The 51,012-nt window shown below is 33.8% G+C and overlaps 5 protein-coding genes and 2 long non-coding RNA genes across 10 annotated transcripts; 4 read left to right on the top strand and 3 right to left on the bottom strand.

Annotated features, from left to right (window-relative positions):
* Positions 1-436: 436 nt before the first annotated feature.
* LOC114387752 lies at positions 437-2,411 on the top strand. The gene is made up of 3 exons (XR_003661396.1): positions 437-723; positions 811-1,600; positions 2,167-2,411. It is a non-coding gene; the product is annotated as an uncharacterized LOC114387752 (long non-coding RNA).
* A 7,269-nt stretch (positions 2,412-9,680) lies between these two features.
* On the top strand, positions 9,681-12,152 carry LOC114388682 (IRK-interacting protein-like). Of its 2 annotated transcripts, none has more exons than XM_028349307.1 (2): positions 9,681-10,123; positions 10,404-12,152. In XM_028349307.1, exons 1-2 carry the CDS (start codon positions 9,911-9,913, stop codon positions 11,925-11,927), a joined length of 1,737 nt encoding a protein of 578 aa, XP_028205108.1. In that variant the 5' UTR covers positions 9,681-9,910; the 3' UTR covers positions 11,928-12,152. The 2 variants fall into 2 exon arrangements, with proteins under 2 accessions (XP_028205108.1, XP_028205109.1); XM_028349308.1 differs by having other exon boundaries at positions 9,681-10,133.
* A 3,665-nt stretch (positions 12,153-15,817) lies between these two features.
* On the top strand, positions 15,818-17,612 carry LOC114388252 (UDP-glycosyltransferase 92A1). Its single transcript, XM_028348656.1, has one exon. It carries the CDS (start codon positions 15,977-15,979, stop codon positions 17,429-17,431), a length of 1,455 nt encoding a protein of 484 aa, XP_028204457.1. The 5' UTR covers positions 15,818-15,976; the 3' UTR covers positions 17,432-17,612.
* A 1,278-nt stretch (positions 17,613-18,890) lies between these two features.
* LOC114386433 (pre-mRNA-splicing factor ATP-dependent RNA helicase DEAH7-like) lies at positions 18,891-29,005 on the top strand. Of its 3 annotated transcripts, none has more exons than XR_003661085.1 (18): positions 18,891-19,259; positions 19,356-19,500; positions 19,609-19,821; positions 20,183-20,253; positions 20,713-20,923; positions 21,168-21,338; positions 21,470-21,615; positions 21,838-21,935; positions 22,288-22,393; positions 24,275-24,452; positions 24,546-24,775; positions 24,868-25,044; positions 25,580-25,651; positions 25,763-25,939; positions 26,172-26,233; positions 26,333-26,485; positions 26,565-28,284; positions 28,625-29,005. XR_003661085.1 is itself a non-coding variant. In XM_028346437.1 (17 exons), exons 1-17 carry the CDS (start codon positions 19,254-19,256, stop codon positions 28,162-28,164), a joined length of 3,819 nt encoding a protein of 1,272 aa, XP_028202238.1. In that variant the 5' UTR covers positions 18,891-19,253; the 3' UTR covers positions 28,165-28,534. The 3 variants fall into 3 exon arrangements, 1 of the variants encoding a protein (XP_028202238.1); XR_003661084.1 differs by having other exon boundaries at positions 19,353-19,500; XM_028346437.1 differs by lacking the exon at positions 28,625-29,005 and having other exon boundaries at positions 19,353-19,500; positions 26,565-28,534.
* Positions 29,006-30,791: 1,786 nt separating this feature from the next.
* LOC114387889 (ETHYLENE INSENSITIVE 3-like 3 protein) lies at positions 30,792-33,916 on the bottom strand. The gene is made up of 2 exons (XM_028348120.1): positions 33,672-33,916; positions 30,792-32,976 (listed from the first exon to the last, which is right to left on the bottom strand). Exons 1-2 carry the CDS (start codon positions 33,704-33,706, stop codon positions 31,239-31,241), a joined length of 1,773 nt encoding a protein of 590 aa, XP_028203921.1. The 5' UTR covers positions 33,707-33,916; the 3' UTR covers positions 30,792-31,238.
* Positions 33,917-36,678: 2,762 nt separating this feature from the next.
* On the bottom strand, positions 36,679-44,553 carry LOC114387404. Its single transcript, XM_028347592.1, has 6 exons — positions 44,356-44,553; positions 43,803-44,247; positions 43,188-43,547; positions 42,934-43,112; positions 39,840-42,821; positions 36,679-39,592 (listed from the first exon to the last, which is right to left on the bottom strand). Exons 1-6 carry the CDS (start codon positions 44,461-44,463, stop codon positions 36,980-36,982), a joined length of 6,687 nt encoding a protein of 2,228 aa, XP_028203393.1. The 5' UTR covers positions 44,464-44,553; the 3' UTR covers positions 36,679-36,979.
* Positions 44,554-44,643: 90 nt separating this feature from the next.
* Positions 44,644-45,919, bottom strand: LOC114387776. The gene is made up of 3 exons (XR_003661408.1): positions 45,831-45,919; positions 45,517-45,611; positions 44,644-44,858 (listed from the first exon to the last, which is right to left on the bottom strand). It is a non-coding gene; the product is annotated as an uncharacterized LOC114387776 (long non-coding RNA).
* Positions 45,920-51,012: the final 5,093 nt, after the last annotated feature.

The following is a 51,012-nucleotide window of genomic DNA, read 5'->3' as shown; positions in this document are numbered from 1 at the left end:
TGCAAATTTAAATATTTTATTAATAAAAATATTATATTGTAATCTGTTAATATTTTTTTAAAAGTAAATCTGTTAATATTTTTATTTTTATCATATCCTATCTAATTAAATTCGATGACTATAATATTATTAAGTCTAGACTCTTGCAACAATCCTGGCCATCATCCAGGAATAGGTTCTTTATCTTCCACTAAGTTTAATGTGATGACTCTCTTTGATCTTGAAATAAAAGTTATCATGAGTGATTAGATTAAAGGGGTTAGTTTTCTCAGGGGTTGTTTGATTGTGTGGGAGAGAAAGATTAAAAAAAGAAATTGAGAAAAAATATTTAAATTAAAATAGAAAAAAAATATTAAACCCAACTATTTATTTTAAAATTTGTTCTTAAATAGTAATTTTTTCACTTCAAGCAAATAATCCCTTGTTTCCAAGCGGCAACACCCTCAAATTCAAATTCAGATTCAGGTTCAGGTTCAGGTTCTCTCTTCCTCTTCTCCACTGTTGAAACTTGGTCCCTAGCTGCCACAGCATGGGTCTTATCCCATCAAACCAAACCCATTACGACCTACTCTTCCTCCTCAAGCAATTTCGAGATTCAAGCGTTAGAACCACACACCACTGCCTTGGAGCTCTATCTCCGACCACAGTTGGCTTCCTTTTTCTGAAACCAACTCCAAGAATCTCATCCTCCACCAACAAAATCACACCAGAGCCACAACTTAGGTTTGGCCCCAACCTGCTACCGTCTATCTACATTTCCTTTCCTGTAATTGTTACCTTCTACTTCAATATTTTCACTTTTTTCATTAGGAAACATTATACCATAAACCCATTATTCTTATTCTTGCTGACTGAGAGACGGTAGAAGAAAAGGCCCTTCAAAATCCTTTCTGAATGCATTGATGCAACGTGGTAAATGCGGTGAGTATACCTAGTCTGTCATTTTGTAGCTGATAGATCTATGATTTATTCAATATATAGTTAGCTTTCTCTTGTCATGAATATTGACTTTAAGCTGCATATTTTAACAACTCTGATCTGTAGTTATTGACTGCCTAGAAATCTATGTTTCTACTGTCTGCACAATTGGTTTATATACTGTTATTGGAATTGATTGTTTACATGCTCACAATGTATATAATTTTCTTGCTTAAAATATGAAAATCGGATTATAATGTCTTGGTCAATTGAATTTAGTAAAAGCTAATTATCATGATTTTACATTTTTTTCTCTAACCAGAGAATCTACTTTCGTATTCTGAATCAATATAAGTGAGAGCTGATGCAACAGTGCTTCTTAAGCAGTTGAATTTTTCCTGGTTGTACTGTTTCTTAAATTAGCATAATGGCATTTTGCATACTTGTTAGTTGTATGCTTTCTAGAACACAACTTCAAAAGGAGATAATTTCATTTAAAGGGGACATTTTATGAAATGATTTAATTTTGATTCCTGAGAAATTAAATTAGCAAATCTATGGTGATTTTCATCAAGTACCCAAAGCAGTATGAAACGTGAAAGGAAAGAAAGACCTTGAGGCACAGCGAGAGAAACTAAAGTATGCGACTGTGGTTCGTGTCTTGGCTCACACCCAGGTACAGGTACGTTGTAAAGGTGAAGCATAAAGTATCTTATAGTCCATGTAACTTGCAAAATTGATATTGTGCTTTAACAAGTAATTGAAATGGTTTGTTGTAGCATTTGGTAAACCCCAAGAATTAATATCAAAAGAAGTCTTGGCTAAGAATAATGTTGACCAAAATCAGCACATCATTGAACTGTTGTCTAGATTCAAAGGCTTTTTTTTGGTGAATTACGTGTTTATTCATATGTTCTTTTTTTTTTGCACTTGTAAATTGTAGAAATTAATGTCTTAGTAAATAGGCAACAATGGTGCAAGTTATCTTAGTAGGAAGCAGTGGATGGTTCATCCCTTCGCACCTCTTTCTACCACACATTTGATGAAATAAGATATGCATGGAGATGCCACAGGTACATAGGGAATTAGACCCAGTCATCCTAGATGCATATAACATAGATATTGGCTTATGAAGATTGCCTTATCTATTTTAAGATTAAAGAAAAAAAGTCATTTGTATAGTTTTCCTCTTGATATATTTCCTATAGCTCCTATGTAATAGGTTCTAATCAAGCTTTCCGTTTGCAGGAAATGAAGATCCAAAGCAATTTTGAAATCAACTATTGAAGAATATTAATGGAGCTTTTAGACTAGGAATTTTTACACATCTAACGGGTGTAAATGAGGCTAATAAAATTGTTCATTGTAAAGATTTTTATAATAGCAAGATCTTTTTTTTTCTTAATCTTATTTAGGAGACAAAGATTCGTTTATAGTGAATGTTGGATTATTAATTTGGGTTGAATAAATTGTATTTGATTTTATTATTACAACACTTGATTACTTTTTTTAATAATAGTATTAGATTTTAGTATAGAGATTTTTTTATTTCATTCTAATTTATTTTTTAGATATTCAGAAATATGCACGAATAAAAAAACCTCAAACCACATTGATATCTACAAATCCTTCTAAATTTGTAAGGACAAGTTTTTTCATAAACATTAAGGAATCCAACAATTCCTATCTGTTTGTGATGGATTTTGTTTTTCACAAATTTGTAAAGGATGTATGATTTCTCACAGACATAGAAGAAAATATATATAAAATATTTCATTTATTATTGGAATATTTGTGATGAGTATATTTTTGTGATAGATTATAGATTTGTGTGATGCCAATTTTTGTGACGAAAATCATGTTAATTACAAATTCCTTTACATGTTTAGCGACGGAAATAATTCCTCATTAGTAATCATCTTTCTAGTAGTCTCCCATGCCGCTTTAATTGGGTGGATTTGCTAGTAGTTTGCTGTTGGTGTCATTATAGAGAACAAACAAGAGGGGGAAATGTAAACTTTTTGAGGATAATATAAATTTGAGCCATTGATTTTTAAGTAATAAATAGTACGATCTTGACCAATGTTTACGTGAACGAATCAATGAATTTAAAGACCAATGTTTACGTGAATGGATCAATGGATTTAAAGAGGCAACTTTAATTTTGTAGCGAGGGACTTTTCAGATGCACCTTAAGTTTGTTAGGCGGTTCTTTATTGAAATCTTGACTAAAATTATAATGGGTTGACCTTATAATAAATGGTCTCTTCAAACGTTATTTTTCTTTTTCTCATGAGTTCACAGGTCAAGTTGAAGGTACTCAATTTCAGTGAATTGTACAACAAATAAATATAAACAAATATCATATATACATTTTATAAAATTGAATTAAGCAACTTACATTAAATTTTGTATCATCTAAAATGATTTAATATACCATATCATTGAAATATTATATATACTTTTGAAAGGTATGAAGATAAAAACTCTTTGATTATCAAACTATTACTTCTCCCTCTATTCCATTATAATTATTATCTTAAATTGTTTTACAAAAAAATAATAAATAAATAAAAGAAAGTAATAATTTTATAAAATTAATCTTATATTATCATTAATTTATTTATAAATTTTGTTGTTTAACTTTAATATTATAAGATATATAAGTAAAAAGAAAAATAATGTTACATTCAAAAATAAAAATAATAATTATTTTTGAAATAATTTTTTTCTCTTATGACAATTATAATGAGATTGAGAGAGAATAATATTTTTCTTACATATATAAACAAGATAAAATATTACTATATAAAAAGTGATTGTGTTGAACAAAGGTTCTCCCTGTGAAACTCGTCAGTTTATAATATTTCTTATGTTAAAATAATATTTTTCACATTTTTCAAATAAAATAGTATAAACTTATTATTTAAATTAATTTAAATACACATGACAACTCCGTACAAAAAAAAAAAGATAAACTGTACCCAAAAAAATATGACAATTATATTCAACGATTAAAAATAAATAACATAAAAAATAATTATATCTAATACTTAATTAATTATAATTTAAAAATGACTTTAATTTGGATAACTCTTCTGAATTCAAAACCAGATTAATTAATTAAAATAAAACCACGATCGAAAATTCCCGACTTGTCCGGTCTTGTTCCTAGTTCCTAGATCTTACCTTCAACTAACCCATGTGAAGGTAAATTTGTTCCAAGAGTTTTATCGATTCAGCCACACGAATTTTGTTTTTCATGTTTGTTACATTCGATCAGACCATAGTACTCGATCATACGAGTAAAAGAAACAGTAGCAAAATGCATGGTGCATGTGTTTGAAGACATGCTGTACAACATGATCGAGTCATAACTAAGCAACACATATATGAGAAATTTAGAAGATAACAACTCAAGATGGGCGAAACAGTGATAATGAGGATTTGAATCTGGTTTTTCTGGAATAATGTAACCTTCCATAACAGGACAAAATCAAATCATTTAACGAGAAGGACAAGAGTACAAATATATATAACGTTAGTCTAGGTAGTAAACTAGTAACTACTACTCTAGTTTACATTACGTTTGCTACGGAATTTCGAAGATCGGATACATAAAAGGATAAATGTTTTAATGTTATCATTTTATACTAGACAAAAAGAACCATATGTGCTCGTACGGTTGGGTTGGCTTTTGTTTACTATTTCTTCAGTTTTTTTACTCAGAAAGAGACAGAAATTGGAATCATATGTTTCTTTCAAGCTAGGCTGTGACTGTGTGTGAAAACGAAAGAGAAGTATTGTTCACGCAGAGAGAGCTGGAATCAAGGTACATTTCCATGTTTAGTTTCCAAGGTAGGGCAATGGAACAAAGAATACTTTGCCTATGACTATTTTGTTGTAGTATGGTTCTAACTGCTACGTAGCCATTATTTACGAGCAGTGGCGGAGCTGGCAAAAAAAATTTGGAGGGGCCAAAATAACTAAAATATGATACATTTGTTTATATGTAATTATAATACATAAATTAAATGTAATGATTTTGAAAATATTGTCTCTTATAGGTAATTTTAAGTATTTAGGGATACTATTATTCAGATTTTAAGAAAATAACCATATTTTAATAAAATCAAACATATTTTGTAGATAAATTTGCAAGAAAATGAAAAAGAAAATCATAAAAGAATTTGCATGAAAAACACACAAGAAAAAATCGATATGCAAGAAAAAATTTCTGTCTTATTAAAAGCAAAAGCTTGAAATTGTAGTGTATTAACATAAAATTGTTATAACAAATAATAATAATAATAATAATAATAATAATAATAATAATAATAATAATAATAATAATGATAAATAAAATAACTAAAGACTACTTTCAATCAAAGTGTTGATATGTTTATTCAATGACTTGAATTATTAATAATTAAAAAATAAACAACTTTTAAGAAATTTAAGAATACTATAGAATTTTTTTTAGAATAACTTTTTTTTTAGGTTAGAACAACTTTGATATATAGATAATTTTTAATATACATAAACCTTAGCGTGACTTTAAGTATATTTTGGATTATTATGACATAGTATTTTTTTGTTGATAAACCTGTGTAGAATAGAAAATTTCAGTGGCAAGTAGTAAAAAGTTTGGGGGGACATGGCCCCCAGTGGCGCTGTGGGTCTGTGACAGGCAAGACTACCTTAGCGAACGGTCCCACATTTCCGTGCTTTTCTGTTTCAAACCCGAGAGAGGTTTCCTTTATATATATCTTAAGCTTCCCTCGTCCCAGCCATTCTCAAAGTGTTTAATTTCCTGTCCTAATTATTGAAGAAAATAGACTACTGAAAGCTACCTTCTGCCCATGAGTAAACCTTACGCCATCATTCATCCACCATATATGCCTTGATATTTGGTCCCATTATCCAAGGAAAATTAATATTAGAGACAGAAATCTATCTACATATAATATGTCTAGCTATTGAAGAGAAAATAGTCTATCACTTTGTTTGATTGAAGTGAAATGAGTGAAAATTTTGAGAGGAGACTAAGAATATATTTGAAAATTAATTTTTGAGGTAAAAATAATTTTGTAAAAGGATTAAAATCTTTATTTTTATTTTGTCTGTATTAGTTGAATATGCATTGAAATGCCTGTTGTAACAATTTCAATTATAAATTAAATATGTACTAAATTTTAGAGTATTTAATTGAGATGAATTAGATGGGTGAGAAATTAAAAAGTGATGTGTTTTACTTAAAAATAATTTTACTCTTAAATGATGAAAATTGAAAGGAAAATTAGATGACATGAAAAGTCTTCTTCAAAATCTAGTATTAAGGGCGTTATGACTATATATATATATGAAAGGAATGGAGAAAAACTCGCGATTAATGTGGAGGGGAAGATTTTTTATTATATAGTTCAAGAAAGACTTGTCTCATTTATTTACAAATGGAAGATAAAAAAAAGAGTCAATGTTTGTTGTTTTTTCACTTAAAACTTAATAAGAGGTCCATTTTAAAATTTAGTTCATTAACTTGCTACCTTAGTTAAGTATTTTTGCACTTGGGAATGACATGAAGGTGTGGAAATAGAGAAGGAGATTAAAATTTAGAGTGTTTATATATTAATTAGAATGATAATAGATTCGATATTTTAAGTAAGTTCTTGTGTTTGATTTATGTGGATATAAGAAATGTGATTGAGAAAAAAGAAATTTAACTAAAGATGGCTAATCAAATTTTTTGACAAAAATTGATTATCAACAAAATCGATAAATATTTTATACTTTTAACATGATTAAAAAAAAGAAGAGATTAAAATTTAGAGTGTTTTTAGTTTAGACACATTACATGAGTGAATTGCTTGTTTGTGAATGGTACCATTTGAAAGGAAAAATTGGAAGGAAACCAGGATGACTTGGTTGTTTGTGAATGTTACCATTAGAAAATGATTTTTTTTATTGTTATTTTTCTTAAATCAAGCATTATTATTTTCACTTCATTTCTTGCTTGTTTCTACTCATTCTACAATTTTCTATATTTCTTATTTTCATCCACCATACTTCTCATGTATTTCGTTAATTTTTACCAAACACATCATATATGTGTTTTGTATTGAAAAGTTTTAAAAAAATATTATTTATATAATTATTTATACAACACAATGTTTATCTTTTTATTACATCATATATCAGCTAGCAAACTTCATTAAAGAATAAAATGACTCATTCAATTGTAAACCCCTTTATAAACCCATCTTTCAATTCAATCAAAAATGAAAAGAAACTAATTAAAAAACTGAAAGCCTAATAAATTACTATTACACATGTGATATCTAGTAATTTTTCTTTTTGTTTAATACTTAACAAAAGTATTATTAAAAGTTTTGACAACATCGTCAAATATAAATAAAGATGTTTTATGCTATATTGTATGAATGCATTGATATGTCTAACCGTTGAGATTTCAACTGATTTCTCAATTTATCATCAATTAATGCACAAGCTTTTTTAGATTTACTATGCATTGATAAAGAATTTGGGAATTTGCCTGATTCAATTTTTTTTATCTTCATCCTCAAAATATAGGAGGTAATTGTGCAATGCTTTCTTATCTTTTTACTTGATTTTTTGTTTCTTTCCAAACAACAACGAATGTTGTGCGCTTAAAATGATAACTTCAATGACCTTGATTTTTTGGCATTCCGAAAATACCCCTTTGACTTAACTACTGTGTTCACTAACTTCATTTGATACTCTCTTTCAACTAAAATGACGTTTGCTGCTATTTATCTCAACACTTCATTTGCTAATCCTTTTACCAATAGTAAGATTTATTCAGACCCAATTTTAAGTATCGATAAATAGCTCCTTTGGTCCATAACACGCGTATCCTATGATTCGTTTGGTGGGAACAAAAATTATATTTGGTGGTTAGGAGAAGACTGAAGTTTTCCCAACTACTACATCAATTATAGTCAAAACCAAATACGTCTGTCTTCTAAAGGATAGCTAAACTACCTACTATGAGTTTTCTTTAGTGATCAAAGAAATTAAAATCCCAGAATATAATTCCGGCACCTACGTTAAATGCTATCAATTAAGCGAGAAAAGGCACTTTTTTCATGTGTTTGTTTGACAAATCTTGCTAACTGCCCTGGCTGGTTGGGCTTCTTAGGGATCTTAATTTCCACAATATAGTGTCATGTGCGAGAAAAAGTGAATGTCACAGTCACAACGAACTCCTCAATATTAAACAATTCTATTGTCCTACATGGAATTCCAATTCCAATTATATAAAAAGGATACTATACTCCAAGCATTAGAGAACGTTCTCCAATTTCAAAAATACCCTATGGGCACTTGTATTTATATACGGCATGACTAGGGCTTTAAGTAATTTTAATTTTTAAAAGATGCTACAAACCAATTGGTCCCCACTGTGGCATTCTGTCTTGTAGGATTCCTTGTCTGTAAGTTTTTGGATTGTTTTGGTTATTTTCCTTCCCCTTTCGGCCGAAAAACTGAACCCTTGCACGGCTCAATATTGTTTGTTTTTACATTTTGTGGTTGGACGATATTAACCTCAGCTACCCTAACATTGTCATTGGAGATTGATTAATTTGCCAAAGAAAATGTATGTAACCTCAAGATTTTAGTTTATATATCCTTCTAATGTAACATTACTTTCCCTATTGATGCATGTTAAAGGCTTTTAAATGGTCCAATTTGAGGCCAACAGCATGAATTTGATAAGTTGATAGTTGAAAATTCCCAGTAACCTTTGGTTCCACGGACAGGTTAAAGATTTATAAGCTTAATTTTCATGAAGGGTCACCACGATTGCATGGAAAAAACAAACAAGTTAGCCAGGCTTGTGTTTAACTGCGCATTAGGCATTTAATATACAAGAAGAATATTCTTTCCGGTTAAGGCCATTTAGTTTAATTAGTTTGTTCACCTACTTCTCACCACTATATTAGGGTAAGGGATGTATTTGATGGCCTTTTGAACACAGTTCTAGTAGGCAACATACTAAGGTCATGATTACACACGAAATGTAAATGAGTACTAAAGCAACATCTCGTTGACAATGTCCTCAAATTGAAAGCTGAATATTACTTCACCATAGGTATGATAGGGGAACATATCCCATGTTGCTTATAAAGCAATACCACCTAATTCCGCTTTCTGGTAATTTTCCTAACGTGTGGGCATTTTGGTAAACTGGGTTCACACTGCTGGGATGCACAGGATCAAAAGTATAATCTTTGGTGTAGATCAATACCAAGTAAATAACTTTTCATGTGATAAATCAAAATGACTGAAATCAAACAATGAAAATTATCTGTGTTTGAGGTATGTATTCTGAATTTCTCACATCATTTTTTATAAAACACAAAAACTATAATTAGTAACTTTCAGCTTAATGTAAATCCAATACTTCTTAACCATGGACATCAAACCAAACACGTACTTTATAAATATGAGATGATGTATATAAAGTGTATAAGCAGAATTATTTAAGAGAAATCAATCTCCTAGATGAGTTTTAGTATTTTGAGGTACTAGACTTTTAACTCTCAATCGAAAATACATATTTTTTTTCTTAAAAAAGAAAACAGAATAATTTCACTGGGTTAAAAACTTAAAATTACTTCTGTCAAGTCTCATGTACCAAAAAAGAAAATTACTCTTATCTCTCCCTTTTCTTCACATGTGCTCAAGCCATTAGTTTCCCTATAAGAACAGAGACAAGGCTCATTTCATTGGGTTTGAGACGTGACCTGTTGTATCCCTCATTCCATTTTCTGGTTCTCCACAAGATCTCATTCTTACCATAGATATAATAATAGCCATCAAGCCAAATCCAGCCGTTGGATTGCCACCACTTGAAAACCCATTTTGTTCTTTTCCGATTGTCAATAAAAGTTCCAAGCATATCAATATTATCTTCTCGGCATTTACATTACATGCTCCACTTTGTTTCATGGCTGCAACTGCAACCGCAAAAACCAACAATGACAACAACCCTGAGATAACAAGGGAGGAAATCCAAACTGCCATAGCCAAAGCAGTGGAATTAAGGGCCCTTCATACTGCATTAACACAAGGAAGTAGTCCAGGCACAAACAATGCTAGATTTCCGTCACCTTCCCCGGCTTCTCACTTCTCTGCCCAAGACTACCCTGTTTTCACACCAGTAAGAATATGTAATTTTACTTTTTTTTTTTGTCATTCAACTTTCCTGACCGTGCATGAAGTATTGAAATGAAACATAAAGCATGAATTGAGTTTGACTTTTTTCCTTAGGACTTTTGCTTATCATGGAACTTTAAAAAATTGTAACTCAAGTACTTAACTTTTTAGGGCTTTTGCTTTTATCTTGGTTTTTTTTTTTTTTTTTTCGTTTTAGAGGCATAGATCATGTGTGCTTTTTATGTTTGAACAATTAGTCTCTAAATGAGAGAATCATTTGGCAGAGTTATGAAGATGAGGCACACCAGAACCCAACAAGGAGCAGAACAATATCAGAAAGCTGGGATGAGAATGGGGTAGAAGGAAGGAACAGCATGGCCCCCTCAGATTACAAGGAGAAATTAAATTCAAGAAAGGAACTACCTTTTGGATTTGGCAACCTTGACACTCACATGTGTCCTGCTGATGATAGCAAATCTGTGACTGGTTCTTGTGCAAATCACATTACTTTTCTCCAAACATCGCCGGCGGCAGTGGCGAATGACTACTTCAAATCCAGGAGGAGAAACAGTCTGGGGGATTTGAAGCCCTTATCTTCCTGCAATAGATGCAACCCTGCTGTCATAACTAGTGAATATGAGAGCACTAGGAACAACAAGAGCTCCAACATTGTTGTCCCCCTCACAGACTCTCATGTCTCTTTTCAAACCCAACCAAAAAGTAAAGGGGTGATTTCATGGCTGTTCCCTAGGTTCAAGAAGAAGCATAAGAATGTGAGTTCCCCAAGCAGAACAGAATCTGAGGAAGTCTCCCAGGTTCTCAAGGACATGGGGATAGTGTCAGTTGAGGCACTGAAGAGGGAACTGATGGAGGCAAATGAGAGTAGAGATACTGCCTTGATGGAAGTTTCTGAGATGAGATCTTCACTTGGAGAACTGAAACAAAAGTTGGAGTACTTGGAGAGTTACTGTGAAGAGTTGAAGAAAGCTTTGAGGCAAGCAATGCTCACCAAAGAAACCACATTTTCAGAAAAGCTCAATAACCCTCCCCAGAGAGGAACACCCTTTGATGGGAATGGGGAAAATTTGATGCCTGTGAGTGAGGATGTTATGGTAGAGGGCTTCTTGCAGATAGTGTCAGAATCAAGGTTATCAGTGAAGCAATTCTGCAAGACCCTTATATGCCAGATAGAGGAAACTGATCATCCTTTGATGGACAACTTGAACTTGCTCCTCCAACCATATAGGCTCTCCTTGAATTCCAAATACTCAAAGGCTGTTCTATACCATTTTGAAGCCTTCATAAACCAGTCCTTCTACCAAGACTTTGAGAATAGTGTGTTCCAAAAGAATGGCTGCACAAAATTCTTGGACCCTCGGCAGGATCGCCAAGCGCAATTCTCATCGTTTGTTGCACTTAGGAATTTGAGCTGGAACGAGGTTCTCAGAAAGGGTACTAAGTATTACAGTGAAGAGTTTAGCAAGTTCTGCGACCAGAAAATGAGTTGCATCATCACTACACTGAATTGGACTAGGCCTTGGCCTGAGCAACTCCTTCAGGCTTTCTTTGTGGCAGCAAAGTGCATATGGTTGCTTCATTTGCTGGCCTTTTCTTTCAACCCTCCATTGGGAATTTTAAGAGTGGAAGAGAATAGAAACTTTGATCCTCACTACATGGAAGATTTGGTTACTGATAGACACAGGTCACAAGGTCCAAGCCGAGTCAAGATCATGGTGGTGCCAGGGTTCTATGTTCAGGATAGGATCTTGAGGTGTAGAGTTATTTGCAGGCACAAATCCCCACCATAAAGTAAAATGGAACTTGGAAATTGGTTTAATTTCACTGTCCATTTTATTTAGATTCTCTCTTCTTTTTAAGTTTGTAACTATCCAAATGTATGCGGTAATAATGTATAATCGCTCAAATTGGTTACATCTTTTACTAACTAGATCTTGGATGCTTGATAATGAGCAGGTTGCGTTTGTGTATTACGGATAAAATTATGAATAAGAGTGGCTAATAATTAAATTGCATATTACCGTGTTAGAATAATTAATTATCAGTTAGTTGGGTAGATACATTAAACATGATGGATGAATTATTGTAAATTTTCTGACACTAACTTCAATTCTTATAATTTAAAAAAAAAAAATCTGTTATCAAAAAAAGAAAAATTGATATGACCAAATTGCATATGAGGATAGTCAATCTAAGTAACAGGACGAAAACCCATACTACCCAAATAAATGGCCGAATGTATTATGTTGGCTACTTTGAGATAAATTTCTGGTTGTTCATGTGTAGTTTGAACATGATATTATTATTTTAAATTCAATAAGTCTTGTGTCCTGGGTAACAAGGACACAATTATACTGGCAAACAAAAAACATTATCAATACGAGTTAAATTACTGTAAAACAAATTTGAATTCTCTCTAATTGTGAATTAACTAGGCAAGATATTCTTTTAAGAGGAGGTTAGAGGGAAGAGCTTTGAGAGATCAAGCATAAAGATTTAGTGGCTAAAAGTGAATTGGTGATGAACCAAACAGATAAAGGGATAGTGATGACTGATGAAGAAGAAAGCTGCTAACATCGAGATATGATAAGGAATATCATAAAGGATGGAAGATTCTTTAAAGGGGTCACCAATTAGGGCCATGGATGAGTTCTTCATTTGGACAACTCTAAGTAAAAGTTAACCAGTATTTGTTGGTTTAAATGGCCAGAAATTTGGTTGTATATATTGAATTTTATTAATTTAACTATGTTGATATTAATTCGAAGATTGTGTATATCAAATTTTAAATAAATTGAACATTTGCAGTTGTTCTTAACCGGAGTTGAACATTTGCAGTTATTTAAACTTATAGTTAATATTTACTTGAAAATTATATTATACGTCACATTGAATTCATTTTAATAAAGTATAAGCTAGATTTAAAAATTTATAAAAATTAAAAACATTAACTTGATTTATTCATTGAGAATTTTTAATTCAACAATTGAAATGATAAAACTTAATATATACAAAAATTACTCATAAAATAACTTGATCTATGCATCTGCCAAAAAATTGTAATGATTGAATAAGTACTTGCGAATTCAGATTTAATTATCACATTAAGTGTTGAGAAATTTTATTTTATTTTATAGATCTACCTCAATCTTATTAAATTAGTTGAAACTTTGTTACATGATTTTCCCATACTAAATACTTATTTGTTTTAAAATTAAGTATAGTTGATTTTGATAAATTTGATTTTAAACTATTAAACATAATTGAGAAATGAGTCTAAATTAATTTCAATGACAAAACTTGCTTTTGAACATATACACAACCACAAGAGGGATTAATTATGAAAGCAAAATAAACTCACACTAAATACAGTCAAAATAAACCTTATTTTAATTCAACCTGCATATCAGAACTAAAAGTTGATACACTTGATTAAACAAAATGACCTTATGTCAGTTATTCATACACGTGATGATTTATTCCATTTAATATTACTCGTTATATTATATTTAAAAAAACAAAATAATAATATTTATTATTAGTTCAACTATAATTATATTATGAAATCTTAAATCAGTGGTTTTATTATTTGAATAATCAGCCCAGTTTTAAAAACCTTATAAATTATACTTCAAATTAATAAAAATATTCTTTTTGTTGGTAAATTAAAATAAAATTAGTTTTTTGGTCTAAAAGTAATTTTATTTGATGCTAGGTCATAAACTTTGGGTTAGTATTTCATAGCCGAGCATTTGTTCTTGTACATCCACTATTTAGGGTGAAAAATAAAAAACACCCTTACATATAACGTATATGGATTGTCAATTCATAATACCATGGACCTTCGCGACAAGGTTGGTGGCAACAAAGAACGGGCACGCATGAGGGGGAGGTGCTCTGCGGTGAGGTTGGAGCGAAGGGACCTTGCACGATGATGAAGGAGGAGCAAAGGGACCTCGTGTGACGATGAAGGGGTGGCGGTGACCTCACGTGACGATGAAGGAGCTGGCGATGACCTCAACAGCCTTGCGTGACTTCGACGCGACGATGTCGCTGGGCGAGACCAGAGGCAGGGTGATGGCCATGAAGGAGGTGGCGATGCTATAGTGCGTCGAAGGTTGGAGCAAAGGGCAGCGGTGATGATAGTGCTACGGTGTGGCGGAGGTGGCATAGCGGAGTTGGTGAGGAGGAGGTGGGGAAGGTAATGACCTTACGGATTCATCGTTATGGATTGCGAATCCGTATGAAGGATTCATACAAATTCATCGTTACATATTGCGAATCCGTACGAAGGATTCATATGGATTGACAATCCGTGTGTTTTTTAAAAGGAGTAATTTTGAAAAAATGAAAAAATTGTTGGGTGTACAAAAAAATCATTGGGTGCGTAAAGTAATTCCCGTGACATTAACATAGGCTTCGTAGTCAGTTAGGAATGGGCTTACCGGCTTAGAATGGAATATGTACGTGTGCAAGGTTGGGTTCTTGACGACATACAGAAGTTTTTAATTAATTGTGGTCTGCATAAAATAATTAATCGTCCTATGAATAAAAAAAATATACGTGTCAATTATTCAACATTGTAATAAAAAGATAATAATATCATATCATTTTAATCTAAATCAATGTAAAATAAGAATATTATAAATATGATGAAAATTTATTATAGCAACAAAATTCTTATTTTATCATTTCTAATTTTTAAAACTGTAAAGTTACATTTAATTAATCATCTTGAAAACAAGATTATGCATAACCATTAAATATTTAACATAACAGTAAAAGGAAGGGAGAACAAATATTCTTAAAAATGAAAATCATATTTAATTATTAATTTAAAAACAATCCATCAAACTTTTGTAAAGAAACACAATCAAATTATTTATTTTTATTCAAATATATTATATTAGAATTGGAGACATAAGGATAAAAAAGACTTAAATAAAAATATAGTAATATATTACGAATACATTAAATTTACAAATCCTCTTTTTTTTAAAAAAAAAAAAATTCAATGGTGGTGGTGGTAGCGCATGTGTTTCAAAACTATAAACAAAATTTACAAATCTTTTACTTTTGTTTTAAAAAGAAATGGTATAATATTTTAAAAATGAGTTTAAAAAAATTTAACTCTATTCTTATCAAACACAATTTATTTTAAAAACCAAAAATTAAAATATCTCAATTACTTCAAATGGGTGCTTAAGTTTGTTAAAATATAAGTTTACATAGTGTGATTTATGTTTGATGAAATGAATCTTATTTGAACAATACTAATAAAAAATACTTGTTTTCCTGTAATAAAATATACTTTTAAGTGTGTAATTAATTACTAAAGTTTATAATGTAATATTAAATATATAATATATTGTTGAAAATAATTAATAAATCATAAATAATTAATAATTAAGTTAAATACAAAGATAATTCATTAATAATTAAGTTTTAAATACTCCAAATTTAAAATAGACAAAAAAAAATTAACATACTTTTGGTTCAAATTCAATGTATGTTTGAAAGAAAATTGATGATTTTACGTGATAATTTAATTAGTCTTGAAACACAAACCACAACAAAAAGAATAAATTTTTTATTTAAGTATTGTCACAAACTTCAATCCTTTATATAAATTATAAGTTACATTAAAACTTCCCGTTTCGACCAAAAGAGTATAATAAGTGGGAATCAAACCAAATTCTCTCCCACATTTTGAACACAACATCATGTGTTGCTAACTAGGTTATACATGAGGTGTGTGTAAATAATTATTAACGTAAGCGTGTGGAAAAAACCTAATAAAGGCGACACCAGCTGGGGAAGGGTCTGACATTGGCAAGCAATGGCAGAAACAGAAGGAAAACAAGAGGCAGTGTTGTTCCCTTTCATGGCCCAAGGCCACATAATCCCGTTCTTAGCATTAGCACTTGAATTAGAACAGAGAAAAAAGTACAGCATCACCATACTCAACACTTCCCTAAACATCAAAAAACTAAGATCCTCTATCCCACCAGACTCCACCATCTCCCTCGTCGAAATCCCCTTCACTCCCTCCGACCACGGCCTCCCTCCCAACACGGAGAACACCGACTCCATCCCCTACCACCTCGTCATTCGCCTCATCCAAGCCTCCACCACCCTCCAACCAGCCTTCAAAACCCTCATCCAAAACATCCTCTTCCAAAACCAAAAACATCAACTTTTAATCATCTCCGACATCTTCTTCGGCTGGACCGCCACCGTCGCCAAGGAACTCGGCGTCTTCCACGTCGTCTTCAGCGGCACCTCCGGCTTCGGCCTCGCCTGCTACTACTCCCTCTGGCACAATCTCCCCCACCGCCGCGTCAACTCCGACGAGTTCTCCTTACCGGATTTCCCCGAAGCGCGTGTCATTCACCGCACGCAGTTACCCAATAACATTTCCGAAGCAGATGGCTCCGACCCGTGGTCTGTGTTTCAAAAAAGTAATCTTTCCCAATGGGTCAACTCGGACGGGATTTTGTTCAACACCGTCGAAGAGTTCGATTCCGTTGGGCTGGGCTACTTTAAGAGAAAACTGGGCCGGCCCGTATGGCCCATCGGCCCAGTGCTGTTCTCCTCCGGCTCCGGCTCCGGCTCGCGCGGGAAAGGCGGCGGGATCAACCCGAATCTCTGCACCGAATGGCTCAACACGAAACCCTCGAAATCGGTGCTGTTCGTGTGCTTCGGATCGATGAACACGATCTCCGCTTCGCAGATGATGGAATTGGGGAAGGCGTTGGAGCGGTGCGGGAAGAATTTCGTTTGGGTTGTGAGGCCTCCGATTGGTTTTGACATAAATTCGGAGTTCAGAGAGGGAGAATGGTTACCTGAAGGGTTTGTTGAAAGGGTTAAAGAATCGGGGAAGGGTTTGGTTGTTCACGATTGGGCGCCTCAGGTGGAGATTCTGTCGCATTTTGCTGTGTCTGCGTTTCTGAGTCACTGCGGGTGGAACTCGGTGCTGGAATCGCTGAGTCAGGGGGTGCCGATTCTGGGGTGGCCAATGGCGGCGGAGCAGTTTTATAATTGTAAGTTGTTGGAGGAAGAGGTTGGGGTTTGTGTGGAGGTTGCAAGAGGGAAAAGCTCTGAGGTGAAATACGAAGATATAGTGGCAAAAATTGAATTGGTGATGGACGAGACCGAGAAAGGGGTTGCGATGGGGAAGAAAGCTGGGGATGTTAGAGATATGATTAGGGATGCGGTGAAGGATGAAGATGGGTTTAAGGGGTCTTCTGTTAGGGCAATGGATGAGTTCTTATCTGCTGCTTTTGAGTCCTGAAAGAAACTAGTTTTATTGTTTTGGTATTTTAATAACAGAACAGAAAGCAAGATTTTCTGGCCATTGAGCATTGATTCTGAGTGATATCTGTGAGTGTGATTGTATAGAGTGATTGAGTATTGAGGACTGCAGTTCTAGTAAACTCTGACGGTTAATAAATCCATTTGCTTCACCAACAAAACTGTAAATGTTTTTTTGCATGCGGTTTTAGTACTTTTTTTCTGATGAATGTGTTGTGATTTTAGTACTATGGTGTTTGGAACTTATTCTTAAAGAACGCAGTTAGTGGCAGTGGGATCCTAGTGAGAGAAAAACCTCTTGGATGCTAGTTACTACCTGCTAGGCCAATGGGATCCTCATCCTTCATTCTCTCTTGCCATTCAAATGTAGTAGTGGCACGCTTCTGGGATATTGTAATTGTTATGCAGTGTCACTCTAAAGTTGTTCAGGTTGTTTAACCAGTCACAATTCACAAAATGTGTCATTTTTAGTTAAGATTATCTTCAAATTTTTTAAACATGCCACCTTCTGTGATTGGTTGACACTTGGCATTGCACATCAATTAAGTGTTAATTTGTTTATACTTAAAGTAGTTTTAAAATAAGTATTTATTTAATAAATAGATAGAATTTGTTTTTCAAAATAAATAAAAATTACTTTTTTAAAGTAAAAATAATTTAGATAAATACTTAAACAAATAGAAAATTACTTATTGCATTAAAATAAGTATTTTTTAACAAATAAATTTAAACAAAAGGTCCTAAATCCTAAAAAATTACGTGTTTAAATTTAATATTAAATAAAATATATGATTTAATGAATTACCTTTTTAAATAATATTTTTTTCATTTGCTATCTTTTAATATATTGAATTTATTGAAGATTTTTTTAATTTTTATAGGAAAAATAGAATTTTACTATAAACATTAGTTCGTTCGTGTAAATTAATTAATACGGAAATTTCATAGAAAAATTCTCGAGGGTCAATATTTTTGTGTGAAAGTACATTAATGTCTATATTAACAGGGAAGAATAAGAATAAGAATGTATTATAATTTTAATAATTTAGTTTGTGATTTATTCTTTATTTTTTTATTATAAATCTACCCTTTTCTCATTTATTTTATTTTCTTCTAACTAATCTTTTATGTGAATAAATTATATTTTCCTTTTACCTAATTAATTATTTAACTCAAAATCAAATTCAATTTGTACATATGTGTTAATTATATTTACACCATAAAGGAAATATATATTACTCCGGAAAGGAAATCAAATCGCGTTTTAGGTAAAAAAAAAAATTAATAAAAGAAATACTTTATTATATTTTTTACCTTTCTCTAATTTATGTATATATTTATAATAATAATTTGAAAGTAAATATATTTTTCTTTAAGTGTCTTATCACTAATATATTGAAATTTTAAATTTTCTTTTTATTTGTTTAATCTTTACCCTCTCTCTGAAGTCGGTGGTCGGGGAACAAAGAGGAGATAAAAACTAAAAGGGGTGGCGTCCCGTCACTCTCTGGCCTCTGCGGTTTGCTTGCTGTGAAACGGCGACGTTTAGATATCTCTGGGAGTGTGTAACTCAGGCACAAATCCCAATAAATATATTAGGAACCAGATACCTAATTTGAATACATCTTGTAGTACTCAATTTCGGATTTCTTAGCTACGTGTCCGGATTAGGGTTCTAGGAATGAGAATATACTTTGTTGCTTAGTTTCACTTCAATTTTCTGTAGAGTGGCGCTTGGATTGGAATTTCTCTGTTTTCATCTTCAACGATTTTGGGGCAAATTTTTTAAGTTAAATCACATCATGGAGGTTAGTATCGTATTAGTTCTATTGCGCAGCACGCTAAATGGTTTCGAAATTTGGTTTCACTGCTTCCGCTTATTGTTGTTTGTTTGTGAATAGAAGGATGGAGCTGGAGCTGGTGCTGGTGTCGTTGACATAGACAAGATCACGGCGACATTGGAACCGGAAAAACCTACCAGTGGTGGACTCTATGTTCCTGGCAAGGATAGGATGGTTTACGTGCCTCAGGAGAGAAAATCGCGTTTAGGTATTGTTTTGTTTTGGTGTGCATTTTGAATCATGAGTCTCGGTTTTACGTTCTTAGGCACTGAATGCTGATGCTGTTCATTGTTTATTTTAATAAATAATTTAATAGGACTCGATGCCCTTGCCAGCGCAAAACGGTCTCAACATGATGCGGGATTCAAGGTGCCAAAAGAAAGAACCATTTCCATTGCAGCATCTGCAGAGGATGAAGATAAGTCTGAGTTGTCTGTTTCTGAAGAAAGCGGGCATGATGGGATTGTCAACAGACGCAGACACACTAATCGGAGATACCGTGATACGACCAATGAAACATCTCATTCAGGTAATTGTTAATTACTATATATAATTTCCCTTTGTTTAGTTGTTTCCACCAGTTGGATTCATGTACACTTTTTTCTTCATTGCCTAATATATTTAAAGTCGTCTGAGGAGTTATTGAGAAAAAAAATGGTAAATAGCAAAGTTTTTTGGATATGTAAAGTGAGCAAGCAATGTAGTACAAAGGGTAATTGTAAAGGAAATTTCTCCAGCTCAACATGCTTAATCTTTTTAAAATGATTATTTAAAGTTGTTTTTGAAGTATGTGTATTGCTTTTTATTGTATGATGGAATTTAGGTATTAATTTTTTCCTTAAGAAAAGCAAATAATAACCTCTGAAGGTTCTGTGACTTTGTCTGTACAGAAAGTTCTGTGACCGAAGATCACTATGGTGATACCAACCGGACTCCTTCATCTGAGCATAAGGGTTCAGACGTAAGATTATTTCTCTCTACTTTTTATTTATTTTCATATTTTGATCTCATTTTAATTCCTTAGGAACAGCATTTAAAGTGTCATGCTGCTATCCTAAGGAAATGCTTTATTTGTGAAACAACATTGAAACTTGTTACCTGCAGAAAGCATTAGGAAGATAAAGGAAAAGGAAGAATCAAAAGAACTTTTGCTTTAGATTACTGTCTTAATTTTAAGTGGCTGTTGTTGCCTGTTGGTTTTGCTGAAATATTTTGAAGATAGAGAATACGACAGGTGTTAGTTTTTATAGGAAGTGTCAAAAAACTGTTTTTCTTGATCTGTGTGATAAATAAATGTTCAACATTTTCATTGTTTAATATTGACATTTCGCTTTTACAATTAGCAATTTTCATCCAATAAATTTCTCATTATTTTGAAACTTTGCTGCATATCTCTAATTTTGCTATATCAATTTTGAAGGTTCCTGCATCGCCTTCTGGATATGACAGGGAGGATCATAGGAGTGAGAGGAGGCATCACAGGGATGATTCAAGAAGCGGTAATGGAAGAGTGCGGCATTGGGACTACTATGAGAGCAAGGGATCTTATTCAGAAAGGGATTCACATAGTAGGTATGACCGTGAGTATGGTAGAAAGCGAAACAGATATGAAGGTTCCAGGAGAATGCCTGGTATGTAATTGTTACTTTCTGTTTCTTGTTAGTATTTTGGAATTAATCCAAATATTAAAGCCAGGAAATGTCATGGACTTCTATGTACTTGGAATACTAAAAACTTTTTTCTGTGTTTTTCCAATTATATTGAATTAACATTTAAGATATTTTTATTAAAAGATGATTTTACAATTAGCTTCAGTGCATTGGGAGAACTAGCTATTCTTTATGACCTAGGCATTATCAATTTTTGTACGTGCAGGCAGGTCTGACTGGGATGATGGCCAATGGGAATGGGGAGACACTCCACGAAGGGACAGTGTCTCTAGTTCTAGACGTCATCAACCTTCACCATCCCCAATGTTTGTAGGTGCCTCACCTGATGCACGATTAGTTTCGCCATGGTTGGGGGGCCACACTCCTCATTCATCCTGTATGTTATTCCAAATATGATATTATTTTTGTTATTGTCATTGTCAAATTTTGATGTTTTTAATTCCCATAATTGAATTTGATGATGGTAGTCTTTGAGAAATAATTGTTATATTGTTGAATTGAATGTAGTCACTTCACCTTCTCCCTGGGACCATGTTTCTCCGTCTCCTGTCCCAATACGTGCTTCTGGATCTTCAGCCAAATCTTCTGTCTCTAGACATAATGGAAGGTCACATCAACTAAGTTTTTCATCTGAAACTTCAAATAGATATGAGGTATATTTTGCAATTAATGTCTAATAGTTCCCTCGTGTATTTGATAATTCATTATAGATGCTGAACAATGAAAATAAATGACTTTTAGCATAAATAGAAAAAGAAAAGATCTGAAATGTTGCATAGTTTTCTTCTTTCACAGTAATTAATATGGATTACTTTTGAGTTTTGATATGCATGCTATATCATCAACTTATATAATTATTAATTTCATGTGTCCAGGATGAAATGGCTGATAAGTCTGACTTGGGTGAAGAACACAAGTATGACATTACTGAAAGCATGCGTTTAGAGATGGAATACGATGCTGACCGAGCATGGTATCTAAATCTAGTGTGAAAAGTATTTTTCGTTGATATTGTTTTAAATCACTGAATTTGAAATATGTAGTGTTATCATAGATGAATCTATTGGGAAAGAGAGATCAGAGTGCTTAATAATTATATATTGGAATAATATGATGTTTCCTATGTTGTGCTTGTCTTTTACAATTGCTTGAAGTTTTTCTTCTTTGATATATAGATTCAAATTTTGACTCATCATGCTAGTTTTACCTTGTGGTGATAGAGCTGAAGTTGTAGATGATTCTTTCAAACTTCACGTTTGTTTGATTTGCGGAATCTGCCTTTTCATTTTATTATAGTTTAATCTAATTACAATTATATCATGAAGGTATGATAGAGAGGAAGGTAGCACATTTGATGGCGATAACTCGTCATTTTTTCTTGGAGACGAAGCTTCCTTTCAGAAGAAAGAGACTGAGTTGGCCAAAAGACTGGTAATTCTTAGAATTTCTGAACATATTTAAACTAACTTTTCCTTTACTTGTATGTGCATGACTGTTATTCGTTTGGAGCTTCCTGCTACTAATTAAAATGATACTCCCTCCGTTCCTATTTATAAGACCCAAGTTTGAAATGATGCTTGTTTCTTTTTATAAGACTCAATCTATAATGTTTCTTGCATTAATTATTTTTAGACTAAAATACCCCTAATTAAAAGAGAGGGAATGTAGTGGCAAACAATTAGAAGAGAGAGGAGTATTAATAATAAGGATAGTTTTGGAAAAAGTCATAAATTCAAGATAAGTGTATTGCTATAAACTAAATTAACCACTTTTCTTAATCTTGATGAATTAGGTAATTGGGTCTTATAAATGGGAACGGACGGAGTAAGTAGATAAATTACAGTTACTGGCCATAAGGAGATCTGTTGATGATAAAATTGAAAAGCTTGCATGAGAAAAAGTTCTACACCTTATGTTTTGTATATCGTAGATGGTTGTGTGAAAATTTTTCTTCATTGTGATTCTTTAATTTAATTATGTTTACTTAGATCTCATCTAGCTAATGATTGAAGTTTATGAAAGTTATTCTTATGTCTGTTGTGATTTAGTTTTGGAGCAGTTATGATGTCTATGTACTGTTCACGTGCTTGGTCATGGTGTGGTAATCTAGATAGATATATTGTCTGTCATAATCTGCTATCTTAGGTGGCTTTTGGGTGAATGATATTTGAATTCTGGTATACACTTTGACAAAGGGCATGTTTGGATACGAGCTAGGAGAGCTTTTGAGAGATCCTTTGCTGGAAATATAAAGCTTTTTCCAGTAGAGAAGCTCTCAAAAGCTCTTATAGCTTTGTATCATTCTCTGTCCATGTATGTTAAAAGCACATTCTTTCAGTCATTCTTGGACGAAACAGTGTTCTTCTCAAGTCCTTCTTGGTGCACATGAAAAGGGACAACAAAGGTCCTAGAATGACGTAGAATATTTTTAGTGGTAGAATGGATTTGAGGGTGAAGAAAGGAGGTGCTGTGTATTCCTTCTACTGGCTTGTGATTGGAGTGAAGTGGTGCCTTGTGGTTGTCAGAAGCAGGTGACGGACTGTGTTCTCCAATCATCTTGGAGAGAACAATAAACTGTCGCAGAGAATGAGTATGCCGGTGAATGATTTTTGGGAGAACCTAAGGTTAAGTGTGGGTTGGGTCTGAAGCCATGTGGTGGGTTAGAGATAGCTAGCTGCATGTGCATACAAATTTTAAAATAAGGATTTCAGTTTGGCAATGATCCTGCCAACTATCCTCTGCACCAGGAAGGACTTGTTATGACGGATAATGGCTGAAAGGAACACGTGTTTAACGAATGTGGAATGGAGAATGGCACTTTAACTTTGTTAATCCTCTGTTAGAGGACGCTTTATTTGATGTGGCAGTTTCTAACTAGGGGGACAGGGTAATAAGAGAGAATAATTTTATCCCCAATGTCCCGTGTTTCATGGAGTTAGTCTGTGATTTTATTATTTACCATTTAGATGTTTGTGTTCAGGTTGCTAGTTATCTTGATCCTGTGATAATATGTATCTTAGAGGATTAGGATACCTTTCCAGTCAATAATAACATGTATTTTGCCAATGTAAATGCCTTAGTTTCAATATTGGCTGACAAAAAAAAGCTATTCATACAATAACAGTCAACTGTGTTTTGGGGTCAATATTTGCAACGTGCAGTGCGTACTATCTACATTTTTTCTTGTTGTCGTATATGGTGAAATATTCATGATTTTGCTTATTTATGAAGTGTTTAATGTATTGGTGCATGCTGTTTGGAGCAAGTTGGTACGAGTTTATTATCTTATAAGTGCTTTTATCTATTTCACAGGTCCGAAGAGATGGGACCAAGATGTCCCTTTCTCAGAGCAAGAAGTTGTCTCAGCTCACAGCTGATAATGCTCAATGGGAGGATCGGCAACTGCTGAGATCAGGAGCTGTTAGAGGTACAGAGGTTCAGACTGAATTTGACGATGAGGAAGAACACAAAGTTATTCTTCTTGTTCATGGTAAATATTCATCTGCCCAACTTTGCATTTTAATGATGTTTGCATGGTATTACTCTTCATTTTTGACTAATTATTTTTCCCTGTTGACCACAGATACAAAGCCTCCTTTCCTTGATGGCAGAGTTGTTTTTACTAAACAGGCAGAGCCTATTATGCCATTAAAAGATCCAACATCTGACATGGCTATAATATCTCGTAAAGGATCTACTCTTGTTAGAGAAATCCATGAGAAGCAGAGTATGAACAAGTCTCGCCAACGCTTTTGGGAACTTGCTGGCTCAAAACTTGGTGATATCTTGGGTGTTGAAAAAACAGCAGAGCAGGTATTCTTCCTGGATTCTGGAGTAATTGTGTCCTTTGCTTTTTCTGTTCAGTTTGAAGACTTCATCTTATTTAAATTTTTTATAAATGCTAGATTGATGCAGACACTGCCGAAGTGGGTGAAGATGGTGAAATTGATTTTAAGGAGGAAGCTAAGTTTTCACAGCATATGAAGAAGGGAGAAGCCGTGAGTGACTTTGCTAAGTCAAAAACCATTGCAGAGCAAAGGCAATATCTGCCTATTTTTTCAGTGAGAGAAGAGTTATTACAGGTCGATTCTTTTTTTTTCCTTGTTTATGTGGCAATTATTGATATGGTAGGGCTGTTTTTGGTCAAAATGTATGGAATCTATTGGAATTCAATCTCTTGGGTTGAAGTAATTAATGATCATAATCAATCAGTCTAAATGTTCAAAATTAGGACAATGAATATCTTAGTAATTGTAGTTTTAATCCATCTTTATATCATGTGGAAGGGGGTTAGATTGAGCATGTCAACTCAATATTTTTTCTTTCATTTTTTGATTATGTTGGTATTGGTAATTGAGTTGGATATAAAACTATAATTATTATTATATGATTTTGATATAAAACAACCAAGTCCCTTTTCCTTCTTTTCTCCTATTAGTTATACATTTGCACATTGTAATTTCACATTTTATCTGCTTGTTTGGAGTGTTCTCCTTTTATCATTATGTTTTGATTCGACTGTCTTACCTTCAATAATATCATTTCCACTTGGACTTTCTGTTCCAAATTGTCAGTCTTGGCTCATTGTAATAATTTTCTTGAATATACAATGTGTAGGTGGTTCGTGAAAATCAGGTGGTGGTGGTGGTCGGAGAAACCGGTTCAGGAAAGACAACACAATTGACACAGGTTTTATTGCCTTCTTCTTTTCCTTGCCTGTGTCTTGTATTGTCAATTATTGTTTATCCAATCAAGAAAGGAGTCCGAGATAGAAAATCTTGACATTTGTTTTCTGAACAGTATCTGCATGAAGATGGCTATACTATAGGTGGTATAGTAGGCTGCACCCAACCAAGGCGTGTGGCAGCTATGAGTGTTGCCAAGAGAGTTAGCGAAGAGATGGATACAGAGTTGGGTGATAAAATTGGCTATGCTATACGTTTTGAGGATGTGACCGGGCCAAATACCATTATAAAGGTGAACCCAACTTGTGTTTGTAGGATTAGAAATAATTATTGTGTTTTGTGTTACTTTGTGCTATTAAGTGTGATTTCTTTTCGTTGTATTTTATATATTCTGTATTTGACACGATTTGTATATATTCTGTTGTATACATGATGTGAGCATATACTGTAATTATGTGGATTTTGACACATTAATAATAAACTTATTGTGCTATGCTCTAAACTTCAGTGGTTAAATTTTACAGTACATGACTGATGGGGTACTTCTACGTGAAACACTCAAAGACTCTGATCTAGACAAGTATCGGTATGAAAATATTAACAAATTTTACCCTCACATTTACACCTTATTGTTTGTTTGCAATAAAAACAATATTACCAATCATCTGGTTTGAAACTGTTTCAGGGTTATTGTCATGGATGAAGCCCATGAAAGATCACTAAGCACAGATGTTCTTTTTGGAATATTGAAGAAAGTTGTAGCCCAACGTCGTGATTTCAAGCTGATCGTCACATCAGCAACTCTGAATGCCCAGAAATTTTCAAATTTCTTTGGAAGGTAAATTCAGTTTGTCATCTAGCAGTCTTTCCTGTTATTGACTTTTGTTTGATTCAACCTAATTGTGGCATCCTTGCAGTGTACCGATTTTCCATATTCCTGGGCGAACATTTCCTGTGAATATATTATGGAGTAAATCTCCAGTTGAAGATTATGTTGAAGGTGCAGTGAAGCAGGCTATGACTATTCACATAACCAGTCCTGCTGGTGACATCCTTATCTTCATGACTGGCCAAGATGAGATTGAGGCAGCTTGCTATGCCCTTGCTGAAAGAATGGAGCAGATGGTGTCATCTTCAAAGAAAGCTGCCCCTAAACTCTTGATTCTTCCCATATACTCTCAGCTTCCTGCTGACTTACAAGCTAAGATATTCCAGAAAGCTGAAGACGGAGCCCGTAAATGCATTGTGGCCACTAATATTGCTGAGACATCATTAACTGTCGATGGTATCTTCTATGTCATAGACTCGGGCTATGGTAAAATGAAGGTGTATAACCCTAGGATGGGCATGGACGCTCTCCAAGTCTTCCCTGTTAGTCGTGCTGCTGCTGACCAGCGTGCCGGTCGAGCTGGTAGAACTGGCCCTGGTACGTGCTATCGGTTGTATACCGAGAGTGCCTACCTAAATGAAATGTTGCCCAGTCCTGTTCCAGAGATTCAGAGGACTAACCTTGGCAATGTGGTCTTGTTGCTGAAATCTCTTAAAGTTGAAAATTTACTTGATTTTGATTTCATGGATCCACCTCCTCAAGATAATATTCTCAATTCCATGTACCAGTTGTGGGTGTTGGGTGCCCTTAACAATGTGGGGGGATTAACTGATCTTGGGTGGAAAATGGTTGAATTTCCACTGGACCCTCCGCTTGCTAAGATGCTTTTGATGGGTGAACAGTTAGGGTGTCTTGAGGAGGTTTTAACAATTGTTTCCATGCTGTCAGTGCCATCTGTTTTCTTTAGACCCAAGGACCGGGCAGAGGAGAGTGACGCTGCACGGGAAAGATTTTTTGTGCCAGAGTCTGATCATTTAACCCTCTACAATGTTTATCAGCAATGGAAACAACATGATTACAGAGGTGATTGGTGCAACGATCATTTTTTGCATGTTAAAGGTCTAAGAAAGGCTAGAGAGGTTAGATCCCAACTGCTTGATATTCTGAAGACTTTAAAGATCCCCTTAACCTCATGTTGGCCGGATACTGACATTGTCAGGAAAGCAATTTGTTCTGCATACTTCCACAATTCAGCAAGATTAAAGGGTGTGGGAGAGTATGTTAACTGCAGGAATGGGATGCCGTGTCATCTTCATCCCAGTAGTGCTCTATATGGTATGGGTTGCACTCCTGAGTATGTAGTTTATCATGAGTTAATCCTGACCACCAAGGAGTACATGCAGTGTGCGACAGCGGTGGAGCCCCAGTGGCTGGCTGAGCTGGGACCCATGTTTTTCTCTGTTAAGGATTCTGATACATCATTACTGGAGCATAAGAAGAGACAAAAACAAGAGAAAACAGCTATGGAGGAGGAGATGGAGAACTTGAAGAAGGTGCAAGCAGAGGTTGAGAAAGAAAGGAAACAGAAGGAGAAGGAAAAGATGGCTAAGCATCAGCAGCAAATCTCCATGCCAGGTTTACGAAAGGGTTCTTCCACATTCTTGAGACCAAAGAAGTTTGGTTTGTAAATTATGTTTGATACAGAGAAATATTAGCAGACTACGAAAGAGAAGGCTGCATTCTGATTGCAGTGAGATGCATGGGCAGACTAAGAAAGAGAAGGTTGCAGATTCCTTGGATGGCGGCAGGTACTTCACTATCTTGTTGTATTAATTAGTAGGTTAGAGACTTCAAATATACATGCTGATTTAGGCAGGTTGAATTGTATAAAAGAATTTGATGACTCAGAATTCATCTTTGCTCATGAAATTCTTTTAAAGTACGTTTGATTAACTGATTTCTTTCTCGGATGGCAATCTTTGTGTAAATTATATTGTGTATGCATCCTTTATAGCCTGCTGTGTAAAAATAATATCTTCAGCTATGATTGGAAGACTAGACGGTTTCTACACCATTGCCTGTTTTGTTTAAGTTGAGGACAATCTAAGGGGGGTACCAAGGTGATAAACTTTTGTGATTTTGGTGCAGGACTGCCAGAGTACACTGTATTTACATTATGGAAAACAATATTCGAAAGACTGATATATTATTTTGGTAATAGCACTGCGCTCTTGGAACATTGTCACATCCACTGCAAGTTTGTAGGGTTCATAACTGCACAAAGCAGAAACTGTCCACAGGAAATAACTGGTTATGTTTTCCCAAGGTGTGTGACCATGTCTAGTATTTCCTGCCTCATCTTCCCGCTTATCATTGTATTTTAGTCATTGTAAGCTCTTCAACATGTTCAACTCCTAAGCATCACGTTTTCCATACAACAATGAGAATTGGATTTTAACTCCTAAGCATCACATTTTTAATTAGTATTTTTTTTCTCTTATATGTGAGACAGGAGAGTATTGACGCATTGAGGTGGCCTCTTTGTATTTGCATGAATTTTAAAATAAAGAATAGATGAAAAAGTAGAAAACGAGACATAAATCAGGCAGATTTGTATATAAAACAGTATCTGTCATTTTTTCTACAAACGAGCAATTCCTTTCTCTTTTAACATAAAGTCGCGAATTATGAAGCAGAAACTATACTGTGATACATTTCAAGCTAAATTTAATAGAAATTTCTCCGTTTCTTGCCTAATTATCCTGTTTTTGTAAATAGGGATGGAGCATAATTCAAAAAATTTAATGACTTAACTCAAACCTTATGTACGAATTGGATGTATTTCTGAAAGGAAATTAATTGATCATGCAAAAGTGTAGATAATATGTAGAAAGGTGACTCGAAGTTTAAGTACAGGTCTTCTGAAGGATGGCTGCATGAAGAAGTGATCAAATTAAGAATGAATTGGAATAAAACGAAAGAGTAATTATGCATCATCAAAAAAGTAATTTTAAATAGCAAATAAGTATATATGCTCTAAACTTAAATAGACTAACGCAATCGATATATAGAGCTTTCCTAGATTTACAAAACCTTGTGAATAGGTAGAAAAATAAATAGCTTAGATTTAAGGAGAAAATGAGCAAATTTTTGAAGTCTCCATGTGAGAAGAAAGATGTCATTTTAATATAGAAAGATAATTTAGAAAGTAATAAAATTTGAAATTTGAAATGTTGAGGTAAAAGAATGTTAATATAAAAGAAAAATTTGAAAATGATTAATAATTAAAAAATAATGATAAATCATTTTGCATATATAATAAAAGAATACAATAAAAGTTCTCTTGCGTTAAAAAACAAAGATTTAATTTTATAAATAAAAACATAGCGCACGTGATGGGCTTGTTGCTTTAAAAAAGTTGGACATGCTACGGATACATAATTTGTATTATGATGTTCAATCAGTATAGATGTATACATAAGAAATTTAAGTTCTATATTCTGAGCGTAAAAAGAGAGGCTATAGACTTCAAATTTTATCCTTTTTGCTGTACCTTTTCTCAAACAAGAAAAGAGGTTTACCCTAGTTTGGAGAATTTAGATGGGAACCTAGAGTGTCTTCCTCTTAAGGTAGGGAATAAAACCAAAATCCTATGTTATGTGTCCGAGGATACCGGGGAGATCCCAAAGATAGTCCTTCAATAGTCGTATCATGTTCAAATAAGGTCTTAACAACAATCAATATTCTTTTTAGGGGATTAAGGGTAGGGGAAGGAAAGAATCTAAAAATAACAAAAAACAGGAAGAATTCTAATTCATCAACGTCATATGAAAAATGACACTATTAACAAATGAAAATAAAACAGCATGATAATGACTCCTTAAGTTGTTCGACACGAAGAGCGCATTTATTGATTCTATGGTTCGTAGTTGAGCACTACGCCCAAGTGAAACTTAACACTATGTCTATGACCTTTTTATATTTATTAATGTAAGTGATTTACTAGCCATATTTTAAATGCCTAATATGGACAAGTGCACAGTTGTTGATTTGTTGGAAAACCCAACATACGTTATTAGCCGAACGGGAATAGATCCTCAAATTCACTGTAAGAAATCCTACCCCTTCCATATAATATAACATATTTTGATTAAAAAAAATGAATTTTTAAAAGAATAAAATGAGTTGATCATATCAATTTTTTCTTCCATTGGAAAAGATCCCTTCCCTAGGCAAAGGGGGATGTATCAAACAGTCTTGCAAACAAGCACATGCGATCGCACACCTTTATATAACCTACACAAAGCATAGGAAAGAGCATGGAAACAATGATAATTTATTAAGAATTTGGAGGCAACCCTATTCCAAAAATTTTAGCTAAACATTCATATGTGCAGTTCTGTGAATCCAACAATTGATAGGTTTACATACAACCCCAAAACATATTTATTGATATGGAAATGGGGTAATCAATAAAACGGAATTCATGCTTCAGTTCTTCTGGTCCTGTGCTTATGACTTGTTAACGTTGTTAATATTATATCTTTCAATCTCAAACCCCATAAACACTAACACCAATCTGGGAACCTTAACCCAGATAAGCAACAGGTGCTGGAATTTTTGTAGTTCCTGGAAAAGGACAAATCAAAACCCAATAGAGAAGTCATGGATAAAGACACATATTATGATTCACAGCATTATTGGAGAGAATAATAATAAAAATAGCACTAACGATCTCTGCTGAGCTAGCAGTTTCAATAATTTATGCTCCAAAGTACTGTATCATTTCATCCTCACACACGAAATCATCTAAATGGAACGGACTGCCGAGTGCTCCAAAATCTAATGACATGCTAAGGGGTGATCCAAAGAAGGAGTGATCCATAGGTCTATCAAGCTCATTTTGAAATGCATCTTTACCAAAATATTGCAAGTCTCCTCCATTAATTCCATCCCCTTTCATATGTACTCCTTGTAAAGAAACTGCATCATTCTCTAGCCTAACTGCTTCATTGTTTGCAGAATGTAGCTGCTGCCCATCCTGACCAGGCTCATATCCTGCTGCTGGATTATAAAGATTATAAGTGGTCTCATGATGCATGTCAGGGTTTTGCAACTCAGGATAGTGCATTGGTTTTCCACTCATATACATGCTTTCTGAGGAAACTAAGTTGTTTGTATGTAAATAAGAGTACTGATCAACCTCAGGTACTGGTAATTGTGCAGGCACCTCAAGTCCTCTTTCCAGTGGCCTTGCAGCAGAATCTGTCTCATTACTTTGTTCATTTCCATGAATCTGGACTCCAACTACTTGTGCTTCTGTCTGGTTTATATTGATCCCTTTGCTTCTTGGCTCAACATGTAAAATTTCATTGTCAGCTTGTGCTGGTGGTTTGTCATTGGCCCTTCGTGGCTTTTTGGGCCTGGGTTGCTTCTCAGATTGATCTGTATCTTGGACAGGTTTCCTACCCCTGCGCAAGTTATCTGATGGTTCCGTAACCATAAAATGATTTCTCCTATTTTCTTTGGAAGAAACAGAACCAATGCCATCATCAGTACCATCAACATCATAGTTGCTAGCACTACTAGTAGCTGCTTGCTTATTCTCAACAGGAACACCAGGTGGCACTCCAGTTATTCCAGATGTACCATTATCACTACTAGGCTGCCTAATGAGAGCTTCTTCTCGACTTAATACCCCCAACCAAATTGCACTTTCCTTTGCTGTCATCTTGTCCTGCAAGCATTTTGACTGGCGGACATGCCTCCTTATCTTCGCAATATTAGGTGACATGTGCTTTATAACAGCAGTAAGCACTCCCACTTTCCACATCTTCTTCAAATCATGGGGCTTTTTATAAGGAGGGCTCTGACCATGAGGTAAATTCAACTGTGACCACCAATCTTCATTCCCAGTTGGCCACCAAGGTGGGGGTATACCCTTTTCCAATGGATACTTCCTCTGAGGAGGATCACAATGTTGCATCAAAGAAGATAAGAGTGATCCAAGCGTTGCATCTTGCAGGTCTTGGAGGATGCTCTGCGAGTTACCGTTTCGGCTGTTATCGGCCTCACTCATAGCAAGACAGTCAGCTTCATACTTGGCTATGGCTGCAGGACCATTCTTATCAAACCTGACTTTCTCCTTCCACCATGCTCTAATGTTATCAGAGGAACCACTAACTGGCTTTCCCTTCTCAGGAATGATACCATACACAAATCCACGAGCTTTGCAGACTTCCATGAGCTTCAGCATATACTTAAGAATCCCATCTTGTGCTCTAGACATTTTCTTCCTACGAGCTTGATCACTGGACTGCCTTGGCTTTTGCTTTTCTGCAGCTTGCTGCGCTTCTAACTTCTGTTTTTCCTTCAGCCTTTTGAGTTTGATTCGATCCTTCCACATCCGCCGCTCCAATTCTTCTGCTTCAATCTCTTCATCGCTGACATCTTTCTCTGCTATATTGGGGCATCTAATATCATCAACTTCTATATCCGAACTGCAGTTTAACGTGTCACCATTAGTCAGGAGAATTAAACAACGAAATCTCTTAGATTGGTTTAAAAAGTACAAATTTTGAACTTAAAAAGATTTGACCAAGTTAGCCTAATCTTTGAGGAGTTATTATTATTATTATTATGGTGAGTCACCAGAGACATAAAACTGAACTTGAATATCCTAAATGATCACCGAAATATTCAAATCGCAATAAAAAATGCAACCTTCTGTATTGTTTGTACCAGGATTAACTAATTGATAATCACTAATCAAAATTTCATTCTCGTTTCTTTTCCCTCCGAAACCAGACATTATTTCCATTATAACAAAACATTAAAGTGCTCAATGATCTCGCATACACTTACCAAGAGACAGATTCCTTAGTAAAATTATTGCACAGAAGTTAACAACTTGACACCCAATATCAGATTGAAAACTCACAAACAATAGGAAATTTCTAGAGAATTAATCCCAAAAATCAATAAACTCAATCAAACTAAGTCACGATAGACAAAATCCAATAGAAATTCAAGGAGCAAGGCTATTATAAATAAATAAAAAATAGCATTCACAAATCATAAACCCACCAAAAAAAATAATCTGAATAGACTAGCAAGAGAAAATCACGAAACATATTACAGAAAAAACATGGAACTAAATTGAAGTTCTGAAAATAACAAAACATGGTAGACACACCAGACATCAGCTCCAATTTCTTCGATTTCGCCCATCAATTTGAAAATGAAATCACGAAGATTTGAAACTTTCCGATTCGATTCGTTCTGGGTGCCCTCCTTTGTTTTTTCTTCTTATTGGCGAATTCGGCAAAGATGATAAGAACGGAAAAGAAGGTTTTAGCTTTTGCGACCAAATGATGGTTCGAAATTCGATGAGCCTAAGATTTTGGGGTGAGAGGAGAGAGGAGACAATATTATATTAATTGAAAGTGTGACATTCAATCTTCAATGTAAAGATACTCTGCGTTAGGCCTATTTTATGTACAATGCACCTCACCTCTCCATCAGTCAAACTTTTATTTTTCTGTCTTTCTCATTTTCAGATTTTCTTTCTTTCAGCTGAATCCACGGGCACACTTTAATGAATTAACTCATATGAATTGATAGTTTTATTTAAGTTTAAAATTTTATATATACACATCAAACAACTACTTTGAATGGATTTCAGAAATAAGAATAAGAGTATTATCAGGAGTAATTTAGATATTTTTCTTGATCTCTTTCGTTTTTTATCTTTATTTTTAAATTAAATTTTAATACTATTTTAAAAAATTTTCAATAGTTAAAAATAAATTTATGCCACAATCTGTTATTTATCATAAATATAAAATAAAATTTATATGTTAAAGAACATTTAATTCAATAATAAATTTTGTAATATAATTATCTAATGAAAAATGATGAATGATACAATGGTTGATATAATTTATAGCAATATGATCAAAATTATTAAGGTCAATATTATTTATTACAACAAAACAACATTAGAAATATTATTTTAGGTCACTGTATAATTATTTTAAAGTATTCATCAATTGTAAAAAAAAATATTTATTAATTTTATCAATAACTAATTTCTATTAAATTTAAAGAAATATGATTGATTATATTTATGGGCTATATCCTTTTAATCTATTTTTTATCTACTGTGTTCAAATTTAAGAATTTACTTAAAGTATTTGAACTCAATTATATTTGGATCAATTACATATTAGTTTAAAAAAATATTTAAATATACTATATTATATAATTTTAAATATTAATGATCGGATATAAATTTCTTATAGAAAACTATAATAAGTGTTAAAGTTTTTTTTTAACAATAATACTAATTACTAGATACACTCACATATTAATTATTAATGAAAATATAATTGATTTGATTAAAATATTAAAGATAATATTAATTATTACTTTAAAGCAACATTACAAACATTTAAATATACTACATAATATTAAATATTAATTACAAAATAGAAATTTAGCTAAATTAAAATTTTGGTCTTAATTTATATCTGCTGCTATAAATATCGTTGTAAATCAACATTTTTGTTGCAGCGAATTCATGATGTAAAATTTAGATCTCCTTTTTTTTTTTTTTTTCAATTTTCGTCCCCAAATTTAAAAAATTATAACTTGAAAAATACTAACAACACACTTTCAAATATACTTTTTTAAACACATAATTTTTCATTGGTGGAAATATTTTGAAAATTACAAAAAAAATTATAGGTCCACACATCTTATCTCTCTTTTAATAATTATATTACAATAATATTGAAAAAAATTAATTAATAAAAGTTAATATAATAAAATAATGTTAAGTTATATGAGAACTTCCAAAATGATCTTGTATTATAAATAGGGTACGGTTAATTCTCTTTTAAAATAATTGTCACGTGCATTGTATTTTATTTTTTAATTAAGTAATTAGTCTTTTTTGTTTGATTTTATTTGACAAAAATATATTGAATCATTTATTATAAAATCAGAAATTAACATGTTACTTCTAGGCTGAAAAATGAAAAATCAATTATGTGATTACTTAAGTAAATATAACAAATATCATTAACCGTAGGAACTATTTATAATATATAATAAAAAAAAATTTAGAAAACAATTTTTTTTTAAAATAATTTAGGAACTAAAAATTTAAAACCCTCAGGATTAAAAACTTAATTAACAAAAAAAAATGTAAGCTACCAGCGGGCTTCTCATAAAAAATAATACTAGCGAGTTTTTTCTGTAAAAAAAAAGAAGATACTAGCAAATGATGTAGGTAGACAAGTGGTCGTTTAGATTGATAGACTGTCATTTTCTGTACATTGTTTATTTTTTCGGTCATTTTATATTATTTTTCTTCACTTAAATTTTATCTGTAAGTTTCTTCTCTCTTGAACTATTACTAAATTTATAATTAGGAAAATGTTATATAGATATACTACTCTACATTTAGTAAGTAAAAGAAACATGAGAGAAAAATATATGGCACAAGAAACAAGAGATATAAAGAATTGAAAATCGATACTGATGATATATTTAAAATAATATAATGTTTATGTATCATTATTTGTATAATTAGATTCTTAAACTATAATATTTTATAATTGGATCCTTTATCAGCTCCCTATGCGTAAGTTTTGTTAATCCTCCATTTGTTTTGCTAACATGTAACATGACTAGAAACATATATTTCCCCAGTAATGGAATTTGGGGTTTTAGAAATCCATATTCTCTTCCTTCATGCAACCTCTCCTTCATAGTTAGCCTTCATCTCCTTCTCCATTCACTTCATCATTTGCAGCTTCCGTTCACCTTCTTCATTTCTTTCATATTTAGCACACGGTCAAAGATTCTTAGCCAGTAAATTAAAATGACTGATGGGTTTACACCATTTTTTGAATTCATGCACACATTTCACTATTTCAGAGGCACAAGCTAAAAGCATTCAGAATTAGTATAGCATAAAAGGGTCTAAAGCACAATCTAAAGCATTCAGAATTAGTAAACCATCTAAGGACAAGCTTGGTGTTTGAATGAGTATTCAGAAGCATAAGCTAATTAAGCATTTAGAATTACTAAAGACACAGAAATGTTCCCAACAAAGAAGTGAATTAATACAGTTCAACACAAACAACAAACTTGGTATTTCAATGAGCAATCAGAAACCAAACGCGAAAGCTTCATGAACATAAATATAACAATTTTATTGTATGATTGAATGAGGTACACACGACGTTTTTAGTATAGCATAGATTAAATACACATAAATATTTTAAGGTTAGTCATACTGAATAAACCTGAAAGACATAACAATTTTAATCCACACAGTAGTGCAATTTTTTGGTTCACACTATTACGTGGTCGATCATCTCACATCATTACAATGTTTAAGATGATTATTACCTTAATCTAACCTGCATATGATTGGATAAACATAAATATATATATGGTAAATGGAAACAAACATCATTATGTATCTATATTTTATCTTGACCTAACTATTTCTCCTTTCATGGCGAGAGACAAAGCAGAAAGATTGGCCTCATTCTCCACATGCACACCAGGCATGACCACAGCCCTACTTCCCACAAACCCATCTTCACCAATTTTGATTCCCCCAAACTTCACCATTCCACCTTCATCACCTTCATATATGTGTCCAAATAGCAATGCTTCTCTTCCCACACAACCCCCTCTCTCAATCTTCACCATTTCGGGGTTCAACAATGCCCCCGTGCTGTCCACGTAAGCTCCACCACCTTCCATGTCTATGTCTGCACCCATCAGCTTCATCCACATCACAAACAAAAACGACCCACTTGCCATGTCCATGAAGTAATCCCCAACCAATGTTCTAATCGCTTGCCACGTGCTATCCATGGCGACCCTTTTGCTCCATATGGGTACGGTTTCACCGTCTTTCTTCCTTCCCACGAGAATCCATTTGGCCACCACACATGCCAGTGCAGCCATGACACCTGAGACAACCCAAAACAAAGGAAACATCCATTGCACTGGGATTTTCTCAACGTTCTTCATGTTAACAAGAAAGTTTAAAGGAGCAAAAACAGCTAAACCCACCACCGTGTAAGGCAAAACAGTTTGCAACAACGGTTGAGTGAAAAGTGCTGAGAATGTCTGGTACCAGGTTCTTGTCAAGGTTAAGGTTGTCATCACTTTTTTTGTCTCCTTTTTGGGCAATAATGCTGCCACGGGACAGCAAGACAAGTCCACCTTAACGTTTGACTGCTCTACGAGGTTCCTCCAAGATTCTGGGAGTGGCTGTCTGTTACGCACGTGCTGGCAAATCTCATAGATCAATGAACGGCCATGATCAATTGAAGCACTTTGGGTGTTGGAAGTGGCAGGGATCACATCCAACTCATGGCTTTTGAGATAAGGGTTAAATTCAAGCCTATCTGATTCTTCCCTAGAGAGATTCTCATTGATGTTTATCTCTCCAACATCAATGTAAGGGAACTCATTTTCATCCCACGGTTTGGTGCAGTCCAGTGCCATGTCACGTGCGGCTTCATCTTCTGGCACGGCTCGAAGTTGCACTTGGAACACATAACGAACTCCACCAGGGGAATTCACGCGACGTTGAAAATCTTTAGCAAGGAAAAGCAAAGGACGTGTGTCCTTTTCATCCCTAGGAATTGCACCTGTTTCTGGTGGAAGAATCCCAGTTGGCACAACCTTACCTGTGTCCTCACTTATGCTTGTGTCAAAAGGTCTTAGCTTAAACTTCACGTACATTTCTTGTCCATCAGTGAAGCGCATGAGCCTGCAAATGTTTGAGTAGTAGTGCAATTCAGCATATGAGTTAGCATGTCTAAGAGAATTCCACACTGCTTCACGAACATGTGGGGTGCGCTTAACAAGTTCCTCCCTCGCTGGAAGTCCACAGACAAGCCAGGTTGCAAAATCAGCAAGAGTGCGAGCATAGAATGCGTTGCCAGTTTTTAGTGTCAGGTCAATGAGGGGAACATGGTGGTTAGAATCTGGTGCATCAGAAAGAATCCTCAAAGCTGCACCACGTGCATCAATCCTTGCATCATCATCAGCGCTCAAGCTATTACTGTGTCTTACCATTATAGGGTAGCTTTTTCCAGGGTGAAAAATCTTGTGCAGTGGAATGCCATCATCAAGTTTGTCATAGATTTTCAAGTGCCCCTTTCCACTAACACCAATGCGGTGGAAGTATCTTGCTTTGACATTAATAGTCGTGACAGCTAAATTTGCAGCCATGTTTGCAACTACTTTTTTGTACTCCATGTCCATCTCCTCTATCCTTTCATCTAAATCATATGAAGAGTTTCTGGTTGCAACTCGGGTTTGAGAGCCAATATACACGCTACCCTCATGGAGGATAGAATTCATTGGAGCAACTGAAAGTGCACCTAGAATGACATTCTTTTCTACAACAGAACCTGGGAGGATTAGGCTTTGACTCCCCACAACTGAATTATCCTGAACCTCTATTTTTCCACAAGCATATCCATTGGAATAGTGGAAACCGGTGATTATCTTGCTGAAATCACCAAGATGGACACCATCACCTATTGACATTAACTCAGGGTTTGAAACTGGGTTGATGGCTCTAATGGAACAGTGCTTGCCAATTTTTGCACCCAAAAGGCGTAAATATATGCAGAAGGCTTCTGTTCCTGAGAGAAGCTTTGCAAATCTATGGTGGCAGAAAATGGTCAGTTGATGTCTAAGCCAGGTTTTAAAATGGGTTTGGTTTTGGTTGAGTTTGAGCAAACGGGTCAAAGCACAAGTGAGAGAGCTGAGTATGAGGCCATGAAGCAGGTATGCGCTGGTAAATGAAAAGGTAAAGGCAATGGGATTTGATGGGACATTAGAAAACATGGTGGCATATGCTACAATGGTAAATGGGATCCAGTGGAAGGCACCACATATGCAAAGAAATGAGAAGTGTTGGAATGATGCAGGCAAGTGAAAGAGCCTTATGTACAGGATGTAAGCAATAGCTGCAGCAAGGGAGCTGACAAGGCCAGTGAGATAGATCCCCAGAAAATGGTACATGGCATTGGACTGAGTTTTGTTGGTAGTAACAAGCAACACTGCATTCTGAAATAAAAAGGAAAAAAGACATTAGTTATTACTTCGAGCTTAAAGTGCTACTGGCCATTAGTTTAAATATATGAGCTAGCATTATATGAAATGATGAAGTTTTGAGCAATAAAGAATGATGATGCTCTCATAAGTACTATTAGCACTGTAGCAATAGTGCAATACATGTGGAAACTAAAATTTAAATAAGTCACATTTCCCTCAAAATAAATCTCAGTTATTTGAGCAATTTGCATGTACTGACCTCTTTAACGTTATTAAGCTTAGCAGGTTTGAGCACATGTTGGCCTCCTTCAACCTTTTCCAGGGGATGTACTTCAGATCCTTCTTTGATGACACTTCCTTTTTGAATAATAGAATAAGGTCCAATTGAAGAATTTTTACCTATTCTAATAGGAAGGAAACTTAGAATTCCGTTCTTCACCTCATGGCTTTGAACCAAAACCCCTTCAGCAATGGCAACTTCATCTCCAATTGAAACCAGAGATGGGTCAGTGATATCCACTGTGTCAAGCAAAACTAAGGATCCAATTCTTGCACCAAGCGTCTCAAACCAGTATTTCAGAAACACTGTTCCTCTGAGGTGTGTTGCCAAAACTTTTGAAGAAATTTCCTGAGTTTTATAGAGCGCCCACCACTTGACAAAATCCATTGAATAGATGGATATTTCAGGTGTAAGGGCATAGTTTGGCCTCAAGAAAGAATTCCCAAAAAAGGAAATGCAAATGCAAGTAGAAACCATGCAAAGGATCCAAGAAAGTGGTGCCAAAGTCAAAGAAATCAAATAGCTTGACCAAGGCATTCCATATACCGATTCACTGACATTTGGTATGAAACTTTGAAAAGCAGTGATGGATAGATAAGCAGGAGTGACCAGCATGATAGAAATATAAACAAGTGCTAGGAGTTGAAGTAAACAGATACCCCATTGGCGAGACTTGGACACATCCACAACCACTTCAATAGAGTCAATTTCAGCTTCTGGAGCATGTGATGAATTGCTCATAAGTTGAGGTTGTGACTTGAGTAGAAGACTCTCAGAGAAGTTAGCCAATTCTTGAATGCATGATGCAGTGAAAACATCTATAGCCGCAACTGGAACTCCCAGGAAATCTGTGAGTTTTTGAGTTGCTTTGACCACTCCAATTGAATCAATTCCATAGGTTGACATGTTGTCAGTGACTGAGATATTGTTGACTGGGATTCCAGACTGCTCAGAAATAAGCCTTTTCAGGTGTTCCACTATTTCTTTGTTGCTGATTCTTGGAATAGGTAGAGGAGTACTACTTCTCACCAGATGTGCCCGGGGTGTTCTTCCTTCTCTGCAAGTTCCTGTAGTAAATGACCTCACCAGTGATTTCTTTGTCAAAATAGGTTGTGGCACCAAGCTTAGTGTTTCATCTGAAAACTGTTTGAGACACTCAAATCTCTTGATTTTTCCTGATGTTGTTTTGCTGATGGTTCTAGGCTTGATCAACTTGACAGAAGCAACACTGACTCCATGTTCTTCAACCACACGTGTCTGAATATGCTCAATCACATCTTTGCTAACTGTTTTACCATCCCTTACTTCAGCAACCACAACCAAGCCAACTTGGTCAGATCCATCTGGCAAGGAAATCCCCTTTGCTGATAAAATTTCCTCAGGGACACTAATGACTGCACAGCAACCGGGACGAAGAAATTCAGACGAACTCTCGACCGTCTTTTCAACATCTGCTGAGTAGATGTTTCTTCCAGCCACAATGATAAGATCCTTGATTCTCCCAGTGATGAATAGCTTCCCATCTATAATTCTTCCCAAGTCTCCAGTTTTTGTGTAGTTGCGTCCAGGATGGTTCTGAAGCTCATTTCTAAAAGTTTTCTGACTCAGTTCTTCCTTTCCCCAGTATCCTATTCCTGCACTTGGACTACTTATCCAGATTTCTCCTTCCTTTCCATCTTCCTCAAGCTCTTCACCACTCTCTGGATCAACTATTGCAATGTCAACATCTGCATCACCTGGGTGAATATATCCACAACAAACTCTTCCTTGCCAATCAACAAGAATAGGATATCCTTCTCCAAATGCACAACTCACAAACACACAATTTTCTGCTAAGCCATATCCTGGAGCCATCACCTTTTGAGATAAGCCAAAAGGAGTGGTTAGATCAAGAAATCTGTTCAAGGTCTTCATCCTCACCGGCTCAGCAGCAACCATTAGGAAAATCATGGATGAAAGGTCTAAATTCTGAAGCTTGTCTTTCTCGGACTCTAACCTTCGAACCACCAGCTCAAAAGCAAAGTTGGGGCCAGCACTGTGAGTTGCTTGATACTTGCTGATGGTTTCAAGCCATAAGAGTGGTTTCTTAATAAATGTCAATGGTGAAAATAGCACAGCAGATCCACCACTAACAAGAGCTGTAAAAAGTCCTCCAATCAGCCCCATGTCATGATACTGAGGAAGCCAACTCACTAGCACTGTCCTTGAGGTGCTCTTGTATATAATTCTCATCAACTTCACATTGTGAATGAGCCCTCCATGCGTTATCATGACTCCTTTAGCATCACCAGTTGAGCCTGAGGTAAACTGCAAGAAACATACATCACCAGGCTGGGATTCACATTGATCATCTACATCTTCCACAGCTGAATTTCTTGAGTTATTGACCCAAGTATCGGTGTGCAGCCACGGAAGTTTTGGCCATTGAGCTGTGGATTTCCCATTTTTTCCAGTTAATGAGATTAAACTTTTCACTAGACCTACACGTACTGCTGAATGATAAGATACAGTTGATAAAATTGCCACTATGCCGCATGACTTGGTGATGTTCTCAATTTTCATAAGTGCTTGTCCACCTCTCTGCATGGGGTCTGGGGGAAGAACTGGGACTGGCAAAACTTTAGCTCTTAGACATCCAAAGAAGGCATCAACAAAATCGAGGCCAGGAACATAGACCAGGAGAACCCTGTCACCAGGCTTGATAACTGGCTTTTGGCTTGTTAAGAGCTTATGTGCAATGCAAGAAGCATTTAAATGTTGTTCTCCATATGTCCTCTTGTCAACCACCGTCCCTCCTTCATTTAGCCAAGTATAAAGAGTTCTGTTCTGAGTGACTGGATGTGTTCCCCAGTGCTTTAAATAGCTATTCAAAGCAGGAAAATTGGGAAATTTCACTCCAGGCAATTCACCTAGCTCTTTAGGCTCCTTTTTCTGGATCTCAGTTTGCAAGGGAAACAAACTCTGCAGAAGACACTCTTCTAGTAAGTGCAGCTCTATTTGGAAAACATGACTGCTCAAAGTATGTAAAATCTAGATTATTCAAATCAATGAATGGTTATAAGTGCTAGTTTACCTTAGTGTAAGGAAACACTGGTAAATCACTGCTACTTGCAAAGTTCTTGCAGATCAAAGCCATGGCATAAGATGAATTTCTCTCTGTAAGCTCAAATGCCATAAGTCCACCAACATAATAAGTATTCCTTGAGCCTTGAAGCTCTGACTCCAACTTTTCATAGAATCCGTTTCTCATATCTGCATTCACACTTCAAAATTTAGAATTCTAGCTTGAAATGGGAAAATGGAATTTGAAAACTACTGGAAAAATACCTTGGCTGCTAACATGAGGAAAATACTTAAAGCGACGTTGAAGAATGAAATTCTCAACTTCTCCCCCCATGGATTCTATTGATTTGATTGCAAGCTCAGTGACAGTCGGTCCCTTAATATCAGCAGAGTTGCCATAGGACCAGAACAAGAATATGTTACTGTCGGCATAAAATTTCTGCATGGCAACTGGATTTCCAATTGTGCTGGGATCTTCCATATATTCACCAAAATAATAAAATCCAACCGGCATATGTTCCAGCCCTTTGATCTTTAAAACTGTTGTGTAGTAGTCATTTGTTTCTACTTTGCTGAACAAATCCTTTTCAAGCTCACTTACATCCATTACATCTGTTTCATTCTCTGTCACAAGAAAAGAGTTTGATTCTGATACACTGTTAGCGTAAAATTAGACTATCAACTAATTAGAAATTGTCATAGATATGAATTTTATAACAATTAGTAGTATTACAAAAGTTAACAATGTTTGTTATATGTCAATTCATGATTGGGCGACAGTGTAAATTGCACTATCAGTGTATTTTAATTTAACATATTCTAATTAAATTTATAAACAAAAACAATATGTAAATATGAAGCAGTGACAAGTGTACATACCTAAGCAAGTTGAAGGCACTGATTTATAAGTTCTTCCATACTTTAATGGAAAGTTACCAGAGATTATGATCTTATCATATTCCATAGTTTCAATTTCATTTGAACCCTTGACATTAACAGTGACACTGTCAGAGTTCCGCCTGATTGCTAACACCTCAGTGTTATAATGAAGTTTTATAGGAAGTGATTCAGCAATCCTCTGCCAAAGACTTGTATATCCACCTTTGAATCGTCGAATTTTTCCGGCCATGGAAGTTCTGGTAAATTCATGAATGTAAGCATAAGGCATGTCTTGAATAAATCCATATCCTGAAGCAGTGTAACCATAAGCCACAGATTTAGGAACAGATTTAAGTCCATGACGCTCAAGATAATCTGGAGCTAAGTCTGAAGCAACTTCACTGAGAGCATGAACCCCAAAACGACCAGAATTCTTCACCTTTTCCTGTTAGTAGCACAAGTAGAATCAGAATCATTAATCTTTCATCTGTCAACTCATAATACTAAGCAACTTTCTTTATATATATCTATGAAAGACAAACAGTATACTAACTTGGATTTCTAATGTTAGTGTCATAACAGATACGTAATCATCAGCAACTTTAACATCTCGGTATTTTCCAGAGGAACTGTCAATAACAGCAAGCTTGTGGGAATCCATTTCTTCTAGTGGAGAGCCTGTCTCTTTTGCCAAGTGAAAGATGACAGGAGCACTGCTTGCAGCCAAAACCTGGCCACCCAGATCATATACTTTTCCTGCATAAACATATATTATGATTAAAATTCATAGTCAATTTGATCAGCTAGAGAGTGATATTAAGATTTAGGATACCTTCAATTTCTACTGATTCACACATGCCACCAACTGTATGATGCTTCTCCAAGACAGTGATATTATTGTAACCAAGTCTGGCCAGTGCATAAGCAGCTGATAAGCCACTTGGACCAGCACCCACTATTCCAATTCTGGTGTTTACAGGCATGGAAGGATGCAGCTTGGAGAATTGGTCCTCTACTGATCTTTCTGGATCCATCTCTGAATTCAAATCCTGCAATCTTTGGAAGTTATTTAGATCAGTTGATAACTTAATCTAATGATTGAATTCAAATTCAGTTGCCTTATTTGTATTAATTCATAGCAAGGCCCAATTCCATAGTACATAAAAATTAATGTCATGATCATGACCACTGCTCAAAAGCTCACTTTTACAGGTATTAAGAGACAGGAGTTTGTGGACTCAAAAGTGTAGTTAGGAATTAGCATACAGTAACAAAAGAATGAGGAACTGACTTTTGAGAAACTTCAGAAACATTTAGTATGAAGCTCTAATTCATTCCAATTATATCCAAGCTTTAGTTAAAAGTTGTGGTGATAGATGATAAATGGCATAAAAATAAATGTTCAGATTAATCGTCCACTGAGTATGGTTTCAACCGTTTAGATCAGCAGAACTCAAACATATATCTGTATGTTGCTGTCTTTGATAGAATTTTTTTTTTTAACAGCTAAGAAACACAAGAAAATGACAAAAGAAGTTCAAAAGCAAATTTAACAGGATATGCAATAGAAAATAAGTTCTTATAATCAAACAATGTTTTTTTTTTCCTTATGAGAAGTGGCCAAATTCAGAAAAGAACAAGTATTACGAGTTTTATTTGCTGTTTTATATTAAGTAATTGCAGAAATGTCTGGAGAGGATAGAAGTTTACATACCTTAGATATGAGAAGTGTATAGCACTTGCTTGTCAATCTTGATGATGACTTCTTCTCAATCAGCTTGGAGCATTATTACATCAGCACTTCTGTAACTGCAATGTCATTGTCAACATAAACTCGTAAACTTGAAGTGAACAATACATGCAACACATGTGTAAGTTGTGGGGAAATATCACACAGACTCTCAGACCAAAGATAAAACAGGTTGATAATGTTGGCATGATCAGGCATGGCCATAAGTGAAAGCAGAAATGGTTGTAAGCAAGAAAAGATCGAAGAGAAAGAAAAGTAGTTATATAGTTATTAGTTACCTGAGTAGTTATGGAACACATTAAGTTGTTTCTAGTGTATGCCAAATGGCATGATGTGAGGAAAAGCATTTGTTTCGGTTGTATTTTCATGCATAGAATTAGAATGAATTCCGCTGAGCTCATTGCAGTAATATATAAAAGTCTAAACTCCTAAGAGTAACGACAAGTTGATACTGTTGATAACTCGGTCTCGATAACTACGAGAGTTTCACTTACATTACATAGCTTTTGGAAATGCAGATATTCCCTTTGAGCAATCCGTCTGATGCTGACAATTTTAGTTCAGCCTTGTGATAATAAGTTTTTTTTTATTTAAGAAAGTTGGGGTGAGTTGAATCTTGAGACTCGTTAAGACCATCAAATATGACTTAAAGGTTCAAAAAATACTTACAAAAATAACTTAGAAATTATTCATAAAAAAGATTTTCACATTCATAATGAGAATTGAATTCGTAGTCTTGTCTAATATAACTTCTTTTCTTGATCAACCTTGGTTGGTTGTTGTGATAAGTTAATAACTAGCGTAGCTAAATCAGAATCTTTTTATCACAATTTCAGATAAAATAATTTTAAATTCTCCTACTATATATATTTCTTTTTATTAAACTTCTTACTTCTTTTGTATGGTAAGTATAATTATTAAATGCTGTACCTATATTTTTAAAATGTTCAATGCATGTTTTATTTATTTAACACTACTTTATAAGGTAGTTGAAAGATTTTTAAAAGAATGTACAGTAATATTTCTCCTTCAAAAATTAACTTAAATAGTTGTAACCAAAGATTTTATTTTTTTTATCCAGCAAAAGAAAAGAACCCGAGGCAGACGTTTACTAAACAATGATGAAAGATAATTAACTGCTGTTATTCTTTTCAAGATTCGGATAATCTCATTGTGCTTCTTATTAATCTGATGCGTTATAATTTACAACGGAATTTTCAAAGCTCACAATCAAGTGTCCTTTATTTATTATTTATGTTTTGTCGGTAATAGTTTAGACTTCACAACTCAAAGGTACCTGCAACGCATGAATATAAGGTAATTAATAGTTAGATCGAGTAAAACAATTAAAGTTGAAGTTTTAGGTTCATTAATAAAAAAATATTTGTTTTTAATTTTTATTAAACAAAAATGTCTCATATTTTGACAAAAAAATATATATGTTGGTAAAAAAAATCAAATACTGTCCTTACATTTAAAAAAAAATCTTAAAATTTGCTTTAAAACTCTCATTATTGTACCAGTTCTAATAATAGTTTCGATTTAATCAGTCATTTCAAAACTGAATATGAGTGTTGTCTTAAATATTTGAAAGAAAATTTTATTATTCATAAATATAATTTATGTTTGGCATGATTGCCTCTCCTAAAAGTACCTGTGGTCTCTTAAAAAAAATTTAAACTCCAAAAGATTAATGCATATTGTATAAAGAAACAACCAAAGATTTTGGTATATGCTTGTTGATTTTGTGTGGATGTGATTGTCTAATTCATCCTTCATGAACTTGGATTTGGAATTCTAAAGATTTCGGCTGCGACCAATTCTATTGTAAAGCGATTCTTAAATTCCCGTATATTCTAGATTCGTATATTGTTTAAATTTTGGGATATTTTCAAACAAAAATTATTTTAATTATTTGGTTGTATAATTTAATGTTTAATTTTGTATATTGTGTTATAATTAACTGAGTTGACTGGACTTGTTAAGAGTTTTGAACAAGGCTATATAGCATATCTAAGTGTACGTTTAAATTCTATCAAAAGTGTCTTAGCACTTGAGAATTATTGGGGTGGATTGCCTTCAAAATTAAAAACAATTTTCTTTTGCCCTAGCTTATAGTGTAAAGTAATTAACCTATCTTTATTACAAAAAATAATAACTAAGAATACTCGAGAACTTTTTCTTTGTCCCACAATCATCTTTTTCCACCTTTGATGCATCAGTACAATATACTTAAGGGTGATGATATTTATATATCCTTAAATATCAAACATTTTACCAATATTTTTCTTTATTCTCTCTATCTTTCTCAAGATGTCATTTGAATTTGGGAGTTCAAATAATTTTTCCTATATTTGTCATTAATGTCACATTTACTTTTACTATTCTTTCTTTAATTTGTGCGATGTCCCAGAAAAACTTATTTGTATTTTTATGCTATAAATTATAGTTTGATTCTAGCTAGTGATTATTCCTAAGCTATTTCGTACACTTGGGAATAAACATTAAAATTATTTGTCAAAGAAAAAGAATAAACATTAACGTTGACATTCTATATAGAAATCTGATAATGTTTGCTTGATATCGAAAAGGAAAAGAAAAGAAGAATGCATGTGGTGTATGTCCTACAGATGCGGGTTGGTGTTTTGTTACTCACAGTTTGGCTCATTTACTTTTAGAAATGTTGTAGGAAAGTTTGTATTAATGGAAATTCTAGCATCATGGTAATCTGGCATATTCTTTAATTTCAATCCGATCTTTATCTAGAGCATCTTCAGTTGGTTCAATTTACACAATTTATTTTGAATTTTTTTATCTCCTATAAATTGGCTCTCATAATATCACACCATAGTTAAATAACTCATGCACATATTAAAAATGATATAATTTTAAATAATAAAAAAATATTATAACCAATCATTACTTATAGAAGTAATTGAAGCTTAAGTTAAAACAACTCAACTTGACACATAGATTTCCTTTAATGATGAAAAAAAAAATAACAGTGCCTTAAAATAAGCAATTAGCATCAGAAAATGCTCCGAGAGAATTTGACGTGAATCTTATCATATATATGGAATGATACTTTGATGTTCTTATATGAATTTCCTTAATAATAAAATGTTTGTTAAAAAACTCAAGAGTAAAAAACATAATTATTGACGTTTTATTAGTGAACTATAAAAAGTTATTTTAAGAGTGATATGACGTGATAAAAAAATAATTAATGAAGTTTAGAGTGTAGAAATATGTACTAATCCTTACTGTATTAACAATGCTAGCCTGTGAATTAATAAATGTTAATATTGTTGATATGATCAACTGAAAATGATTTTCTGAAAGCGCTGATGTAATGTAAAGCTTATCAAGAAGTCAATAAATGATGATTACGAATGCATGTTAATATAGATAATTATGGGGTTAATCCCTGGATTAGTACATTATAGTCTCCCACAGCCGGCCGTTGTGATTTCGCTTCCGCCGTGACTGGAGCATGGCTGCAACCATATATACCCGGAAATAATTAATTAGATTCAATTTGAAATACAAGGATAAATAATTCCTTTTTAATGAAAATGACATTTCTATAATAAATATAAAGTTGATACTTGATTAATCCTTAACAAAAATTACAAAAATCATAGATGTAATGCTATTAATTTGGTGTTTGCCTATTGGCAAGGGCAACGCTTGCAAAAGACATTGCATCATTTTATGTACTTTTATTTGTTTTTAATTAAAACTTTCATGTTATAGGAAGAGAGAGAGATAGAAGCTCTAATTTTCTTCTTCAAATAATTAAATCAAATACATTATTGTGTAGCTATAGATTCTAATTAATCACATAGTAACTTAAATTTGGAGTTGCTTCACACTCTTCTCAAAGAGAGAGAGAGAGAGATTTGGAGTTGGAACTCAAGATCTGAAGAGCTCCCACAAGAGATTCTTCATTTCTTTTGTATTCCTGACTCATTGGATTGTTTAAATGTACTTTTAACTAATGATAAAAAAACTTAATTTTAACTTTATTCTTTGTATATATTTTATAATTTATAATTAATTAAAAATATACAATAACAAGTTAACAACTTCTCTTTTCTTTCAACTCCCATAGCCTTTTCCCCCACTTTTAATTCATTTAGTATTACTGAATATATATTTCACATTTCGTAAAAAAAATGAGGAGTATAGATCACACATGTATCGAAATGATATGCCACAAAAAGTTGTTATACCCTTAAATTATTTTTGCTCTCTCTGTCTCTTTTTACATTGGTTTGATGGTCTTTAAAATATATTTGTACTTTTTTTAGGTTATAAATTATATTCTGATTCTTGGGATATCCCCACGTACGCAATTTCGCACATGAAAAAAGAATATTCTTTTTTATTTGAAATTGACTTTCTAACGAAGTAGAAATACTGTAGTTATCAAGTAATTAAATAGATAATACCATAGCATTAGCTGAGGAATATTTTTCTCCCACACGCAGAGAGAGAAAGAGTATCTGTTAACGAGTCAAGAAAAGAATATGTCAAATTTTAAGATGAAAAATGTCACTGGTGTTTTAATTTAGACATCGCCAAAATAATTATAACAATGCAGGTGGAAAATGAATCCCGAATATCCTAAAAATGATCTTTTTAAGATATAGAAAGAAATGCATGGTAATAAGGGTGATTACAGACTAGGAGCAAATTTAAAATGTTTAAGATATAAAAAAAATCTTCAGTTTTATTTACTTATTCTTATTTTAGACTTTAGAAAAATATTCTTGTTTTAGATCGAAGTTTTGAGATAAAATATGTTTTATTTTATTTTATATAATTTTTCAACTTGTTTCTATAATTTTGTTTCATTCCCAATTTAACTCCCAATTTTTCTATTAAATTCAAAACAAATTAACCCAATTAATGATATATTGGGTCAGTTCAATTGAGTACAAAAAACTTATTTATTCTTTTAATTTTTTTCAAAGGTAAATAGAAAATACAGATAATAATTAAAAAAAAATCAAGTCAACTAAAAAATCTATGACCTAAGTAAAAAGTCATGGATTTAAACAAGTCTGAGTTCAACTCAAAATAATGTTAAGATCCAATATACTTGTGTTGGATCGAATTAATCTGTTGTGTGATCTCTTAAACACTTCCAACACTTACAAATTGATTAAACTTGAATTGAAACTAAGTAATTTTTTATTGGTTCAAATTCAAAATTTCCTCAAATTTAACCTAACTTTTAACCTGTGACTACTCCGGTTTACAAAATTAAAAAAAAATGGTGTAATATATATACACACATATGGGATGAAATATGTCTCACAGATGTAGTTTTTTTTTTAAAAAAGAAAAAATACAGATTGGCAATTGAATTGTTTTGTTTCTCCAAACATTTTGTAAGAAACTTTTATTGATCGGCATGCAATTGTTCAATCAATTTGCAGAAATAAATGATAA

The sequence above is a fragment of the Glycine soja genome, chromosome 15, assembly GCF_004193775.1.
Source record: "Glycine soja cultivar W05 chromosome 15, ASM419377v2, whole genome shotgun sequence".
Classification (NCBI taxonomy): domain Eukaryota; kingdom Viridiplantae; phylum Streptophyta; class Magnoliopsida; order Fabales; family Fabaceae; genus Glycine; species Glycine soja.
This window is presented reverse-complemented; position numbering and strand designations above follow the sequence as displayed.

What these genes read in the sequence shown, in the direction of transcription:
- LOC114388682 (XM_028349307.1), top strand. Translation starts at nt 9,911, where the DNA reads ATGGCTGCAACTGCAACCGCAAAAACCAACAATGACAACAACCCTGAG. An exon ending in ACTACCCTGTTTTCACACCA is followed by an intron (nt 10,124 to 10,403) that starts GTAAGAATATGT and finishes ATCATTTGGCAG; the next exon opens with AGTTATGAAGATGAGGCACA.
- LOC114387889 (XM_028348120.1), bottom strand. Translation starts at nt 33,706, where the DNA reads ATGGGCGAAATCGAAGAAATTGGAGCTGATGTCTG. An exon ending in GAAATTGGAGCTGATGTCTG is followed by an intron (nt 32,977 to 33,671) that starts GTGTGTCTACCA and finishes GTTAAACTGCAG; the next exon opens with TTCGGATATAGAAGTTGATG.
- LOC114387404 (XM_028347592.1), bottom strand. Translation starts at nt 44,463, where the DNA reads ATGGATTCCCACAAGCTTGCTGTTATTGACAGTTCCTCTGGAAAATAC. An exon ending in TCCTCATGTTAGCAGCCAAG is followed by an intron (nt 43,113 to 43,187) that starts GTATTTTTCCAG and finishes GTGTGAATGCAG; the next exon opens with ATATGAGAAACGGATTCTAT. An exon ending in AGCTTAATAACGTTAAAGAG is followed by an intron (nt 39,593 to 39,839) that starts GTCAGTACATGC and finishes TTTTTATTTCAG; the next exon opens with AATGCAGTGTTGCTTGTTAC.
- LOC114388252 (XM_028348656.1), top strand. Translation starts at nt 15,977, where the DNA reads ATGGCAGAAACAGAAGGAAAACAAGAGGCAGTGTTGTTCCCTTTCATG.
- LOC114386433 (XM_028346437.1), top strand. An exon ending in AGGTTCCAGGAGAATGCCTG is followed by an intron (nt 20,924 to 21,167) that starts GTATGTAATTGT and finishes TTGTACGTGCAG; the next exon opens with GCAGGTCTGACTGGGATGAT. An exon ending in AAACTTCAAATAGATATGAG is followed by an intron (nt 21,616 to 21,837) that starts GTATATTTTGCA and finishes TCATGTGTCCAG; the next exon opens with GATGAAATGGCTGATAAGTC.